General features: G+C 43.0%; 9 protein-coding genes and 1 long non-coding RNA gene across 19 annotated transcripts; 5 read left to right on the forward strand and 5 right to left on the reverse strand.

Annotated features, from left to right (window-relative positions):
• Positions 1–1,301: 1,301 nt before the first annotated feature.
• On the forward strand, positions 1,302–9,777 carry LOC113564315. The gene is made up of 2 exons (XR_003407913.1): positions 1,302–2,942; positions 8,964–9,777. It is a non-coding gene; the product is annotated as an uncharacterized LOC113564315 (long non-coding RNA).
• A 100-nt stretch (positions 9,778–9,877) lies between these two features.
• Positions 9,878–10,763, reverse strand: LOC6549563 (mitochondrial pyruvate carrier 2). The gene is made up of 3 exons (XM_001974445.3): positions 10,585–10,763; positions 10,491–10,531; positions 9,878–10,358 (listed from the first exon to the last, which is right to left on the reverse strand). Exons 1-3 carry the CDS (start codon positions 10,688–10,690, stop codon positions 10,083–10,085), a joined length of 423 nt encoding a protein of 140 aa, XP_001974481.1. The 5' UTR covers positions 10,691–10,763; the 3' UTR covers positions 9,878–10,082.
• A 263-nt stretch (positions 10,764–11,026) lies between these two features.
• Positions 11,027–18,032, forward strand: LOC6549562 (carbohydrate sulfotransferase 13). Its single transcript, XM_001974444.3, has 5 exons — positions 11,027–11,420; positions 12,110–12,181; positions 12,565–13,331; positions 16,789–17,260; positions 17,317–18,032. The coding sequence occupies exons 3-5, from the start codon at positions 13,044–13,046 to the stop codon at positions 17,544–17,546; spliced, it is 990 nt and encodes a 329-aa protein (XP_001974480.2). The 5' UTR covers positions 11,027–11,420; positions 12,110–12,181; positions 12,565–13,043; the 3' UTR covers positions 17,547–18,032.
• On the forward strand, positions 11,031–12,966 carry LOC26525973. The gene is made up of 3 exons (XM_015157232.2): positions 11,031–11,420; positions 12,110–12,181; positions 12,565–12,966. Exons 1-3 carry the CDS (start codon positions 11,046–11,048, stop codon positions 12,961–12,963), a joined length of 846 nt encoding a protein of 281 aa, XP_015012718.1. The 5' UTR covers positions 11,031–11,045; the 3' UTR covers positions 12,964–12,966.
• Positions 18,033–18,847: 815 nt separating the features above from the next.
• On the reverse strand, positions 18,848–19,714 carry LOC6549561 (electron transfer flavoprotein regulatory factor 1). Its single transcript, XM_001974443.3, has 2 exons — positions 19,499–19,714; positions 18,848–19,390 (listed from the first exon to the last, which is right to left on the reverse strand). The coding sequence occupies exons 1-2, from the start codon at positions 19,538–19,540 to the stop codon at positions 19,175–19,177; spliced, it is 258 nt and encodes an 85-aa protein (XP_001974479.1). The 5' UTR covers positions 19,541–19,714; the 3' UTR covers positions 18,848–19,174.
• Positions 19,715–20,092: 378 nt separating this feature from the next.
• LOC6549573 (transmembrane protein KIAA1109 homolog) lies at positions 20,093–50,870 on the forward strand. Of its 7 annotated transcripts, XM_026980532.1 has the most exons (24): positions 20,428–20,752; positions 23,009–23,288; positions 23,344–26,494; positions 26,552–26,755; positions 28,745–29,285; positions 29,346–29,626; positions 29,692–29,812; positions 30,280–30,375; positions 30,990–31,570; positions 36,444–36,780; positions 36,847–38,046; positions 38,150–38,314; positions 38,373–38,625; positions 39,179–39,260; positions 39,362–39,471; positions 39,536–40,191; positions 40,257–40,389; positions 40,453–41,314; positions 41,375–41,990; positions 44,483–45,451; positions 45,515–49,166; positions 49,230–49,430; positions 49,499–49,629; positions 49,689–50,845. In XM_026980532.1, the coding sequence occupies exons 1-24, from the start codon at positions 20,630–20,632 to the stop codon at positions 50,370–50,372; spliced, it is 15,429 nt and encodes a 5,142-aa protein (XP_026836333.1). In that variant the 5' UTR covers positions 20,428–20,629; the 3' UTR covers positions 50,373–50,845. The 7 variants fall into 7 exon arrangements, with proteins under 7 accessions (XP_015011925.1, XP_015011923.1, XP_015011924.1 ...); XM_015156439.2 differs by lacking the exon at positions 30,280–30,375 and having other exon boundaries at positions 20,093–20,752; positions 36,847–38,058; positions 49,689–50,870; XM_015156437.2 differs by lacking the exon at positions 30,280–30,375 and having other exon boundaries at positions 20,093–20,752; positions 36,847–38,058; positions 39,416–39,471; positions 49,689–50,870.
• On the forward strand, positions 21,612–22,870 carry LOC26526390. 2 transcript variants are annotated; one of them, XM_026980535.1, is made up of 2 exons: positions 21,612–21,663; positions 21,716–22,870. In XM_026980535.1, the coding sequence occupies exon 2, from the start codon at positions 21,843–21,845 to the stop codon at positions 22,602–22,604; it is 762 nt and encodes a 253-aa protein (XP_026836336.1). In that variant the 5' UTR covers positions 21,612–21,663; positions 21,716–21,842; the 3' UTR covers positions 22,605–22,870. The 2 variants fall into 2 exon arrangements, with proteins under 2 accessions (XP_026836336.1, XP_015012797.1); XM_015157311.2 differs by having other exon boundaries at positions 21,746–22,870.
• Positions 31,749–34,084, reverse strand: LOC6549559. 2 transcript variants are annotated; one of them, XM_015156607.2, is made up of 5 exons: positions 33,873–34,084; positions 33,622–33,820; positions 32,294–33,563; positions 31,999–32,236; positions 31,749–31,935 (listed from the first exon to the last, which is right to left on the reverse strand). In XM_015156607.2, the coding sequence occupies exons 1-5, from the start codon at positions 33,936–33,938 to the stop codon at positions 31,924–31,926; spliced, it is 1,785 nt and encodes a 594-aa protein (XP_015012093.1). In that variant the 5' UTR covers positions 33,939–34,084; the 3' UTR covers positions 31,749–31,923. The 2 variants fall into 2 exon arrangements, with proteins under 2 accessions (XP_015012093.1, XP_001974477.1); XM_001974441.3 differs by having other exon boundaries at positions 31,749–31,945.
• LOC6549574 (nucleolar protein 12) lies at positions 34,075–35,834 on the reverse strand. The gene is made up of 3 exons (XM_026980534.1): positions 35,265–35,834; positions 34,818–35,201; positions 34,075–34,761 (listed from the first exon to the last, which is right to left on the reverse strand). Exons 1-3 carry the CDS (start codon positions 35,746–35,748, stop codon positions 34,262–34,264), a joined length of 1,368 nt encoding a protein of 455 aa, XP_026836335.1. The 5' UTR covers positions 35,749–35,834; the 3' UTR covers positions 34,075–34,261.
• On the reverse strand, positions 42,003–44,305 carry LOC6549572 (xaa-Pro aminopeptidase ApepP). 2 transcript variants are annotated; one of them, XM_026980533.1, is made up of 2 exons: positions 44,142–44,305; positions 42,003–44,040 (listed from the first exon to the last, which is right to left on the reverse strand). In XM_026980533.1, exon 2 carries the CDS (start codon positions 43,988–43,990, stop codon positions 42,149–42,151), a length of 1,842 nt encoding a protein of 613 aa, XP_026836334.1. In that variant the 5' UTR covers positions 43,991–44,040; positions 44,142–44,305; the 3' UTR covers positions 42,003–42,148. The 2 variants fall into 2 exon arrangements, with proteins under 2 accessions (XP_026836334.1, XP_001974474.1); XM_001974438.3 differs by having other exon boundaries at positions 42,003–44,017; positions 44,142–44,304.
• Positions 50,871–67,974: the final 17,104 nt, after the last annotated feature.

Here is a 67,974-nt window from a genome sequence, read left to right on the forward strand (position 1 = left end):
CCACTTATTCTGATTGGCATCGATGCCCTGCGAAGATGTGTGTCCTTGCATGTGCTAAAACCTGTTGACCATTTGCATTCATTTAGCTCAAGGAGTTTACAAAGGGCCTTCCTTTCGGCCCTTCGTTCTTCGTTACTCGCGATTTGCTTTCTTCCTTTGTAGTTTTTGCACTTTTTAGTGCCTCATTTAAATTCTAATTTTATGGCAGCGTTTATGCGTTTGTCGAAAAGCAGCCATGTATTTATGAATATATCTTCGAAGATCTGCTTGCTTCGCTACCAACTGCAACTGCATTTTGTTCATAATTGGTTTGGAATAATAGTCTCTGGATCAATTTGATTTTCTTGTACCAAAACAATTTGGGCAAATAACAACATGATTACTCATTTCAAGCGATTGATTCTGAACTCAGTATTGTTTCTGTGGTTTAATAGGAGGGTTTTTGTGTATTGTTACCAAATAACATCTTGATTCCACTTAGAAACTAATAAAATGAAACATACTGCAGTGCAAATCTTATGTAATACTTTTTTATTTATTCATTTTTTTTCAAAAGGTTCGAAATTACCTGAATTTAAAATATGTTCTTTAAGTTTTTTAAATACCCCATTACCAACATATGCCTTTGCCACAACTACCACGTGCTAGTCATAAATCATCTGATAATGTTGGTTTTCGTGCTCAATACTGGAGCTGGAAAAACGCAATATTCGAAACTCGAAAACATTCAAAATTACTCAAAAACCTGAATAAGAGCGGGCAGCGCAGAGAGCCCGCAGCAGCAGAGGCAAACGAGCTCTGCGGCAGCGACGAGCATTTTCCGAGCAGCGCACGAAGTGCCACGATTTTCCCCGAGGGGAGGGGGGATCGTTCGCTTGGAGCTCCGCCAGTTGGGCGAAGGTCGGGGGTCAGGAGACGGCGGAGCAGCGGGATGGACGGGATGTGCCAATGCAAGAAAGGCGTAGCCCTTGCACACTTGGAAAAATATTTATCGATGTAATATTATATAATAATATTTAATAAAATTATGTTTCATATAAAAGTTAACCCGAATTCTTAGATATTTATTGGCCTAGTGATAAAGTTTTCACAAAACCAAACTTTTGCATTTTTTAAGTTTTTTGTATTAAATATTATTAAAAGTTATTTTGTAACTCAAATTTTTTAAATCTGAAATCAAATCTTAAATCTCTTTCGTTTATTTCCCGGACGAAAATCTCCAGTTTCTCTGAGTGCATGCGGGGGGCGCGAGAGCAAACGCAAGGAGAAGCCCCCGACGACGATGACGACACAAAAAGCAGAGACGAACTGCGACAAAGAGAACGCCGGAACGGAACGTGAACGGGAATTCAGAACGTTGCAATCGTTCGAGGGCCTCTGGCTCGCTTTTTGGCAGGCCACGCGGCCAGTCGTCAGTCAGTTGGCCAACAAACTGGTAGCGTCTGGTGTGGCGAGCCAACAAAAGGCTGGCAGGGCGGCCAACACCGGACCCGGCCCGAATCTGAATCCGGGTCCGGGTCCGGGTCTGGGTCCGTGTCCGTGTCCGCGTTGGATCCGCAACATCTACGGCAGCACGGCTGCCAATTGAGCGGAGTTTGGGTCTCAATTTGACGCGTAGCCAGCCAAGAAGAGTGGCCGGCCAACAACAAAAACAGGTGACGCAGGATGTGGCCAACTGAGGAGGCGATGGCGGAAGAGCAGGAGGAGGAGGAAACGCAGCGCACTTTTTTGGCCACGGTCCGCGTTTGATTAGCCAACTCAAACATCAGGGCCAAGATCAGGGCAATTGACAGCTCTGCTCCCTCAGTTTCTGCTTCTGCTTGGCACACAGTCACACAGACACACAGTGCCTTATGGCCACTGGATGAAGGACCACAGTGGAGCCTGGGCAGTACGCAACACCTGACGCTGCCCGCCAGGATACTCCCGTCCGTCTCGATCATACAGCAAATAAGAAACAGCAAATAAACAATTAAACAGTAGGAGTATTGCTCCGCAACTGCCAACAACATCCAACGACAACCAGTTGCTCTGTGGTGCTAGAAAGTGAGTGTAAACAGTGTGTGCCCTTGTGAGCTGAACTGACCAACGTGCCAAGAATGATGGGACGAGGAGGTGGGCACTCTGGCTCGGACCCAAGCGATTTGGCAGGAGCTGATTGTTTCATCTGGCCAGGCTTAATGAAAGGACTCGTCCTGGCCACGGCTCCATGTCAAACGCAGCAGGGCAATCGCCAGCGAAGCCCCAAAGGATAAGCATCGTCCAGAACATCGGAATCTCCAGCGAAGGATGCACCGAAAAACCATATTAAAAAGAATATTCAACCATGTTAAATATTACGCCAAAGGACTAAGATCCGAAAAGCAACTTTGAAGATCAGTTTCCACAACAAAACATAAAAAATAAAAAAAAATTGAAATTAAATGAAATAATACATAATAGAAAAAAAGCAAGTTACAACATTTGACTGCAATTATAATAATACTTAATAAACACTTTATAATGAAATTGTAGGAAATACTTCTTATAACTTCGAAACTAAAATACCCAACCTATAACTATTTTTCAAATAGTTGAAATAGTGCTTAGGATCAACCATAATCGCATATGATATAACCAGTAACTCAACGAACAGCAAATTGAGCAATTATTATAGCCAGATATTATAAAGACCTTACAAACACTTATAAATATGAAATAGTCACAAGGATTAACCATCGTGCAATACAATACGTCTAAAAACCAACGTCAAAAGTTTTATAACGAAAAAATATTTCTTTATAATGAGCACTTTCGATAAACTATAATAAACCTTTATTAGCGCGGGAAGTCTTCGGCGTGGTGAAAGTATATGATGTAAGCACAGCTGAGGAGGAAGAATTTACAATCTAAGGAAGGAAATGGAGTGAAAACATCTAAGCGCGGAAAAGTGCTACAAAATGGTAAGTACGTTGATTAAATTTGGTAATATAGCCACAACCCGATATCTTTGATTAAAAATAAACAAAAGCCTTAAAAATCGATCCTATCAACATCTGTCATTAGCAAAAGTTAGGACTTACTCCCCATTATCATTGAAAACCAGTTACAGCGAACCCAACCTTTAAAGCACTCCGAACCTCTGTGAGTTTCTGGTAATAATCGCGCACCAAAGGAGTGCAAATCCTTAACCCCAAATACAGTGAAGCCAAAGGGGAAGAACGCACTGGTAACAGCCTGGCGCCACATAAATAAAGCCGATGCAACCGAGAAATGACAACGGGAATGCTAAATGCGCTGTAGGAGGGCGTGCCCGGTGAAGGACTATCTAGGATTTTGTGAGGGACCCAAACGAATTTATAGGCCTGGCCAAAAACGTTAAAGAGCATTCCCACAGCCCGAGATTTGCCTTCTTCGGTTCCCCTCACCGACTGCTCATGGTTCAATGAACAGCCACCAAGGATGAGCTGTCTGGGTTAGAAGGATAATGCCACCCACATTTTTGGCCAGACCGAAAAGCCATCCATTCTCATACCAGAACTGGGTAAAGATGAAACGAAATTCATATATCAGAAATTAATCTCACAGACAGATTTATTCTTTTATGAGTGAACGGAAACCAAAACACGCCAGAGTACAATGTACTTAGGGCAATTAAATTTGGGCAAACAAGTATTTGCTTTTGTAGTTCTCGATTGGAGCCATAAAACTGCCTAGTTTTATGTTGGATTTTCGAAATTTTAAATTCCGAAATTAATGAGCGTCTGCAGTGAGGAAGAACAACAATCAAAAAGTTGTACAAAGAAATTTACGATCCATTAAAACAATTAAAAATGTACCCATTGCTCTCCAAGTAGTTAATTGGCCAGAAAGCGGAGAGCAGTAGGGTAGTCGAAAAATTAACACGATACTTAATTGCCAAGGACTTAGAGCAGGACATCCTGGGAGCAGGACATTCCCTAATGCCTCCACATTAATTTTGTCTTTGCCTCGCTGCTCGTTCTTTTTTAGCTGGCAATGGTCGAACATTTTTTTGCAGCCGTTGAAAAGGAATTTGTTGACACCAGCAATGTTTCGGACATCCTGGCAAATAATTCTCCCGTTTTTTCTCGCCAGGAAATTGGCAACTAAGCCAAGCCAAGTCCAAGGCATTGTGTCCTTCCTTTTCCTCTTGACTGGCTGCATATGTCCAACAAAAGGTCCTCCCGTTCCGCCGCTGGTCAGTGCGCTTTATCTTTGCTTCCGCCAGATATTCGATTCGGAATTCAAATTCCGATCCAGTGCAGCGAAAGGCTTGAAGATTTATGTTCTGCATTGATTTTATTGATGGCCGCGCGCCGAAGGGTGGAATTTTTAAACGTCCGCCAAGTCGAGCAATTAAAACTAATTGAATTGCCAGTGAGAAATTGTCAAAGAGACTTTAAATGCATATCGACGGCGGCATTGAAGCTGTACACTTATTCCTCCTCCTTCTGCTTTGTGTGTCGGCTTCAGACAAAACCTAAAACATAATTCTCAATGGCCTAGACGGGGCAAATAAAGCAAACAAACAAATAAATCGCCAAATTATGATTTTGGCCAACGTTTCCCTCTGCTCCTTCTGCTGTCATCAGCAGCGAAAACAAAAAAATCTCTGAGGAAGAACTTTGTCTGCCTTTGGTCCAGTCCAGTAATGATTTACTCTATTTGCATATTTTTGCACTTATAAAAATGCACAAACGATTTTTCATTTTCATTTTTCTTAAAACTTATTAGTGCGGCTCGCTATCCTTTGAACTGTCCGCTTCCATTTTTTTGCAACTTCGGCGCTCTTTGCCTTTTTTATAATGATGGTCAGGCCTTTGTTATTTATTTGTTATGCATTTGGCCCGCAACTTTGTCCTGCACTGCGTATACGTTATGTGTGCGGGTTGGGGCGACTTCTGCTGCATTACGTATACGCCGCATTGTCGCAGTCTGCGATTGGCAGCGCCTACAAGTCTGCGGTGTTGATTTTGCTGCTGCTGCTGCTGCTGCTGCAGTGCCCAACACTTAACAATTTTCAATCTTGCGAGGCGTTACTTTATGATTCAAGCTTCCCTACTTGGCAAGTTGAATGGCTTGCCAAGAAGGAGCTGTCCCAAGATCCGAAAAAGGGAGTTGTTTGATTACAGTAAACCGAATAGAGCATTTTGTGGGTATTACATGTAGTTAGAATTATTTAGTACGTTTCCAAGAAATTCGTTTTGTATTGTCCAATTTCGCTTGATTGTAAGGTTGGTCTAGTTTTTCTAAATGAAAATGTTATACTTCTAATGTTATAATTCTAGATATTATAGAATATCTCTAGGGGCTCGGCTTATCTGCATATATGGCAGAGAATTCACGCTTCTCCATCGTTGTGTTTCCAACTCTTTCCCACATTGCGCCTTTTTTCCTCCGTTACCGCCCTTTTCTTTGGGCCGTTTTTCACTCCCTGGAAGCCAAAACGCCACGAACATAAACATAAACAAACGCAGCCCGCTGTCGGCAGCTTCTTGGCATCAAGATTTTTGGCATCATCGTTGGCAACGCATCCTGTGGAATGCGAGTCGCGTGGCTGGCGTGTGGGATTGGGACTGGGATTGGGGCCTTGGCAGCGGTTCTCCTTTGGCGGGGTGGCGCCTCTAACTTGGCACTCTCATTATGATTTTAATTGCTGACGCACATTTTTGACGAGCTGCCCAGTTCGACGCTACGTCACCGATTGTTGTTGAATTGGCCAAGGAATTCTTGGCCAGAAACCAGCCAGCAGTTGCCAACAGGTGTCCAATTATCATTATGATTGTGTTTATCACCCACCAACACAGACACACATGGCCAAACGAAATAATGACGTTTGATTGGCCTTCGGCAAGGCCGTTTGCTGTTGGCCAACTGTCAACGTCTTGTAAAATTTATTGGCCAATATTCAAGCAATTTTTTTTATGTTCAGTTCATCGCTTTTTTTGTTTTTGGCAGTCAGTTAATATTTGCAGCCTGCCAATTTTCCGATTACGATTTTCTATTTATCTTTTCGCATTTTCGCTCGTTTGGTTTTCCTTTCGCTGCTGTTTTGATTGACTTTCAGTTTTCATCAGATTTCACAGCTGTGACAACGCCTCTGTATTGCAGTTGCACTCCATGCTTTCTATTTTACACAACTCATTGCAGTTAATAAAAATAGACCAAACCTGTGAAGCTATATCGAGCAGACATAAATACAAAGCGAAATGTTGTTCCTGTTCTTTTAAAAATATTCACACAAAATGCATAGGAAACTTGCGTGGCTAAATATGATAAAATGGGAAATATTTGGAAATGAGATTATTCAAAAATGTTGCTACATGTGTGTACATATATACTAGTACTCGTAAATAGCTAAGGCTAAATAATTATATTGCAAGAACAAGATCTTTTGATAGTGTTATTATTTTGAATTTTTCTTTTCTAGTGATTATGCAATTCAAAAAGATTTTAAAGAATGGAATAATGTTTCAGATCCAACTGCTGTCTGATGATGTAATTAATGGAAAGGGTACTGCTTTAAACAATAAATATGATTGCGCAACAGTCCTCCCCCTTCTCTTCTTACCCCCAATTTAACCTAATTTAAAGCTGGCACATTCGATAAATAAACTGCAGGCTAACTGCATCTCAAGGTTCATTTGTTTACCATAAAACACATGCCGACGTGCAAATTAAGCAAATTCTAATTAAAGCTAAGAAAAACTAACACTAATTACAATTTGCGCCGTCGCCCTATAGACAGAGGCAAAAACACAGACAGATGGAACCAGAAAAGAAAAAAGAGCACATCTTCGATGAAGCAACTGAAATAGATTAAAACGAAATACACGCCCAGATGCATTTGTATCTGTTGCCGAATCCGAATCTGTATCTCACTCGCTACCACAGTATTAGTCGTGTCCACGAAAATAGAAGCAGCGGCGACGCTTTCAACGCTTCTGTGCCCGCGTCAATTGCGCGTCATCGCGACTCAAAGATCCAAGAACACATAGAGAGCCGCAGTCTGAATACTATTTATATGTGGTACATAATACAGTTGGTGGACCCCCAACCACCCCATATATACACGTTTATTTTTTTTTTTTTTTTGGGTACATAAGGGCAGGCGACAGTTCTGCGCAATTTTCTCGGGCTTTTCTCCTTCGGTCTTGACGTTTTTATCGCTATTCTGCGCCTTTCGCCTTCGATCTTCTGCCCATCAAGAGTGTCCAAAAATAGCAAGGTAAATGAAAAATTCAACAAGGCGAAATGAGCCACCAGCCACCAAACGAGAGAAAATTTAAACAGCGAACAAATAGGAAAATGGGAATCAACTTTTGGGCAACCAAATTGCGAATTTCACAATTTCGGCTTTTAGAACAAATAAATACAAGCGATATTCTTCCTATGAAAATCATTGAAAATCAGCAAAAGCGCATGCATATATAGCTGGGACTGCACAACGCCCAGAAATAAGAAAATTTTAAGACAGCGCAATTTGTTTCAAACGTCAAAGGCTTTGCACTTCTTGCCTTCTATAGGATATATTTTCCTGCACAGATTTATTCGCATGAATTCTGCGGAACGTAGCAAAACAATGAAAAAATGTATTTGGGAATTACAAAAATGTAAATGTATTAAAATCAGGAGCAAATTGACCAATTAAGTCTTTATTAGTTGCTATAAAATAAAGATAGTTTATATAGAACTATATTTGACTGACCTTTCAAATTGACGTACCTCAAATGCCAAGCAGCTTAATTCAGTTCAGTTTGCCGTTGTGTAAGTCTTCTCATTTCTGAATTTCCTGATATTCACTTACATAAGGCACATCAAAGCCATCACTCATTTGCCACTTTAAGTCTCTTTGACCACGATGAATAATGGATGGGGAAAAAAGAGGCAACATATCCGAATGGTTATTTATCACACTGTGCCAATGATTTCGGACCAAGCTCATAAATTGATTAAGCAGCTGTGTCGCAGGCAATTAAAACCAAGTGTTGTCCCTTGGCAACGTTTGGATGTGTTTCTGGTACATATCTGGAAAACTTGCCATGGCACATAATTCACGTTAACTTAACACGTGCGTGTGAAATTGGGATGGGGAATTGTCTGGAATGAATAATATTTGGGGCTCGCCGCAATTGGCAGCTGTTCAATAATACAGTTCCTGACCTAAGTCAATGGGAAAACTCAGCCGAAGTCATCCATCCAGGCGGGGTAAAGACAAGATGAGGGTGCCGGGAAATGCAGCTCATTCCGGCGAACGATCGGAGCAGACGGCGTGTCTGCCGCGCGTCTTGGAAAACTTATTGGCAAAACTCCAAAACTCTTTTTTTTGGAAGCGAGCGTGAGAAAAAATGCTAGGCAAGATTTTGGCAAGCTACCATCTTGGCAGTGGCCCATTACCCACCCATTCCACCAATAAAGACCAACACCGTGGCACAGTGGCCCAGGACTATGAAAACCAAAGATAAGAATAGATGGTCGGGATGGTCAAAGTTTGGGGGAGACGACCCCTAAATGATTTCCTATAAATATGGTGATCATTAACAAAACCCCAGAGATCGAAATAAGTGTAATTTCGAAAAATGCCATACTTACCAATTATATTAAAAGAGATTTCATTAATTTAAAAGCAAATTCGAAGTTACAAATTTACTATATTATCACTTTGCAATCTGATGATAATCATATTACATTTTATAATCATATTGTAAAGTTGTTCATCAAGAGGATTTATAAATAAAGGCTGATATTCGAAATTCAAAATAGTTCTTTGCTTATGCTTAAATGCCTATCTATTCCTTTTATAAGAGGCTGTGTAAGTGGCACAAAAATGTAATCTTGCATTTGGTACATTTCCAAAATAAATTTGTTGAGAATAAATGAAAGCCCTTTTGCTACAAAACTATTAAAAAGTCTTATTTTGGCAGCCAAAACTAATGTGATCCCCCATTTTATCCCCATTGCAGACGCTGCAGGCCTAAAGGAAGCCTCGTTGGCCAATTGGGGAGGAGACCCAGAAGTCGAGCCGATTTTCCGCTGCAACCGACGAAGGTCTGACCAACCAATCGCAACGCACAGCGGCGACGAAGCCCGGCCGAAAGGGAGCATCTCCGGAATTGGAGGGATAGCCAGCCGCCCTGCAATGCATTTCCTTTGGCAACGTGTCAAGTGGCCCCTCACACACACACACACACACATTAGGATTCCAGAAGGATTCTCTGCCTCGCTAACATGCGCATCGAGTGGTATACGTAATATATCAAGTATACGCCTGTTGGTCGGGCAGAAAGTCTGTGAGTGTGTGCGAATGGCCAAAAGAAGTGCTGCCAACTGCATTGCCGGGCTGCCATCTACAGCTACCCCCGACCCGAGAACACCACCCTCCTCCCGGCCAGGAGGCCAACGACGAGTCCTTTTTGGAGGCAGCGCATTGGCTGCAGAACGACCGGCGACAGGACGACCAATCACCAATCAAATCGGGGCTTGTGCGCACTATCACGGCCGTGCGAAGGGCCACAGGCACGGCATCCAGGACCTCAGCCGGAGACCCCAAGCCGATTGCCTATGTCTTAGACATAGTATTATGCCAACGTCTCCTATATTATAATTTTCTAGTCATAAGTCACATGCCCAAGCCAGCGCCCCAGAACATCGGGGCGTGACACATTCGTTTTATCGATAGAGTTCTTAGTTTCGAGCAGAAGCTATACGATGATGATTTTAAGAATGCATAAGAGAAAAAGGAATAAAAACTGTAAAGCTTCAGAGCGGCACACAAAATATGATGGTTTTTCTGGTTTTCACGGGGTTGCTTTCTAACAAAATCGATTTCTTATTTTCAGGTTAATTTTTGGATATTGTTTTAATGGATTTTCTCGTTGGAACGCATTTGTAGGCACAGAATGGTCTTTATTGAAAGATCAATTGCATTTTCTTATTAGATTAACTACACACGTCGGTATTCAGTGCACATAGATTTCCAAGAATTAAATTAAAGGTTCCCAGACCTTTTGCATTTGGGTTGATACCACGTTCATTTCAGATGATTTTAAACAACGCCAACTTTCTATAAATTGTTTCTCTTGCTACCAATCATCCTCCGATTTGATTGAGTAGTTCGAATGATTGAACACCGCATTCCGAGAATTCTCGCTGCGCCATCTAAGGTGCTTGCCCACCAGATAACCTTGGATGATGAAGACGGCTATGTTGACGGCCAGCAGATTGTAGTTCTTGGGTGTTATGACCACTGAATAACGAGACCAAATCAAGCCCGTGAGTGCCAAGGTCGCGCACTGATTTACTGATATATTGGCAGCAGGACGATTTAGCGTATCGCTCAGTCCAGCCAGCACTAAGGACTGAAAATATAAAAAAATCAATCAATTAGGCGACACTTTGACAACATCTCTCTCTTGAACAAGGTTTTTCCTTACATTTAAGGTTAGCTAGTAGGAGACTTTAGGATTAAACCTTTATATATTTTGACGTACCCATTTAAACGCTGGCGCCCAAAAAAACACAGTGCGGGGGCCTGAATGGAACGTGATTAACATTTATTGTGTAATAGTTAATGGATCTACTCACCGGCTGGAGATTGCCAAAGTGGCTGGACTGCGTTTGGAACAATTTTATCAATAGTACTGATGGTAATATTGTACAATTTAGACAAAGGTCCTGTGCCTTTAGACATTTTTGAGAAACAGATCAATTTTAAAGCAAAAGTTGCAGGAAAAACGAAAAGGAATTTAAAATGTTAAGCAAGGCAAAGCAAACTGAGCTAATTATTTCCCTATATATATTAATAATATTTTATATGTGTTAGCAATCATTTTCTTGATGTGCGTTTGTGTGTTTGAACCATTATATTTCACATAAAAAACTTTTCAAATATGCGCGCCCATGTAGAGGTGTGAGCTAGCTATCGATATATCGACAACAGCGATAGCTTCTCTCCAGAAGTATGGCAGCGTCATAAAACAGCTGTTGCAGAACATATAAAAATTGTTTTTCGGCATATAAAGTAAAGAGTAATTAGGAGCATTACAATGGACCGCAGTGGCAACAGAGATCGTTCGCCATTCAGAAGAAGTCAACTGGAACCATCTACACTCAAGGAGAAAAGACCAGAAAGGAGTAATGTGCTTACCTACAAGAAACTGCAGAAAATGCCGCTCAATTTACGCAAGAAGGCCGTGCGAGAGGCTCGCAATAGAAACGAGCCCATTCTAGGAAAGAAAAAGAAGCGGAGGAGCAATCCCCGGTATGTTAAGACTGCTCGCCGCGTGCGGAACGACTTTGATCGATCTGAACACAATGCCATGTTGGCCAGCACGTCCCAGGAACTACGACGCATCCTGCAGGATGTTCAGGCTCTTTCCGACATTCCGCACGATATAACAAACACTGAACTGCGGGGGGAGGTAATATCATCATATTATTTGTCTTCTGGTACCCAGTCTAACCCGCGGAAGGCTTATAATACTCATATCTCGGGAGGCACTAACTAAGGCCCTAGACCTTAGTTATATTATATTAATATCAATTACCACGTTTCAAGAATATGGTTGCTTATCTATTTCATTGAAGTATGTATGTTGTGCTTTATAACTAGTCAATCCTTTGCAAAAGTTCTCCCTTCATTAGTAAATCGTGTTTTGACACAATCTTGAAAATTGTATGTATGGTCGGTCAATCATTTGAATGCTACTAATTCGGCTTAGTTCTAGATAATTCCACACTTTCTGCAACATTGTGTTCAAATCGCCTTAATCTGCATAATAAAAGACTGCAAATTTTGTTTGATAATAGACTGGTTGATTGACAAAACTAGATCGCCAAAACTAGGTTCACCAAAGTGCAAATATGAACAGCCTGTATGGCTTCCATATAACCAGTTAATCCTCCAACCCACTAATACCAGTTGCAATTAGCACTTTGAGCTGTTCGTTCTTGCTTTGCTTTCGTCACCGATATTGGCCATTGACTACTGACCTACTGCCGTACAATCAACGTGCTAATTGATGGACTTTTATTATGAACATATCCGTGCCCCTTACGCGGATCCATTGCGTACTGGACGTACTATAGTCTATATATTTCACAATTCCAGATTGCTATCGCCGAGGGACGGGCCACAACGATCTATGTGCAGCGGGATGGACTCAGCACCCTCACAGTGGTGGTCAGTATTGCATTGAATTTTTGAATTGATTTTTATCGCAGCTGCTTGCACTTGCTTTCTGCAACGTCGTCAATCAAAAGCTTGAGCTCTGACAGAAAGTCATATATAATAAGGCAGCGAAAGTAGGTCAGAACCCTTTTACATTCTTAAGATGTTCTCCAGTTATTCTACTACTAATACTCCATAGACTTTTTAATTCCATACCTTTTGAACACACTAAATCCAGATTCTTCAACTGCTTACCAGGTTAAAGTGATTTTTTGGCTCTCCAGAATATTTCTGGCCTGAACTTGCTGTCCCATAGTTAGGCTTAAACCTCTCCCTTAAACTCTCTTGATGTCTCTTGACAAACTATTCTCCTCTAACTGGTCGGTTTCTTGCAGCTCCACCACCACGAGCCGACGATCGCTCAGCTGAAGAGGGCAATTGCTTTGATCTCACGGGCGCAGCACAAACGCACGCAGCGCGAGCGGTGCGAAGAGCGTTTTCGGCGTCGGGGAATCGCCGACGACGCCGACGAACGACGGCAACCAGTTGCGGTGGCCAGCTCCACCGGCGAGTTAGTCTACTCCGCTCAGCGCAACGGGCACGATCATCGCGCGTTCGTCTCGTGGCGGTTTCTATGGCGATGTTTTGGACTGCTCAACGTGGACACGAATCAGCCGATCGACGACCAACGCTCCAGCGGCAGGGCTACTTTAAAGGAGCTGGGCATTGAGAACGCAGCCACCCTAAAGTTCGTCCATCGCGTCAAGTATTTCGGGCGCCAGCGACAGAGTTAAATTCAGCTAAAACCAATGATAGTATCTCAGTCGATTGTCAACCACCCGATTCGAAAGTCGGGCAGCAAATCGCGGTTAATATGGATCAACTGGTTTGGCTTTCGTTTTGCATTTCAATCGGCGTTTTGCTCCTGGGAAATTTCTCCACTGGCCTCCCGTTCGAAGATGGCAATAATAATAACGTTAAAATTACCCGCCGCAGCTTGGAGCTGACCCAAACCATTAATATTCAACGACAGGAGTTCATGCAGCGCCAATGCGAGTTGCTCGGCGACCACACACAAACTTTAGAGGATCTCAGCGAGCTGCAGATGGACCACATGATCGTGGACAAAGAGCACAGGCTGCTATACTGTTATGTGCCCAAGGTACGTCTGAATTAACTGGAACGGGAACAAATTCAAATGCTGGCTCTGCAAATTGGGGTGCGAGATAGGGGCATGTGGTTGTTTTTTGTATAAATGGGCTTATGCAGCTAAATATTTTGATTACTTGTTTTATATTGAGTTTATTCGCGGTAGTTTTTATCCAGTTTTCAAATTAATTTTGCAAGATTTAAACTCCTGTATTTATCGTTAGTTTAAACCATATCCGGTAAAACAATATCTGACATTTTTTATTAAGCTTCTATAGAAAGAAATCAATAATCGTTGTATTCATGAATTACTTAAATTTGATCGCAGTTCAAATAACAGCATCCCCAAGCATAAATGTGTTGATAAATCTACTCCGCGGTTGCCATGTGCTGTGCCATTAAAGACCTCAGCATACATTAGTCAAAAATCGGCATCTGTGTCTCAGTTTTCAGCTTTTGCCTTCGCTTTGTTTATAGAAACTTGTTTCTCGTCAAATTCAATTTGAAGCACATGCTGAGGTTTTGTTGATGTTGCGGCTTTGGCATCGGTATAAATGATGCTTGATTGTATGTATGTTTATTTGGCCTACAATTAGACTCAAGCTTTGCTAAACGACATCGCAGACATTTCCCCAAATAATCCGATTTTCCAGGCATAAAATCCTGACAATGCGACTTAATTGATTAGATTAACAGAGTGTTCAATAACGAGTGCATTTGATTGCTAAGCTCGCGCCACTTCTGGCTTATCGAAAAGGGGCGTCCGTTCTCGTGTCAGCTTTATATACCCGTAAGTGCATACAATAATAGTGCTGATTTCATGCAATTTAACGATCAATTACAGCGGCCAGAAATCCACGGCAAGCTGCAATTATGACCTCTCTCAAATGGCCAGCGATTATAGGCCAGCCGTTTGTAAGTCGTTGCCATTTAATTTGCATTTGCCATTAATCTTAAAGCGCAAATCTTTTAGATTCAAGTCAAAGGCCAATGTGCGCTTAGATTCTGTCTAGCTATTGGCTCCATTTGATAATCGTAATTTTAAAAAATTTAAATAGATTTAAATTTAGCCCAAGAGGCCATCCAATGACGCGCATGGCTCTAGATAGTAGTAATCTATTCATTAAGTTAATGTGTTGCCCACTGATGAGTCGCTTTCGGATTTTCATAATTGGATTAGGAAATTAAATTTTTGGGGAATCAACTATCAAAAATTGCCTTGCAGGTTTTCCCTTATCACAAAATGAGTTATTGGAAAACATCAAACCAGAATTTTGAGATTAGATTGCAGGTGTTTCTTGGGCATTTGAAGATGGGTGAGTGGCACGGAAATAGCATGGTGTTTCATGTTGTCGTTGCCCTTTGAACCCTCACAACTTTAACTTTTATGGAAAGTTATTCAATATGCACTAAATTATAGGTACTTCGGGACAGTGAAGAGATTCAGAGATTAAAGTAATTTGTATTGTTGCACCGCTGAGGTAATTACATTGTTTAGTCTACTCAACTTGACTGGACTCGCAAAGCCCCCAAGATAAAGCCAAACAAGATTTGCTAGCAACGCAATGCTAGCGTTCCACTTGCCTGGGGGCGTGTTTGGGTAACATGCCACCTGAATGGCCCGACACACGTTCCCTGTTATCTTGGCATTTCTTCAATGACTATCATTCCACATTAGCGCGACTGGTTTCGATTTCACCAAGCAGGAGGGGTCAGTGGAGCCTTACAGATCTCAATTGCTGGCTCCGCATTCCCATTCGCATTGCCACTTGTTGAGTGGCTAGCTTTGCATGTTCCCTCGGATCGTTCTTCCATGAAGTCGTAAATTGTTTATGCTTACCCTTGGCCAATACCCTCGCTAACCAGCTCCACCTTTTCTGCCCCCCAAAGGGGCTCGCCACTCCGGTCGGTCACTTTATGTGACCATCGCGTGTTGCTTTAATGGCCATAAAGAAATTGCGTTAGATTTAGGTTGTTGCGTTTATCGCTTACGTATTGGGAGGTTATCCAACATTTTGCTGGCCCTTTTTGTGATTATGATTCTATATTTATCAGGTATCGGGAATGACTCGAGTAGCCTTCACTAATATGTCCAACATTATATTGCCCTTCTTAGTGATTATATCTAATACTCAAATAGGGATTCTAAAAAATTTTAAACAAAAGGCTGATCGACGACTAACAAGTAACGAACTACGCCTGATATTAGGTTTCACGTGTTATTTCATCTGGCATATTGACACTTTCCCAAGTTTTTAAAGTTGTTTAAACACTCAACAGCTCACATTCACCTGCAAAGCTTGTCTAAGGATTCGGATTATTTAGAAAGTGTTTGTAAACAGTCAATCAATTGAGATAAGTGACAGGGAAAAACGTGTATTTTTGCTTAAAATAACAGTGTGCATTTCACTTTAGATCGACATTTTGACATATCATCACCTTGCCGCTGATGTTTTTGTGTATTTCTGTATATTGCCTCACATTTTACCTACGCTTTTCGCGGGCTAAACGTACATGGACTTGTTTGCTTTTGTAATGTGAAATGTTTTTGCGGTGTTTAATTGGGCTCGACATTGGCCGTCCAACAAAATGCCTTTGTATATATACTCCGACTCGTATTTATGTGTTTAGCTTGCCCCTAGTTGTTGTAGTGCATAGTTTTCGTTAGTTCACTTTAACAACTTGACTTATTGCCCAATGCCTCCAAGTAGAAAAACTCATCCGGCCATCTCTCTTGGCGAAGATTATAATTTATTGCACTTGGCAATTAAAACCAAAGTAATTCAGTTCGTCATATGTTGAGGAGATTTCATTTATCGCTGCCCCCTGAAAGTCGCAGTTTTTTGTCGGTTCCTCTTGCTTTTCGTTTTTTATAAAAAGGTCTTGGTTATTTTTAAATTTTTTATATCACATATTCACTTAATGGTCTCAATTTCACTTCACGTAAACTTTATAAAATCATTGCTTCACTTCAATTAAATACAAACTCTCGAATTATTAACTGTATACATTAACCACTAATGTCGATTAATTAATTGTCTAATCACAGTTGATTGTTGTGTCAGAACCCTTTTTACTACGTCAATCTGTTAGAATTTAATTACAATATAATTGTCAGCTATTAAGAAGACTATCAGTAAGTAGTGAATAGTTTTATGGTGAGTGTGTAGGATGACGCCTGCTCATAGATAAATCAGTCCATTATATACACGATCCACTCATGAACAATTTTTTGGAAAAGGGTTTCATGTATTCTGCTTATCGGTTGTGTCCTATCTTTATATTCATTGGTGAAATGCGTGATTCACTTCTCCGAAATCTTGTATTATTTTTCGGGAAACGCAACCTTCAATTTGCAATTCTTCATAATGTAAACGAAGATAAATGATTTTTCTTGTTTATTTGGTTTAATTGGCCGAAGAGTAGTGTTCAACTAAACAAATCCATAAATATGATTCTTCGTTTTCCAGGTTGCGTGTACAAACTGGAAACGTGTGCTGATGATGCTCACAAAGAAGTGGCACAACGGAACCGATCCCCTCCAGATTCCGGGATCTTTGGCTCACTCCGTGGGCATGTTCACAAAGTTCTACGATCTATCTGAAGCGGAACAGCAACATGTTCTCAGCGACGAGTACACGCGATTTATCCTGGTGCGACACCCGTTCGAGCGCCTTCTCTCCGCCTATCGGAATAAGTTGGAGGGGGATGCCCCCAGTGCCCGCTACTTCCAATCGCGCGTGGGACGCCAAATCGTGAAGGAACTGCGGCCGGGAGCCAGCAACAATTCGCTGGAACGCGGCGACGACGTCACCTTTGGGGAGTTCATCGAATATCTGGTCACTCCGGAGCTAAGCCGGGCCAATCAGTCTGACTACAACGAGCACTGGGAGGTTATAGCCAAGCTGTGCAATCCCTGTGTAATGAAATACAACGTAGTGGGTGAGTTGTAATATCGTATTACCGAGACACCAACGCTTACCATACCATTTTCCCAGGCAAATACGACACTCTCTTGGACGACTCCGCCCTGGCTCTCTACCTGGCTGGAGCCGACAATCTAACATTCCCCACTGGCCACAAGCCTTCGAGCACTCGAGCCAATCTGCGCACCTATTTTGATCCCTTGCCCATCGGTGCCATACGCAAGCTGTACGATATATATGAGGAAGACTTTCGACTCTTTGACTACGCACTGGACGAGGTGCTCGGCTTTGAGTTCGGCTAAATGTGGATAGCTGCTCTACGATATCCCCAAGTCACCACCATAACGCTTTCCACTGGAAAAGAATGTGATTTTAGGCTAGGACTTGTAGAATTAGGTGTACTCCAATGCGAATATTATTTTTGTTCTGTATGCCTCCCCGCGCACAAATCTTTCCAAGGGTTTTGACCGTAAAACTTAATTATAATAATAAATGTTTAATCCTCTAAGGCTTATATATATTAGGAAATTCAAAGTGTCAATGATTTAGTGTTTACTTAATACATTAGGCATCAAATATAGTTGCAAACGCATTAAAACTCCGAATTTCATTTCATTACTCCAGCGAGCAATTTAGGCTAAACAAATTGTTAAGTTACAAATTTTAATGATGTTCAGCTCTCAAGAATTTCATCAAAGAACTAAACTTCATTAAATGCATTGATTAATGGGAATAATTATAGGCTTTTAAAGTCAAATAAAGTCAAGATAATTCTTTTGTAAACATCATATTGTTGATAAACGCGTCTTAATTAATGAGATGTAAATATGGTTATTTACTTAAGATTACTTAAGTATTTTGCCTTACCAGCTCTATCAATTGAAAGTCCGTGAAAGACAAGCCTACGTCAATACGAAAATAGCTGACAGATTATCATGTAACAATCTATTTACAGTGAGCGTGCGCTTTTTGCACTGGCATTCCTGCTCCCTGTTATCAGTAAAAGGCACGCTGATAACATTGAATAGTGAATGGTAGAAAAGTAGATCTTTAGTTGCATTGCAAGGGAGCTTTCATGTTTTCGTCAGCGCGAAACAAAAAGCTCAATCAACTCGAAAACGTCGGCGGTTGTTTATCACCAAAACATTGACAGTTAAATGGTCAGCGTGTGCTCTACATATATGTACATATACGAGTATACTGGGGCGACCTGCGATCAGCGGTCAGATGAATTTAAATACGCAGTATTGTCAATACGCGACGGCGAGACGGCGCCCAACGCATTCGGTATGTTGGCAGGCGTACCGAATATCTGATAGATACTTTTATCACAGCGACATATCCGAAATAGACCTAGATAAACATACACCTGCCCGGCCCCTTCCGGCGGAATCGCTCCAAGGTCAACGCTTAGAGGGAAAGTGGGTATCGAACCGGAGAACGTACACCTGAAATGGGAATATGGCTAATTATTGCTAAACTACTTCCAAAATGGTCTTAAAACAGGAATGATAACGCCACACATGTTAACATTCCAAGCAACCAAGTGTCTTGGCTATTTTTATAGCAAAATACACATTTGTTTTCAAATCATGAAAGTCAATTAGCTTATTCAATGACTGCTTCGTTTATTCGCTACGTCCGTTTTTCGCTTTTTTTGGTGCCTCAATAACAAACTTAAAGTTGGACATTGACAAGACATTCGAAATTATTGTTGTGTTTGGGTTGCGTTTCTTTTCTTTTGGCCGAACAATATGCATATCAGTATGTATATGTTTGGGGTATATGTTTTGTGTGCGACAAGCAAGGCGAAACGTATCATGTTCTCACGATTGTTCCTCCTCCGATCCACAGCATCAGTCCTTGAATTTTCGCCACGATTTCCGCATCGCTGCCACGCCTCCTGCCCTCCGTATTCCGAGCCGCCCGCTTAGTCATTGTAGCTGTAGCGCTGCTTAACACTTCGGTATTTCTTCAGGGAGTACAGGGCCTCCACCTCCTTGGCCAAGTAGCGTCCTTGGGCCAGCAGGGCGACGATCTTCTTGGGGTCCTGCTCATCCTTGTGGTTCATGAAGGCATCGTGGATCTGCTTCCTGAACTTCTGCGGCCCGTTCAGGCCGGGATATTCGCGGCCCAAATACTGCAACTGCAAGTGTTTACGCAATGTCAATTGGGGATGGTCTTGGTTGAACTTTTCTCGGTTTTTTGGGTGGGTGGGGGTGCACGTGCCGCCGGGAAATTGTGCGCAACTTACGTGCTTGTAGAGGGTAATGACTTTCGAGCGCAGCTGTGACATCACCAGTGGTCAGCGGAATTGGTTTGTTTGTTAAATGCAAGTTAACAACTGAATCGCAAGAGCTTTTCTCTGCCTTCAATTTATTTTATTTCGAGCGAAGTGAATCACACGGCTGTTTGAAAGGGACTAACGCGTAGCCGCGAGTGCCCCGTTAGCGATGGCAGCGTGAGGACTTTCTATGTCGTGACGCGTCGTGACCAGATGACAAAGATAGCGATACTGATATATTTCAACCGTAATTAATTGGACATCTTTTGACAATTAATTCGATGAGAAAGATTGAGAAAACATCAATCATAATGAAAATTATTAATCAGTTTAATCCCTGCTGCGTATATTGTTTTATTTATTATGATGATGTTTATGATGATTATTATGATGTTAAAATATATTTAACAAATATGACTAGAGCAAAATCAATAGAAATTGGTTTTTAGATTAGCTCTTTCTTATGTTTCGGAAAATTGTATTTATCAAGCTTGACGCGCCATCATTATGAGAAACGTGCGCATCTCTACAGTGAGCCGTAACTATCGCACGTCTCCCGGCGTTGCCAACTATCTAATGACAGCTTGTTGTGTATCCCTGATCGATCAGCTGTTCGCGAAGAAGTAACGATGGGAGTGTTTTCGTCCGAGGCGAAATTATTTTTATTTTTTTCGCGCTTTATAGTTAGCGATAAATGAGCTAATCAAGCTTTTAACGCGACGGAGTAGCTGCAACTCTTGCTGTGATAAAGGGCAGTACGCTGCCTCGATGAGAAAGCGAGAAAAAACGAATCGAAAATTGAGACACCCGCGACCTCCGAAACAAAGTGGGAAAAATCGAACCTGTGTGCGTGTGTGTCTGCGTTCAGTTACAGTGTGTGTAGAATAGTAAATTTAATTTAAAATAAGGAGCCCAATGTGTGCAATCCATAATCGAATGATATATACAGCCTGCGATCGGTGATAATGAGCGCGGCGATGAGTGATCGCTAATCGCGAGTACAAAATCTGAGTAGCAGCAGTAACAACAGCAACATCAACAAAGGCAGCAGGCGCATCCAACCCACACCGCCCCGCACACACACACACACAGAGAACAGCGATGGAGGCGTTGGAAGTGGAGGACACCAGCGATGACAGCCTGCCCATGGGATTCCCAGAAGTGGGCACCTGGAACAGCACCCACAATGTCTCCTTGAACGACATGAACCTGGATGCGCGCATGGTGAGAATACGCTTCAGAATGCGACACTTAATACTCATCATGAGGGCATGTCGGTATAATTTGATTAATACGACTGGCATGCCAGTGAATCAACCGACAACTGGCCTTACCTCCACGTTTATTGCTTTAATGGTCAAAGGGAGCAGCGGAAAGCTTATCAATCAGCGGGATTTGGTCATTGACACACACATACTCCTCCGCTTTCTCACTCCGACACCCTATCGAAGATAAGACTAATGGTTTCTAGGCTAATCTAGAGCTCAAAATATAGAATGAAGAATTCCAAGCTTCCTGTATATTTCGGATCCAACTATATTCCATTTTATTAAAGTATTTAAGCTCATTTAACACTCAATTAACATTAAAACTAAAATAAACTGTCCATTAAGGCACTGAAGTCCCACTAAAAATACTTTAAAAAATAGTAAACCCATAGATTACTTGTGTAATAAATGGTGCCAATTTTTTGTTTATTTGTGAAAATTACCTTACTTCATCTAATCGTAATGACATAAATTATTGTAATAATATTGCAGCAAGTAGGTTTGATCATGTGTTTGTTCGTGCAATTGTAGTCCGCATATAGTTAGCTTTTATATGTGGACATCTTTCAATATAGAACACTAGAAATGATTTTATATAGAATTTATAGAGTGATTTATTAATGCTTGATTTGGCTGTGATCATTTATTCGTTCGAGAAGTAAGGATAGGCTTGAGTAAACATAGGTTTATAAATCAAAATTACTCTGCCGTGTTTAGATTCCTTTCGTCTTGTAAAGCCGATTCATTGAAGCCTTTTTCCACTCTATATAAAGACTTCAATATTTTGGGACTAGTATACATTTAGGGACTAGCATTTGAATACAAATTTCCAGAATCGAACGTGCCCATAGAAAAGCTGTCTGTCAGGTAGAGTTTAGAAAGTCGCATTTTTTTCTCGTTTTCAACGCAGTCATCAAAGAAATCATCAAAATTTCCATTATCCCCAAAGACATTCAGAGTGCAATTATTTTCGTGGTCTGAAGTCAGCTAAGAGAATCCAAATACTTGACGAACCTTGCAACTGCGACAATCTTCCCAGTCAAGATATGCAGGCTTTGCGAACGCTGATTCAATTCCTCGCAACGCGACATGGCCAGATTCTGACCCACATACGGCGAGCCAGTGGGAGCAGCAGCTTTCCCGAGTTGGTCTTTTTCGACGACGTCGACGACGTCGAGCCGGACGATGAGCAGGGAGCGATAGATCCTCAGTATCCCATTCTGCACAGCCGCCATACTGATCTATTCTACTTGCCGCACTGTGTGGGTCTGGCTTATCAGGGTCTTATTTCTTCGGGGGATCAGCCTTATGCCGCCGCCGACTATCCGGCCGATGATCAGACTTTAGTCAAGGGAAACGATAACATTCTCGGGTCTGTGGTCGCACCTTCCGAGATGTGTGTAGTGGCTTGCCCCAAGTTGCTGGTGACCTACATGCGTCGCCTGTTCCATCATCCGTATGCCCGCTTTGGCAGCTCGATGAACTTCAGCATGATTGGATTGCGATTCACGGACACTGATGCTGATGAAGCCCTACGCTCTTTTGTAATCTTCGCCACCCACAATTCGCGTGAGATCATGAACAATGGTTATTGGGCGGACTTTATCAATCCCCTGACTGGTCGCGCCCACTTCCGGGCCGCCCACTCCGGCCGGAAGCAGGGCATGGATGCCCAGCTCCTTGGCCGTGGTTTCAATTTATCCTATGCCAATGGCTGCACCATTATTGAGGAGGAGCGGAGGGACCAATTAACCGGTTTCATTTTCACAGACACTCCCTGCAAGGTTCTCGAGTCCTGGTGTTCTTAGAAGATCATTAAATCACTGCACAGCTGCTTATTTCAATGTCTCTGATTGTGTGCACATTAAAGTCCAGTTGCGAAACCGTATCCCCCACCATATTCAAGAGGGATTTTAAAAAAATTTTACGTAATTCTCGGACCTTCTCATTTTGATTAAGCTCATGGAAATTAGTCGCATCTGTGAAGTAAATAGAAATATTGTACACGATGTTATTTTTCTACAGCGATGGCAAAGATAAGAAAAGCGGCCTAAATTGTACAGGATTTATATAAAATTTGCTTATAACTTTGAAAAATACATTTGTAAACCGACAATTCCAATCAATTTTATTGTTTTCTTAATGTCAACCAACAATTACATTCATGGGCATATAAATATATATATTTTTGCTCGATCTAAAATCTTTTTAGATATGGCTGCTCGCATCGCTGCTGACCACAATCACCTGGGTGACGTACATCACCTTCTACAATTCTCGCGTGATTGGAATGCTGATAACGAAGATCGCGAATCGTTGGTTCATCAAGGGCGCGTACTTCAAGATCGGTTCCGTTGCCCTAAATCCGCTGGCAGGAAAGATAATGTTTCGAGATTTTGTCTATATCACATATGACTACACAGTACGGGCGCAGGACGGATACTTCATATTCCGCTGGTGGCGCTCTTATGTGCCCAAGGATGTCTCAGAAGGTGAGTTGGCGTTACAGAGTAACCGGACTATTTTGATAACAATTATTTTTCATAGATCTTTCCCACTCGGACACGCGCCTCTCGGTCCAGTTAAATGGCTACGAGCTGCACATATACAACAGATCGGATTTGTACGACACGCTGGAGAAGACCTTTGGTCTAGAACCGTCGCTGCTTATACCAACAGATGCGGCGAGCAATGAGGAACGAAACAAGCTGAAGGAGCACCACATGAACCTGGAAAACGCACGACAGAGCCAAAGGATTCAGAATGTCAAGAACTCAGAGGCTATGCAGGCCACCACCTGGCGGGATTTAATACCAGTGATTAAAATAGACGTCTGCTCCGGTCGCTTTGTGTTTGGAAACCGATTAACGCCGACTACACTATCGATTTCCGTGGAGGAGGCCCATTGCACCTACAGTACAAAGCCAGCTGTCTGTAGATTGGATCACTTCATGCACTTTGTGAAGGCCAAAGTCGAAAATGCGAAAGTGCTCTTCTGTCCGAGTCCCAAGTATACGGGTTTGATTGATGAGCCACCACGATACATGGGCGAGGGCTTTGTGGTAATGATGTCCAATCAAATGGATTTATACTTCTACATGGACGAGCCAGGCGTTGTGCCGGAACATCCCGTACAGATTGTCCTGCCCAACGGTGACGTTGTGGAGCCTTCGCCTCCGGTCTGGGGCATAAATGCAAGGTGTCTCAGAGGCACTGATTTCAGCTATGGACCTTGGGCAGATCGGCAAAGAGATCATCTGTACAAGTACTTTTACCCATCAGATTGGAAGGAGGCCGAAGTTACTCCCACACCCCAGCCAGGAGAACTTCGCAGTTATCAATCCTTCGATGTGACATTGTGCGTGCTTAATGAGGCTACTATTGACATACTCTTTTCCAAAGAAAAAGAGACGAACGCAATGCACATTACCGTGGGACCTGCTTCATATGTAGAGGTAACAATTCCCTGGGTCACACAACTCGATGGTTACACATCGAAGATCCAGGGGCAGCTCTTCCACGTGGAGGCCACCACATCGCTGCAGTATCGCAGCCTGGCCGAATTTGAGTCCTTAGAGTACAAGGTGCGCATACACTACCCGACCAAGTGGAACGCACCACAGGATTGGAGCATTTCTCTTTCCGGCTGCAAGACGAGTGCTTTCATCGTGTACAAACACAAGTGCTTCTTCCAGGATCTCATCGAGGATTGGGCCAATAAGGCCAGGCCTGATATACTCAGTTTTGTTCCGTATACCTGTAACTTTAGCATACGGCTGCATGAGTTCGAAATCCTAATGCTGTGCAATGAGTACAATTGGATCGATTGCAGCAGTGCCAACCAGGAGAACAATCATTTGGCTTTCTGTGGAGACGTCTTTGAGATGAGTTTCGCCCTGCCCTTTGACGATTTCCTGCCCAAGACGGTTACTCTTAAATTTTGGATCCACGGAGAGGGTTTGGATTTGAGCTTATACGTGCCGGAAGTGTCCTCGGTGCGTCCTATTGTTTTAGCCATAGATGAGAACGCAAGACTGCTGACCAGGGAGGGCAAACTCATCCGGCGCCCAGAGTTGTACTCCAAGAAGTGGCGCAAGATTTGCCAGCGCTCTGCCGGTTGGATCGACTGCTGGGCAGTGCCTATTCTGGCACTGTCGATTCAGTATGTCTATCATCCTGTTCCACCATTAGGACCAGATCCTCAAGCGGATATAACTACGCCAGAAAAGGAGGAGATCTTACTGAGTCCTATGAGGATACCGAAGGTTAGAAAATCACCTGTTAGTAGCTGGCAGCAGCCACCAGAACAGTATAGTATGTTTGATCCCGGAACGCTGGCCGCGGACCATGTTACTGTGGAACTGGAGATTGGTAGTTCCGTGCTTATGGCTTATGGGAATGTGCTGCGAAACTTTATCAGCTTGAAGGAAAATATTTTCGGCGAGGATCAGAATTTCACGGATATGGAGCAATCAAATGTAAATATGAAGGAGCCCGGAGTTGCCCAAGTAAATCCCAAGGATCAACTTCTGGCCAAAGAAAAAGAGCTGGCCAATAAATCCATTTCGGAGACTCAACCGCCCGAGGAAAAGCGCAAACCCTTCGATCCTCGTCTATATCGTCCACTGGAGGTGATGGTTTCTGTTATTGTACATGACATTCAAGCGCACGTAATGAAGAATTGCAATGAAGATGATCCACCATGTCCGGTGGTTCTAATTGAGAGATTTGGCTTTGAGATGAATAAGAAATATCATGAAACCACTCTGCAAGTACTAGTTAGTCCGTCGTATTTGCTGACCTCGGATTGCCTGCAACGGTCGCAGAGGGAGCAGCATATTAACCAGGGTCACCTAATGCTCTCCGCAGTCCAGGTTAGAGGTCATGCCATGTTCAGTAATGAGGGCTGTGCTCTGGACGAGGACACTTTGGAATATTCCTGGCTCGTGGAAGTGCAGTTGGGCAAACTCACCGGAAAGCTTACCCTTCCACAGCTTGTTAACGTCGTTACAGGTCTGGAGACACTCATACTCTTGGCCATTGATCCGGAGAACTGTTTAAAGTCACCTAAGACAGTAAGAAACTGCCATCACGGAGTGCCCAGCAATTTATGCCCCCAAACCAAGGAAGAGAAGAAGTACAAGTGTCCCTCCTCCGAGGATATAAAATACAAAATGACACGCGTTTCGGTGGATGCAGTGGATGTTTATCTGATAGAAAGTGGCACGGCCTTGCATGCCTGGATCTCTCCCATTCGTTTGGCTAATTGTAATCTTCACGGCCAGCGGGTGAAGTCGGGGATTTCTGGGTTGCTGCCCTCCATTCTATTGCGTTTGTTCATGCTCCACACGACGAGCTCGACATTCAACACCAACACCACGGGCAGTAATCGTTCAGGCAAGCTAAGGCGAGCTGATCAGGACTCTCTAAAGTCTCAGGATGCAGGAGGCTCACATTACGCTTCGCATGGAAAGGCCGGCAAGCGAAGCTCCAACTCCTTCTCACGGCGAGATTCTCGGGAGGAGGCCACGCGGAAGCTTAGGGGAAGTTTTTCGGAACCACATACCAAGCGTACACCAGAAACAGAGATATCCGAAAATTGGGTGGAGGTGGGCTGCACTTCGCTGGGTCCCATTTTGTTGGAGGGAGCTTCGGCACTACCCATTCCGGATCACGAACTGCATCTCGTGCAGCACAAGTAAGATCAGAATTTATGTCGCAGTCCAATGATTCTAATTTGGTTTTTACCTTTCAGTTTTCTGCGTGAGCACGATGCCAAATTTAAGCGACTGTGGTTCCTGTGGTCCAATAATGGAAGTGCATTGTCCTCCAGCAGTGAGATCTCACGTTGTGGCTGTATCGGTGGATGTGCCTTTTTTGGAAGCAATCGAAATGGACAAAAATTCTTCAAGCCAACGGCACAGGATGCCCATGATAACTATAATATTGCGCGATATTTGTGAGTAAAATGCCATGTTTAAGCCAAAGACACTAGAATAATAAGATGCGTAACGGCCATCCATTGGTTTTGCACTATGCAGCCACTTTTTTGGTGGCGGCAGTAATTGCTCTATTCCCGCTCGCATAAAATTGAGAGCATAAAAAGTGTGAGTGAAAACAGTAAACAAAAAAGTTGCGCTAAAAGACGATTTTCGGTCCGAAATCAATTTGATTAATGTTTTGGTCAATATCGTTGTAATATGAGCTAAATATTATTTAAAAATTTATGCCGTGACTATTCTTTTTTTTTAAGAAGTTGTTTTAATATTCTTTAGTTAAAATCGCCGCTCGAATTAGCTACCGTTTACATATAAATATTTTTATTATTAATTATCTGTAATATATGTATTTTTTGGTACCCAGGGAACACCATGGGGAGGACATTACAATTGTAATGGGGTCGTATATTTATATTTAATTTAGTCGACTCGAAGACTTGAAATAATAAATGTTAAACATAAAATATTTCCATGTTCCCCAACTAAGCTAGTTTTCTAAAATTATTATAATAATTATTATATTCACTAGGTCTATGATGTAATTAAATAATTATCATATAATAATTCGATAATTCCTAAATAGTTCTAGTGAAGACTGTAAGGCATGTTTAGAGTCACAAAATATTATATTTCAAGTAATCTCTCTTACCGGTCGAGCTTGAGTATAGTGTATGTGTAGTGTATGTACCGGTGTATGTATGTATGTATGTATGTATGTATGTATGCATGTATGTATGTATGCATGTATGTATGTATGTAGTGTATGTGTTACTTGCACAAAGTAGTACAAATTGTCTTAATTAAAGCCTGAAGAATGTTTAACTTACTGTCGGAACTCATGGTTATTGCCGCTTTTAATATTTGCTTAGGAAAAATATTTTCTTGTAGCCCTATAATTCCCAACTAGTTCTAGTGAGGACTGTAAGGCATGTAAGTCATTTAGAGTCGCAGTGTCGGTCGAGCAGTGAGTGTAGTGTATGTACCGGTGTATGTAACGGTGTATGTAACGGTGTATGTACCGGTGTATGTATGTATGTATGTATGTATGTATGTATGTATGTATGTATGTATGTATGTATGTATGTATATATATGTATGTATGTATGTATGTATGTATGTATGTATGTATGTATGTATGTATGTATGTATGTATGTATGTATGTATGTATGTATGTATGTATGTATGTATGTATGTATGTATGTATGTATGTATGTATGTATGTATGTATGTATGTATGTATGTATGTATGTATGTATGTATGCATGCATGTGTTACTTGCACAAAGTAGTACAAATTGTCTTAATTAAAGCCTGAAGAATGTTTAACTTACCGTCGGAACACATGGTTATTGTATGTGTTCTTAAGTGTGATTACTTGCAAGATCAAATCGGCATCCCTCTTGAACAAATAACCGGGCAAATGTCATTCATACAAGTGTTTGAAATGTTATAATATTTATTTTAAAATATTTATTCATAAAAAATATTTAAAATACAATATAAAGTTATTGTAAAGAAATTGATTACCCTACATAAACTATTATTTTGTCATAATTATATTAGTGAGTGAAATAGTGAGGTCTTTAAAGTGAGTAGTAAAAATTGTCTTAAATAAAACCTATAAAATGCCCGAAACGTATTTGAAACGCGTATTGAAAACGCACAATGGCAACGTATGAATCAAACGTATGAATCTGTCCTGTTTTTCATCCTTTTTTAAATTTTTAAGTCTATTTTTTCGTTTTTTTTCTCAATCTGTCCTTTTTATTCAGAAAAATATTGGCATCACTGAAGCGTAGAGCGCTCTCTCTGGCTCTTGAACAAAAAGCTCTAGAGCCAGCCCAAAAAAATCGTGTGCAAAAAAATCGTATGGCGTTACGCATCTTATTACTCTAGTGCCTTTGTTTTAACGGAGTGTCTAAGTCAAAGAAATACGCTTACAATTTCAGCATCATCAACAACAATAAGGACTTTGGTTTCGGCGAAAGCATTCTGCACCAGGGTCAACTTGTCTTCCACACCCCGCCCTACAGTCTTCATTGTGTTTCGCTGTACGACACAGCCGATTTTAATGGCAAAGGCCGCCTGTACAGACCAGCTGGAGATCTGCGGAACGGAAGTCTGAAGAAGACGGATCTCTGCTCCTTACCCGATGGCACTAAGTTTAAGATCGGGGCAAGTGGAACAACTGGAGTTGAGAAACCTGAGCCCAACTGCCGAAATAAGTCTCGAGAGAGCATTGGATCCCCGAATACGTTGGAAAGGAGAACCAAGCGTTATCCATGTACGCGACAAACTTCCGTGGAGGTACCCTACGCCCGCCTGCTGGACAGTCCCTCCAAGAAGCTACAGCTGCAGCACGAAGCTGCCGGCGACGCGGGAAGTAGCCATCGACGCGGTTCCGATTCAAACAGGTTGCGGGTTTCACCACCTAAGACTAGCATTTCCGACTCCAGACTGACGGGGGATGTCCTCGATGATGAAACAGAGGTGCGTCACAGTAAATTATTATTTGTAATAGCATTAATTGTAATATATTGTTCTTTGCAGATACCGGACGAAATGTCGCACTCGGCGCCTCATTCACATCCGTTGGAATTCGAAATCGCAGATATTGCACTACACGTCCAGGGACTAGGTGGAGATCATCTCCCACGCGAGGTGCAGCGCACTATATCGTTGACATCGGAGAACCCCTCAGAGATGTTCTTCTCTGCCGAAGAAGATATATCCAATGTGATGTCTCAGCGTGGATCTATGAAGCAACGAAATAGTGTAAATAGTGGATCCGTGGTGCTGTCTGGAAAGAAGCGATTCTCATCGGATCTAAGGTGCCTATATACAAGTTATACCCGCCCCCATAATATTTTTGCTAACAGTATTTATTCGAATATAGCATTGGAGCCCAAAACGATAATGGAAGTCACACATTACCCACATATCGCAGCGATCTAGAAATCCACGCTCCCGACGGCAACAAGACACTTCCAAAACGCCCGCAGAGCACCACAGAACTGGTAAAGCTTATAAAACAGATCCTCAAACACCTCGATTACGTATTTTATAATGTTAGGCCCATTTACTCAGTGAATTATCTACACCAAGCGCGTTTAGCTTTGCTGCTTTCAGGCCAATTTTAACTCTGTTTTTAACTAAATTCCATATCACCCATGTATTTATCAGGGCGGCAATATTAAACCAATTCGTAATATTATGCGATTCGAGTCTATTTCAGTGCATGCTTCGCTCTTAAAACATAAGTCTATCTATACATTTACTTTAAATAATTCTTAAGCAACAATTTTTCAATATTGGCTTACACTTCAAGGCAAAAATTGGAAAAGTGTTGCTAATTTTGTTAAACTGTAAGCCACACCTAAAATCTATTCCTTTCCTCAACTCGACTCATCTCTAAAATCCGAAATCAATTAATGAACTAACCAAATCGATATAAAAACCAAAACCTAAATCAAAAATCACCCAGAACGAAGACGCGAGACGCATTCACGGTCTTGCCACACCAATACGAAAAATAACAAATATCTCATCTCGTCCTGAGTACCGACATTTTGTTCATGATGTGAGTAGTTCTTAGTACCAACAACAAGCAACCCACCAACCTCTTCTAACTAACAAGTAGCCTAACTAAACCGAAATTCGAATGCTAGTCTGTTCTGAATAACCCAATGTATCTGTAGATCTTTGTTACCTTATAAGTTTCAAAAAATTGTCAACAAATTCTCGGTGATCAACAATTGCATGGATGTTGAGTACTAGTGCATGTAGTCTATTGCTCCTGATCTTATCTTAAATTAATATTATGAGCTTTGGGGCTGAAAGGTGTGGGTTAATACCAAAATCAATCCACAAAAAATTCCATTTCGATATGTTTTTGTTTTAAAATTAGTATCATTTGTCAGCTGTCTCTTAGTTTTGAAAACTTAACTTTTGAATTATCTGGCCGTTTTAATGTCAATTCGAGCAACTAAAAATGATTGCAATTTGATTTTAAATCTTAAAATTTGTAACGCAAAAACGGACTTAAATCTTTGCTGCACTTTAACAAATAGTTTCTCACAGTTTTCTGCTTGTGTCCTTTGAACTGGCTATTTTAGTTGTAGAAGCCGAAAACAAACTAGTTTCATGTTCCACCCAGAATAAATCTAATTAAATTGTTTCCTATTCATTCTACAGGCCGATTCTCGTGGCTCATCATCTGGCACCCCATCGCTGTCTTCCAACTCTTTCATATCAGCCATGTCTTCACAAGAGGATGTAGCATTGGTCAATCTGCACCAGCAGGTCAACAGGCCAATTATCGACTCACCTTTGCTGATGGCCAGCTACCTAAATCATTTGTCGCAGGTGAAGTGCTTCAACTGGAATGGATGTTCCTTTCCCTTGGGTCCAGATGTGTTCTCTACTCCCCTCTTCTCGGAGAACGAAGACGGCGGATTAACCTATATCGGCAGCAAGATGCTTCCCCACTTTGATCTTTACTCCTGTTGGCGGGAGATTAAAGTGGTTCCTCGATACGAAAACGCTACTGGGAGCAACAGCTCGGCTACATTTATGGGTGGACCCAAGTCTCATCCCTGGGACCCCAGTGTGCTCTTAAAAGAGGAGGAATCGGACAAGACTACGAACGGTTTTGATGATGGGGAGTTCATGAGTCTGCAGGCGGAGGGAGGTGCGGTCTGCACGTCGGTGGTGGCCAGGCTAAAAGGCCAACTGAATGTCTTCCTTACCCCGCTTCTGCTGGAGGGATTACAAAGGTAAGTGGCGCTGATAATAATATAATAATATTATAAGCTTACAATTGGAAAAAGAGCCTATATTTTGATAACGAGCTGACAACTGAACCTTGCCATAATCGTAGCAAATGCAATTCGAATTTTATGAATCAAAGCAAGAAATAATGGAATAACAAGTCGCAGCTCTCGTACTTCTGGTTTATCATTTTATGGGTGCATTTAAAAAATATACAATGGCATTTATTAAGTGTAGCGTATAATATAAATAACTCAACTTCGCTTGATGCGCAAATGGGCGAGATTGGACGCCCTCAGCCCCGAATGGGCATTGATCTGGCCACCCTGATCCCGCGGAAAAGAGTCCATCAGCTTCTTTATATACGTTTCTTTGGAGTTCTAATTGCGTAAAAATATATATTCTATAATGAGGTGTGGGGTTTCCCACTCACCTCGGGGGAGTCATCACTGTTCTTATTCTCGCGCTTTTTCCTCATGTATGCTGAATCCAAATTGAAGTGCTCCATGGCTCTGGGCAACTCTTCGGTGAGTTTGTCCATGTTTAACGCTTCGCTTTCTCTTCGATCCTCCAGCAATCGATGCTCGCCACCAGCGTTTTCACTTTGTATGTAGTCGTTCTGCATTTGAATTAAATAACGTGGTGGATCCCGAGCATTATTGGCAATAAAACTTTAATAAAAAATATACAGAAAATGGTAAGGCAACAAAAAATGATAAGTATGTTACCTTTCGCTATCGAAGAGATGTTCCTGCTTGGGCAGATTATCGTTTAGCGGCATCAGCTCATCCTTGATATTCGTCTGTTTATTGTTACCTTCATTGTGCACGTGCTCCTCAAATTGCTTCTCTGTTTGTTCCCTTTTACGATGTGCCATCCTGGAGAGCTGATGGAGATCGTAAGGATCAAGTGGAGCTGCTTCATTCGCTATCGGTTCGTTTTCAGGCCTGTCGACTCCCCCTATATATGATACTTTCTGATTCCGATTAAAGTTCTGTTCACCTTGATGCAAACTAGCTGGATGTCCATCATCAAAGTTTGCCAGATGTTCTCTCTCCCAGCTGTTCAGATGATCTTTCTCATAGTTATACTGATATTCTGAATTGAAATTAGCCTGATGCTCCTGCTCGAAATTACCCAAATTGCTCAAATCTAAGTTACTCTGATATTGCTGTGCTAATTTAAACTGATGTTCTTGATCCAAAGTGGGCTGGCTTCTAAGTTCCAAGTTTGTAGATTGTTCACGATCAAACTTCAGATCTAAGTTGGCCTGATCTTGCTCTTTTAATTTGCCTAAGCTTACGGGGTAATCCTGCATGAAATTTTGACGACTATACTCGTCTTTCAAATTAGATTGATGTTTCTGCTCTGAACTTATCTTGCTATCTTTTCCTAAGAGGAAAAGCTGACCTTGCTGCAAACTCGCTTGGTTTTCTAAACCTAAGTTACTGTCAATCTCCGAGCTTGATAGATCCATGTGTGCATCATTCAATGGTTCACCTTGATCATTTAATGCTGGTATGAGCTCCTCACCCAGTTGCGCATTTCCACCTAACTCCCGCCTAACTGGAATATATTCCTCATCCTTAAGTTTGCTTCTACTTTCCTTGCCTCTCGATTGCCTGTTGGCGTGGCACAAAAAGTCATCTGCCTCGCATTCGGAGTCATCTTTTGGTTTCTTGCACTTCTTGTTTTTTGGCTTCGGAGATTTGGTAGCTTCATTATTCAGATCGTCGTCCATATAGCCACCGGATTTTGACTTGCAATTGTCGTAAGCGTTTTTATTTGAGCACATTCGAGTGGTTTTCGGCGCACAAGTGCTTTTCTTTGGGCAGCGCTTGGTGGTCAGGCAAGTGGGTTTCTTGGTGCACAAAGCAGGCTTGATTTCATCGGAATCCTCGTCGTCCCGACAGCCATCTTCAAGACCTACATCCATGTACTGAAAATCCTGCTTGCGTATATTGGCCACCGCTTGTCTACCATGGCCTGTTTGACTTGCTTTCTTTGAAAAGTTCCAGCCGGTGACAATGAAAGATCATCTGCATTGATTACTTACCGTCAGAGTCGACATCTTCATCTCGACTAAGGCGCTCATCTAGTAGTTTGTTCAAGGAGTTCAGATCATCTAGGGTTAGATCTTTAAGGCTCTCCTGAACCTCAGCATCGGTAAGACCAGTTGTGAGGTCGGGATAGTCGGCGGGATCGGCTAAGTGAGCAGTCAGGACACTCAAATCCTTGGAATTGGCCTGAGATTCCTAGAGTACCGATTGTATAATCCCGTAAAAGGGCAATTAACCATTACCTTACCACAGGAAATGCATCCAGCACAAAAGGGGTAACACTGCAAATTAAGCAGATCCCAAGCAGCAACATTTTATTATCGATGTATTCTTAACTGAGCATTATTTCAAAGCTCTGTTGATTTGATGCCATGACTGACAGCTGCTTCTGTCAAACTATTCGCTCAATTAAGGTAAACTTAAATAAAATTTCGGAATACACATAGTTTAAAATTTCGCATTATATTTTTAAGTTGTCCTTTGATTAGTCTTTCAACAATTACTTAGTCAACATAATCAAACTAGTGTCCTGTACAAAAACTGATCCGGTGGTCAACTTCGTAAAAGAAAGTCGAATGAATCTCATTGGATTGTATTGCAACTTATTCAAAAACTTATGCCTAGTTTAAATGTATTTTAACTCTTTTGTTTGGGTGCTATTTTTTTGGCAAGAGCTGTTTGTTGGTCGTTGCTCTTCTTTTTAGGCTTCTTGGCCTTCTTGATGCCGTCGACCTTGACCCCCCGGTACTCTGACTTCTTCCTTTGACCAGTAGCTGCTCCTTCTTTTTTCGTAGTACCATTCTCCTTTCCCTTCTTCTTGTCTAGCCGTTTTTTTGCGCCTGCCGAGTTCTGGTTCTTAGCTTTGGTCTTTGACGACGTTTTAGACGCAGCGGAGGCAGCACCAGCGTCGCGTACTTGTTTGGCACCCAGTTTTTTGACTTGATAGCGCTCCACGTTAATAGGCCTATCGTCCAGAAGCGTCTGATTCAGTTCAAGCGCTAATCCCACAGCATCGGGCTTTTGGAAACAGACGTATGCTACCCCTTTGCAGCCCTTGTCGCCATCCTGCAGGCAGCGTATGTAGTCTATCTCGCCGCAGCTGGAGAAGATCTCGCGCAACTGCTCCTCGTTGGCCGCTGGATGGTAGATTTAATATTAGCACTTTGTTAAAACTACTCTATTTATTACTTACAGTATTTTAGGCTGCCCACGAAAATGGTTCGCTTGGCATCCTTGTCATTGGGCTGTTCATCCTTTCCTTGGCCAAAACCTTCCGCCTTGGCCGCGGGAGTAACTCGCAGGTGATTTTCCTTGAACTCGGTGCCATTCATAGCCAGCGCTTGCTTGGCAATATCGGGGTTCTGGAGCACCACGTAGGCGTTTAGGGAGCCGGCTCCCTTGCGCTGTTTGTGCTTAAAAAGCTGCTTGCCACCGGCGGTGCGCAGCCGGATGGATTGAACCAACCCGTAGGGCTGGAACAATTTCACTAGCTGGACGCGTTTGGTGTTAATGGGCAGATTGCCTACGAAAACGGTGGACGCCTCGTCTGCGGGATTGCGTTCCCGCTTAACTCCTTCTGTGGAATGGAAATGTTGCAATTGATATATCTATGGGGATATGGTTTATGTATTATCCCTACCTTCATTCTTATTATTGGCTTTGGCTTTCTTGGTCACTTTTCCTTTTGCTTTTGCCTTTGGGACAATCGTTGGTTTGTCCTCTAGCTTTTCCTTTTTGATGGCCTTACCTTCAACTTTAACCGGCACTTCTGGTTCCTTCTTGACCTCCTTGGGGTCCAGTTTATTCCTATTACCTTCAACTTTAACCGGCGCTTCTGGTTCCTTCTTGACCTCCTTGGGGTCCAGTTTATTCTGCTGCTTCTTCAGCTTCTGTGCCTGCTTCTTGGCCTTCTTTTTTTCGATCTTGGCCAAGTCTTTCGCGGTCAATATTTTGGGATTGCCCTGTACAGCGCCCTTTACTTCCCCTTTTGGCACTTTAAGTGTCTTCTTTTTGGGCTTTACTTTTGTTTTCTTGGTTACCTTACCATCCTCCACAACGCCGAGCTCTTTTTTAATCGGTTTTAACTCAGCTTTTTCTGATTTTTTGGCTTTTGGTGTTTTCATTTTCACGCAAATAGTTCCTCCCTCACCAATAATATGTTTTTCTACACGTGTGACCAAAAAGTGTGCCCGCTCATGCACCCTCAAATAGCATTGATTCGAATTAAAAATACTGAAATGTTAAACAAAAGTATATACCAAACTTACGGTTTTTATTTTTTAAATCGCAAACTTTTGAAAAATTTTATGTGAACTTTAAATATATTCTAAATCTGTAAAATAATTTATTAAACCACGTGTCTTAGCATATTTTTTGTTTTTTTGCGTATTTGGGCAACAAAAATCTTTAATACACTTATATAAAAGTAGATTTGTAAGCTAAAATATACTTTTAACGCTAATACAAATTTAAAACCTCAGCTAGTAAAAATGGGAACGAAAAATTTCACAATTTTTCAGGCATATCACTTGGTGAAAAAATATTTAAATTAAAAAAAATTACAATTTTTTAAAAAGGAGGTTTGTGGGCGGAGTGGTCGATATAAATCAATTTACATTTTTTTTATAAAATGTGTCCATGGCAGTTTTGGGCGGCTTGTGGGAGATTTGGAAATGAACTTTCGCAGGGGCTATGTCTCTAGAATCTGCATGCTCAATCTCAACCTTCTAGCTGTTATAGTTCCTGAGATCGTTCCTTTTACTCTTCGGGTAACAGGTGTAATTATTTCACTTTTTTTAATCGTTATTGTTTTTCCCAGAATGGTGGAGGCGGCCGTCCCAACAATTCAATCAATGCACCTGCTGTCGGTGGTGAACTTCATCCACACCTCCTGTATCGCCAAGGTGAACAACGACAATATCCTGAAGCGGGATCAGAGCTTGAGCTACTGGTCGCAGGTTCACTCGAACTCCAAGCGATCCACAACGGAAAGACATCTCCAGGGACCCGGGGACTCCTTCCTCAGCGACGTCTATGAGGAAAGTATTTCCACCAAAACTCAAGGCCTGATCGTCTTGCCTAAGGTCAGCATCACCATGCTGCAGTCCTCCATTGTGGAGGAGATTATCTCAGTGGCAGCCTTGGATAATGTACAAGTAAGTATATTTGCCAACAATGCTTTAATTGATTAAATTACCACCATTATGCTATCTTTTTTATAGGATCTTAGCTGCGTGTCACTGCTCACCTTCTACATGGAGGGCATCTCCACGAAGTTCCACCTGGGCAAGACGACACGTGCCTCCATGCACAACGTCTATATCCAGCAAACGGTCCAGTCCGGCAGTAGTAACAAAAAGGGTGGCATCATGAAGGGCACACGAGCTCTTTTGGCACATCTTTCCTCGCAGACGCGCCCCGACAATGTTCAGGGAGAGCCCATTCTTATTGAGACATCGGAGAAGCAGTTAGAGGAGCTGGTCATAACGTTGGATATTGGAAGAGCACATGCGCAACTGCGACGCCTGAAGACAGAAGGGCAGTCCTGCACCCAGGACTCGCCCATCATTGTCACTGCCATTCCAGAACACAAGAGCAAAGTGCTGTTTGAATGCCTGAAAATGCCGGAAAGCACGGGCATCGAAAGCATTGGCTACATTATGTTCGAGTGTGGTTTGGAGGGCGTTGGTGTGAAGATAGTTAAGCGATCGCACTTTGAGAAGTCCGAGAACAGCAAAGAGGAGTTGGCCGAAATGGCCGGAGCTGGTGCAGGAACCGGAACATCCGCGGGGGGTTTCAATCTCAATGATTTGGTGGGCCAAGGAGACGGAGCAGCGGGTTCTGGAGATGGAGGAGCCACTTCAAAAGCTGAAGCTGCGTGGAGGCTGATAACGAAAAAACCGCCTACACCCAAAACTCCGAAGGAGAAGTTTCAACCCGCTTCAGACAGCAACATTGCGGCAGAAACCTCTGGAGCTGAAAAGGGAAAATCCACACCCAAACCTCCAGATGAAGATGTGGAAAAAGGAACCAGCACTGCGAGTGCTCTACCAGGAACCCAGAAACCCACTGCTGGGGCAGGAACCAACACCAAGGATAACTACGACAAGGTTTTGTCAAATGTCAAGGAAACGGATAAGACTTCCTCGTGTGTGATTGAACTAAAAGCGGTTTGGTTCAACTTCGCCGCACCACCGTGCGTGCCTATTACCCGAAAGATTGATCTGACTCGATTGGACTGGAATCTTCTGAGCACGGCCTCTCCGGCTATCACCGCATGGATGAACCCCAGTAATCGACTGGCCATGAAAATAGTATCTTTGATGAAAGCTCTCCACACGAGACAAACGGCAGTGGCTGCTTGTCTTATGGCGGAGGCCATGGATAACGAGAAGATTCAGAGAAACCCCAAGATCAAGAAGGTAACAAAAGAGGTATAAAGGTTTTTATACAACAGTACAACCTATAAAGCCACCCACTCTATATTTCGATTGTATTAATTTATTTTGTTTAAATGATCTGCAGAGTCGGTACGCCAATAACTACACGTTGCTGTCGAAGACGCTGCAGGAGGATCCCAGTTGCCAGCTGTGCTACATCATGCAGAAGTTGGTTCTGGATGAGGGCGTTCAGAGGATAGAGACGATATTCAAGCAACACGATGTTCCACATCTGAACACACTGAGACAGGTTAGTAATTCTGCTAAATAATACCTCTTAGAATTGATAAATTTCCATTTTTTTATAGGGCATTATTGTGCTGAGCCGGCAGTGGAAGAATACTCTTTACAATCCGATTCTTTTTGAGCATCAGTACAAGAACAAGCTGGCGCGGCCCATCAACGTGACCTTTTCGTTTCCGCAGAACGAGGAGGATGCGGAGAACGATGAGTGCGAAGGTGATGTTGAAATGGGCGCCTTTGCGGGCGTCGGCGAGAATCCGGAAGAGAGTGAGAATGCATTATTACTTGGGCAAACACAGCATCATCGAACTCACATTGGTATTTTTTTGATTAACGCTCTCCTCCCGCCGTCTGTGGCGGGTGGTTATCTCCTTTTAACATAGATTTATGTATAGTTATAGACTCTTTCTATATTTCTCCCTTCCTGCTTGATGCACTTGCTCGTTTGTTAACCAAGTTAAATGATTGTGTGCGAGCGTGTGTTGCTTTTATCTACTATCTACTACCTTTCACTTCCTTTTGTAAATACTTTTACCACACAAATGTTATCCACAGCTTTGAGTGTTTACCATTTCATATTGTTTGATGGTTTGCGTTTGCATTATACTACAGAACAATACAACTCTTCTATCCTTTCTGACTATTTCTATATCTTTATCTATGAAACTAAATTTAATCTTAAGTATGTTGTACACTAAACGATAAATATGTAAAGCATATCTTACCTACTTCCTATCTCTTATTCTCCGAAGCTTTTTATTATTATTTTTATTTCGTTAAGTGTACAACTTCTCAAGAAGAGTGCTTTATTGAAGAGTGCTTGTCCAATATTCAAAACCTGTATTCCTTTATTAACGTATTTTTCATATAGGTGTTCCTTATGGTCATGAGGGTGCCAATGCTTCCCAGCGATCTACTTCCACTTCGCCAAATATTCACCATCCTCGGCGCGGGTAAGTTGAAAATGTTTGCTCGCTTATTTCCGTCAATTACATCTCGTTAATGTCATGCTTGTGGTCTGTTCCTCTCTCCAAAAAACATCCGTGTGCATCAGCTTAAATAAAGTGCACAGCAAAGCCTATTCACAAGGCAATTCATCTCGTTCCAGCATTCAGATGCTGCCCATTATCTCTGGGCTGGTGGAGAAGCAGGTTCCGGAATTCGGTATGTATATTTTGTTATACTAACCATAAGAAACCATTAGTGATTTTATGTATTTTCTCATCAGAATACGGTGCCTTGCAAGAGGGGTCCTTGAGCTCCACAAACTCGGTAAACAAATTCTGGCTAGGCGCAGAGAACCACAAGGAGGATTTGTACTTCTGGATGGCCAAGCAGCAGGATAACAAAAAGAAGCACTTCACAGAAAAGGAGAACGCTCGCCCGGCTCCACTGAAAATGACTGAACATGCAGGACAATCTCGCAGTGGCATAATGCAGGATTCTATTAAGCTGCTCGATGCCCATCTGATCTTTGAACCACTTCTCACCTGCTTGGGCGTGATGCCACAACAAATGATCAACAAGTTCTCCAACGCGGACATTTCTTCGCTGGAAAACTTTGGCACCAATCTGTCCCTGATTGGCACTTTTGATTCTATTCGAGTGGACATTGTGGTCAGCGAGGCGGGTGACAAAAAGAACTCTGCCCAAAAGCCAGCCAAACTGAACAAAAAAGCAAATGGTGGCAGGGCCTCCATAATGATGGACACTCCATTGTTCTTATGCGAGCGAGTGGGTGTAGAATTGGAGGTCTTAAAAATGTCCGATGGCATGGTGGATCAGGCGCGCCAGAATGTCATCTATATGTCGCGTCGCCAGCTAAAGAAGCACACCAGCACCGTGATTAACTTCAGCCTAAATGTTAGGTTTATCTCGCAGCAGGTAGGTGGAAAATCTGTAAATAACAATGCAGTTAAGCTACATAAAACTATTTTTATGTATTACAGGTAAATATGCCGCTGCTGAGGCTGCTTCATCAGATCTGCAATATGTATCAAAACGTAAAGGATGCCCAGAACGAGTTTCACGATCAGCCTGAGCTCAGCAAAAAGAGCCAAACCAAAGACGAGTGCAGTTTGGGTAAGTTAATGCTTTATTGCAATCATCAATTAATAAACCTTTTAACTTTCTGCTACTTTTTAGCTTCAGAGCCCACAGACATTGTGCCATTTAACTCGATGTCCGAGCGCTTTAGCCATGCAGAAAACTACTCAGATGAACGCTACGACAAATTCAACGAAACGATGCCGACAATGTTGGCAAGACCGCGTCCTGGCGGTTTGGCTCCCATTATTCAACTGACACCTTCTCCAAATGCCAAAAACAGGCCCCAAAGCTTCGCCCAAAAACTTCGATCCACCGGGAAATCCGTGAAGGGCAAGTTGGGCTATACGAATTTGAATGAGTCTAGTTCATCGCCATTAAGGGATAGTCCAACGATGTCGCTGCACGAACAAAATATCCTCAAAATATCCACCGAGTCGAAAGCTTCGCTGAATGGTGCTTGTGCCACCAGTGTCAGTGGGGACTACCAGAACACACTGACCAAAGCTGGGATGCCGACGATGGCGCCGATGCTAGAGACACCCAACTGCTGGAAGACCATCTACCACCTGTTGGAGTTGTATGGTACAATGCCGGAGACCAAGACTGTGGTCCAAAGGAGCTCGTTAAACGAACACAAAAGCAAATCTGCGGGCTTTGCTCACGACGAGGATGACTTAGCCAGTGCACCAACACCTCTACCCCAACATAGGGAGATGTTGCTGGTAGATGCTCCATCCCAGGAACGTACGCGCCTGATAGTTTTCGGTGTGGCCAAGATTCACAAAACTCGCCTGCTGGCCACGCTTTCTGGACTCAAGCTGGAGTCGGAGATAACCACTCTTAACAGCACAGCCACTTGGAGGAAAAAGGCTCGACCTGTGTCCTTGGAATGCTCTCTTACTGGTCAAGTGGGACGAGCCATGATTGTGCTGCTCGAAGGGGTGGCTCCCAGTCAACAGTAAGCAATTTTTTGCCAGATTTGTGTATGGGTATGTAATACGCTTGTGCTTTATTTCAGAACCGTGGTAAAGGTAACCGTGGGCAAAAGCCAGACGCTGTACTCAAGCCTTTCAAAACGGGGAAAGGATAAGAACAGTGGCCTGCTGTCGATAGGAGCTGTTAACATAGACATACCGCAACATCCGGTGGCCCTGCATGGAATGATGACTCGAAGCTCTAAGCAGTTGTCGTCCACTCTACAGGAGCTACGTGTAAAGCGTAACTCAGGTCGGTCCACACTGCGCTCACATACCGCCGAGGAGCCGGAGTCTCCGTTCCATGCCCGCAATTCGGGGGGCGCCAGCAGTGGAACTGGAGTGGCCAGCGAAATGAGGGAGCGTACTGTTTCCGGCGGAGCTGGTACCCAACAGCAGCCACAGCAGGCGGCACGCCGGGCAGCACACATGGCACAATCCAAGACGGGCACGGCACAGCACCAGAACGGATTGCTTCAGCCCCTGGTCATGCAGTTCAATGTGCTGTTGCAGAGTCTGTCCATCAATGCCGCGCTACTGCCTTCACTGCAGGCTCAGTATCGCATGAATCATGTCAGTTCCATGGGAGTAACTGGGCAGAGGGCAAAGTTTGTTATCGATCTACCCACGCATACGCTCAGCTTTAACACCAAAATTCAGGTGAGCTATAACTCCTTTTTATATAATATTTATTCAGCATACAAATTTAAGATAAGACCTTTTAAAAGGTATATAAAAGCATTTTTAATATTTTAGTCTTGAGAAAAGAGTGAACAGTATATTAGTTAAAGTGACGGAAATAACAGGTTAAAAAGCAATTAAATGGGCTGAACTTCCTTTTTGAGCCAGGACAGAGTAAATTCGTCTCCTTCGCGGGATAAGATTGGTGAAAGAGTATCCCAGACTTTTTGATGGTAGCTGTTGAGCAGCTTTACTTCCACATCGGATAGAAGTTCCTTTTTAATCATTTTAGTTTGCTTTGGGCACATGGTGATGGTTTTAAAAGTTAGGGCGCCACGGTTGGAGAAGTTGTGTGCCACTTGACCCGGCACAATTTGAACAATATCCTCGACACGGATGCCGAACTCTCCATCCTGGTAGAAACCGGGCTCATTGGAAATAAACATGTTCGCCTGGAGACCAGGATCGTCGGGCATCAGTCGAATTCCTACGCCCATGGGACCTTCGTGGACATTTAAGAAGTGACCTACTCCATGGCCAGTTCCGTGTCCGTAGTCCAAGCCCACGTCCCACAGGGCCTTCCTCGCCAGAGTGTCCAGAACCTGTCCCTTTACCTTTGCCGGGAATACGGTGGAGCCAAAGCTCAGTTGGCCCTTCAAAACGCGAGTGTACGCTTCCTTCTGAAACTCGGTGGGCTCGCCAAAGTGAAGGGTCCTTGTCACATCCGTAGTACCATCCAAATATTGAGCGCCGGAATCACACAGATAAATCTCCTTGTCGTTTATCTTCCTGTTGGTTTCCTCCTTTGGGTGATAGTGAATAACAGAGCCATTGGGTCCCGAAGCACTAATTGTGGTGAAGCTGAGGCCCATGTACTTATCCTTTGTTGACCGGAAGGACTCCAGTTTGTCGGCACCAGACATTTCATCGACTTCCGCTCCCTTCTTCACTTGATCTTCTAGCCAGGCGAAATACTGACACAGAGCGACGCCATCGCGAATGTGGCTGTTGATGAAGCCAGCGATCTCGACATCGTTCTTTATGGCCTTCAGCACACAAATGGGCGTGACCTCCTGTATTCTACGTGACTTGGGTATCAAAGCAGTTAGATAGTAGCTGCTGGTGGGTGCTATCCAGATCTTTGACTCCTTGGTCGACACAATCTTACTGATCTCAACGCCAATTGAGGCGTAGGGCAAAACACTTATCTGTACATTGTTCTCCTTTTGATGCTGCACAAAATCATTGGTTAATTTGCTAGAGTCCACAAAGAGCAGTAGCTCGTCGTTGGTCACAATCAAGTAGGAGAAGAAGACGGGGTTAAAGTCAATGTCCGAGCCGCGAAGGTTCAAGAACCAAGCGATTTCATCGAGGGCACTGACCACCAGGGCATCAGCATTCTTCTCCTTCAATTGCTTGCGCACCACGTCCCACTTTTTGGCGATAGTTACGCCAGAATGCTCTAGTTTCAGGTTTATAACCTTGTTTGAAGTTTGCGTTGGCTGATCCTGACCCCAGACCTCGTCGATCAGGTTGTCTTCAATGGGCACTAGCTGGCATTCCGCGGAGCTCAGTTCCGTTTCGATGGGTTTCCACACGCGGAACGACAGCAGGCGAGGATCCACGCCCACGAAGCTGCCCTTGGGCAGATTCTTTGCCAGCCAGGCGCCAATCGACGGGGTGGCGGTCAGACCATCCCGCATCAGCACCCAATTGGAGTCCAGCTGCTTCTCCGCCTGCTGATAGTACCGCCCGTCGGTCCAGAGCAGGGCACTCTCTGTCGTTATCACCGCCGTGCCAGCGGATCCATCGAATCCGCTGACAAAGGAGCGTCGCTCGTCATGCTGGCACTGGTACTCCGACTGGTGGGCGTCGTCCGAGGGCACAATGTACGCGGATATGCCGCAGGAGTCGCCCACCTGGGCGCGGAGCATCAGCTCCCTCAACCTGGCCAGAATCTGGGTGGTGCTTCTCTTCATTGTGGTTCCTCAATGGCAGCAAAATAACTATACGAACAAACACAGAAATTCTAGTCAAGTTGGGGCGATAAGATAATCAACCTTAATCGGGTTTCTTTTTTGCAGCCCATAAATACATAAATAACAGGGCGAATATAAGTGTCACACTCACAAAGGCTGTCAAACTATTGTTTAAATTACAGGGTGCAAATATTTTATAATCTTTTTGCACTGCACATTTAATTTTGCAATTAATCGCAAGTCAAAAATGCTGAACAGTCAACTATATTATTTCATATCGCCTGTAAGCTTTTAGTATTTTTTGGCTTCTGCGTAAAAAGGTAACACTGAAAGTGTGCCGGGAAATATTTAAATATTTTTGTTAGTTACTTAACACTTAAAGAACTTAAAGCAGTTATAGGACGGATAGCAAAATTATTTTAAAAGCAGTGAACTAAAATATTAACAAATTTTTTAAAGCAATAAAATTAATGTCTTTGTCATTTCTTTTAGAACGAGATGAACTTGCCATCGGAAGCGTGTATTGGCCTGCCACCAGTTCATGTTCTGGCGGAATACATTCCAGATCACCGCCAGGACCACACGGAAAACGTCGAGGGTATTGTGCTGCGTCGAGGTGGCTACGTGAACGCCAGTGCGGAGATCGGCGAGTTCGAGCGCTGCCTGACCACAGACCTTCTAAACCATCTGGTGTTTGTGCAGAAGGTGTTTATGCGTGAAATCAACGAAGTGCTGCAGAAGGTTTACGGAGGAGAGAAACCCGTGCCCCTGTGGACAGAGGAGAGCGGCGATAATTCGGGAGCAGTGCAGGAGTCCTCGCTTAAGCGCATCCTCTTCTCAATCAACATTTCCATGAAACGAATCCAATTGACGGCCACTACGCCCTGCTCCTCGGCGGTTCGATTTGAAACCGGAGTGCTGGAGTTGCAGCTGTCAAACCGCGTGAAGAACCTGGGGGACATGAGCAATCGCAAGCTCTTCTTTAAGGCTCACATAGATTTCAATTTGTCCCTGGGTCAGATTATCCGTAATGTGATTTTCGACGAGGCCGAGCCAGAGTTCCAGCAGTACGCCTTCTTTCACACTACCATTAACTTGAGGAATGCCTTCCAAGACGAACTGCTCAACGAGGACAAGGAGTTGATTCTGCTCACCCTCAAGAGACCCCTGGTGTACGTTCAGCCAATTGCCGTGGACAAGGCGATCCTCGTGTGGCTTAACTACAAGAATGCGTACGAGTACTGGGCGGAGAAGCGCGCCAATCTCTGCCATGAGCACGCTCAGCACAGTCTCCTTAGTCAGTACTCGGGACAGCATCAGAGCCAAAATATGCAGAATCCACAGGTGTTCGATCGCGTGGCTTTTGGCCAGATTGCAGGCTCAAATTTGTCTACGCTCTTCCTGCAACTCACCGTGGAGGACATGGGTATTTGCCTGCCCCTGAAACAGGTCAATACTACTGTATGTAACCAATTAAATCAGTGATATACTGAATTCCTGAACCAAATAAATTTTCTTTTGTAGACATTTGGCTCCCGGTCATATCAAGACTTTGATGCCAAGGGCGCAGTTGTGATCACGCTGGAGAACACGATAATCTCGGCCTGCAATTCGGGCGCTTTGGTTTCCAAGGGAAAGTTCCAGGGCCTGTGCCTGCGTTTTGCCGATGATTTTGAAACCAATCTGGATGACTGGAAACCCAACAGCGCAGAGCCAATTATGAACGTTTGCGTTGTGTCCGAGGGTACCTTCGAGGTGTGTTCCCGCACTACAGCAGCTAAAAAGGGGGAGAACGCCAAGTGGCTGCTGAACGTGAAGTGGCAAATGGAGGGTGTGGATATTCACCTGGATGTGAATATTGGCAAGCAGCTGAGTTCTCTTGGCCACACTCTTACCATGCTCACGGGCTTTGAGGAGGATGAGACCCAAATGGAATCACCCGACAGCGATGAAGGAGATCAGAGCTGCAGAGATACGTTTGTGCGGCGGAGAGGAGACTTCGACAACTTGCCAGCGTTTGTTTTTGATCCCACAATCGATTCTAAGAAGCGTTCATTCATGATGGAGAAGGAGATGGCCGAACAGCTAAAGATCATCAATGATCTACGCACTCTGGGAGCATCACATAATACAGTGGCCCACGAGGAGAGGCGACTCCAAGAGCTACAGGCCATCTGTTACAAGTACTTCCGTAGAGATATGATCCAAAAGTGGAAGAGGCCTTCGTTAAGAAGGTCACTGAAGACCTATGGTCGCTCGCATTCGTACATTGGATCTGGATCTTCAGTGACTGGAGTTGGTGTTCCCCAAACAATGGACAATGGTAGCTATACTGGCAGAAGACTGGACACAATTGCCTCCAATGATGAGATATCTAGCTTGCAAAGCACACCGGCCTCTTGTCATTCCCGTAGTGCTTCCCTAAAACATACGGCAGGAGGAGGAGTAATCGGAGGGGGAGTTAATGCTCTTGGACGAGTCACCTTCACGGAAGCTATGCGTCAGACCTCACTACCCAATGCCGACACGGATACGGAGACAGCTGACAATGAGCTTGATTGGCGAGGTGATACCACGCCTAGTGAGATTGATGTTGATGGCACCTCTGTGGAAATGCGACGCAAGCATGGACATGGCCAGAAGCAGCCGGAACCCAACATCGACTTTGAACTGGACATTAAGGTACTGGTGAACTCTGGAAAATGCGTACTGCATACGAAGGATACTGCAGAGGAGCGAGGCTACGCTGGCGCATCGGGAGCAGCTTCAAGTGGTGTGCCAGCCTCAAGTGTCAAATCCCATAAGCGCGAGAGAAGCATAGGCAACGATTGGGGCAGCCCAACGCCCTCGAGAAGGCAGAGGGACAAGAGCAAGCTGCGCTACAATGCCAACGCATTGCTGGCGGATCTTACCATCTTCCACATCCCAGGTTTAGATGTAAAACTGCACTATCAATCAAAAACACTGGCAGAGCAACTCACTGGAGATCAGTTGCCAACTGGACGACGAATGGGCAGCAAGCGAGCAACTTTGTGTGCGTGGATGACTTTACAAAGTATACCAGAGGAAACTATCATATCTCCCCATATTTTGGAATTCCTCGAGCAGACTCTAGAGCCCATTCCTGCACGTCAATCCAGTAGTGTTCCGCCGACTCCCTCCCACAATACAGGTGTTAATCTGGACATACTGCCTGCCAACTATGTGACTTATGCCTCATTTCCAGTGGATGTTATAGTTTACTTTCATATGCAACCTTCTACCTTCAGATTTAGTTGTCTGCCAGTTTCTAGAGTGGAATGTATGCTTCAGCTACCTAGTTTGGATATTGTGTTCAGTTCAAAGAGGAGCAGCGACGAGGAGAACTCAGCACAGCCAGGGGTTCATACCCAACCAGATCAGCAGCTTCCCACTGGTGGACTAAGTGTTACAGGCTGCCTTGCCGACTTCAATGTGTTCATTTTCCATCCATATGGAGGCAAAAAGACTTCTAAGGAAACTCAGTTTTCACCTTTAAGCGACAGTGAAAGGAAGGATTCGTTGAGTATCAACGTGGAGTTCGTTAAGTTCCACATCACGCGTTGCAGAAAGGTGTACATTGAACCTCTGCCCAGTTCGAAGAGATCTCTGGATCAATCGCGAGCCGTGATACGTTTCTCAACCATTGTGGATATTGGTAGTGCCAGTTTTAAGTACGACATGAGGAGATTGACTGAGATCCTAGCCTTTCCCAAAGCTTGGTATCGCAGGAGGATTGTGAGAAGGCTTTTCCTGGGTGATCTTAGTGTGCAACAGCAGCAACAGCAGCAGGGAAATGGCGCAGAAACACCAACTGGCTGCCCACCTGCTACTCCAACGCCCAGTGAGGACGCCCCTAGGGCTAAGGACAAAATGCGCCTCGACTTTGATGGACAAACGTCGCAAATGGACAAACAGCAGTTGGGACACTTCGGAGCTGTAAGACATTTAAAAAATCTGGGCAAGTCCTCCAGCGCTGAGTCCTCAGGAACGCCTCCCTCTGAAAAGAACCAAATCACTGCCTGGGAAACTCTGGTAATCTTTGCAGTAAACTTTACCAAACTAAATGTGCAAATGAACATTGGCAATGTGTGTGGCAATGTTGTCTGGCTCACAAAAGACTTTCAATCGGATGGACGCCTTTCCATCGGAAGCACTGGCTACAAAAACATGTATGCTGGGATCTATCTGGGCGGATCTGCCCTAGATGCCAAAGGTGGTATAGTGGGTGGCAGTTTTGAGGTGAACAAGATCAACAAGCGATTTCACATCAAGGAGGAGGCGGGCATGGAGCCCTACCATACCATGGGACTGAGTTTTATGGCCCTGGAACTGAGACTAGATTACATGGGCACATCAGTGTTGATGACCCGAATTAGCAGCTTCTCAGCTGCCATGAAAGATGAATGGCGCACTGCTTCCCAAGCGGCAGCGACCCCAGCACATGGAAAGGATCAACCCAGAGCTCTGATCTTTATTCACGGCGATCTTACCTGGGACCAATTGCAGATCATGATCAGCAAGTCAACTACGGCGGATCTATTGAAGATGTACTTCAAGTTGGAGGAGTTCTTCACACAGCAGTTCAAATCCTCCAAGAGGGTGTTCTCCAATCTGGAACCTCGCTTGCAGGACCGCACTGCCAGCATCAAGAGACGTCAGCAGCTCAAGAAGAAGCCAGCCAATGGAGAGCTTGTTGCTCCGCCTCAGATTCAGGGTATGATTGGCGAAAATACAGACGCGCGTCATCACCGCCATTGGCAGAAGCCATTGGCGCAGGCTGTAGGCCTGGTTGTGCCCTCACTAGTGACCCGTTTGCCACGTCACGGTAATGTTTTGGGTGGCACCGTCGAACTTCGGGGACAGAACATCTCACTGGCCTGCTTCCACGGTATTAACTTCAAGTCCAAGTCGTGGGCCCTGTTCAGTTTGAGATCACCATCCATTAACTTTGCAACTGAGGCGCGGCAAAGCGAGGACGAAGTGCTGGTCACCCAGACACTGACCTCTTCTTTGGGACAGACAACGGAGGTGCAGCAGCAGCAAAACCACTCTATGGCGATCGTGAGTCGCATCACCAGAAACATCATTTTCCCGCCTCAGTTCAAGACGCTTAACGAGTGGTTCCATTACGCTTTTGCAAACAGTGAGATTGATGGTAAGCTAAGTAAGATTAATGCTATGGCAATGTTAACTGACCCGCCATTTTCTTCCCCCACAGCTGTGGATCGCTTCCCCATACTTGAGTGCGAGCGGGAGATCGCCTCCAATTCCATAGAGCGAACACGGGCTTCTGGTAGCAGCAGCGCTGCCAAGGCACAGGAACACAACCACAACCGCGAGGTCATCTTCGCCCTGCCCAGCCTGCAGCTGCATTTCAAGACTGAACACAAACAGGGACCAACCACACCAGAGCCAAGTGGTAAGTACTGATGGATTCATCAATCTACTATAACAGGAATTTACTCATGGTTGTATGTTCGATTGCAGAAAATAAGCCAGAAGTTTTGTGCAGCTTCATCACCGAATTCGATGACCACATTTTTGTGACCGTCGATGCGGACGCCTTCTTCTTCCTGCACGATCTCATCACTTCCTATGTGACTGAAAAGGAGAAGGTGGTAGGTGTTAAATATGTTTTCTTGAAACTGAAAAATTTAACCATTTATTTCACCACCAGATCGGAGCTCAGTCGGCGAGGGCAGCGTCGCCCAATCTCTCGCAGAAGGCTAACCTGAAGCCATATCTGACTGACGAGATACTCAAAGAGAAGAAGGGTGCCTCCAACACGAACCTAACGGCTCAAGGCAAGCAAACTAGCGGTAGCAAGAGCAGTTTGGATCCGCTGCAAGGAAGCCACACGAGCCTAGCGAACGCTGCTGCCAACATGTCAGGAGCAGCGACAACGAACACGACAACCGCCACAACAGCCACAACCTTATCACCTGGAGCGGCAGCTGGTGGACCATCGACAAGCGCTTCAAACGACTCCACTGATGGCAAGCAGCAGCAACAGGAGGGTTCCCCGCCCACCTTTGATCTCGAATCGTTTGTGCGTGATTGGCGGCACTTTGAGTGCCAGACGTGGCACTTGGAACCGACAGTGCGCCTACTCTCCTGGGCGGGAAAGTCCATTGAGCCATATGGTGTCGATTACATCCTAAACAAACTGGGCTTCAGCCATGCACGCACCACCATACCAAAGTGGCTGCAGCGCGGATTTATGGATCCGTTGGACAAGGTGCAGGCCCTGATGATGTTGCAACTGCTGTTGATGGTGCGCGAAAACAAAGTGGAGCGTGATGGTGGGGCAAGTGGAAGTGGCAGGCAGCAACAGCAAAACCATCGACCGCCAACGAATTAGCCATGGCAGAGTAAAATCTATGACAGTTGACAATTACCCAAAGTCCTTCGATTTAGTCTAAGTAGCGATGTATAGATTTTTCACACGTGTAAAGTTTTTATTATTTATTACCCTGGTCGACCTAGCATGCTTTAAGATGAAACTAGTGGTATTATGTGGCCAGCAAGGCAGCTTCATATATAATGTACATGGTTTGCTCTCGTTCCCCTTATTTTTAAGCGTAAATGTATACTCTTTCTATAGGTGTAAAGTCAAGTGCTTCGTGTAATTTGCTCAATTTTTGCGCTTTGTAACTATTATTACATGGTTTTGTTATTTTAAAAATTACTGGCAACAATGAGCAAAGCAATTGTGTTTAAACTGTAAGTAGATCTAATTCAATATACATACATATATAATTATATAAAAATGTGTAAGTGTATCCATATTATGGATTCCATAAGTAAGTTGAATAAAATTTCGGAAATGCCTACCAAAAATTTTTAAAAACTTCAGTACTTAAAAACTTCAACGGCATATACTATATATTAACTTTAGCTTGGATATAAAAGGAGTTTTAAAACGTAAAGATGGGTTCCGTAGAGCAAACTGATATGGGTTTTACTTGAGGATCGAGATTAATTGGGTTCGTCATTTATCCCGTGACTGAATAAGAAAATGTTCCGGCTAATTTCGGCCCAACTTTGATTGTTCCGCCATCTCCTTGTGGCCTTGGCTGGAGTCCCTTTGAATTTTCTAGGCCTCGTAGTTGCCTTTTTTATATTTTCCCATCCTTTTTTCGTGTTTTGCCCGAGTAAACTTTGCATCCGCAGCGCGCATCCGTTTATGTTTTCGTTTTGTCCCGCTGGCTGAACAGTGCAAATGTTTTCCTCGGCTTTCTTGGCGCCTTTCAACGTTTTCCTTCGCCTGTCACTGGGTCTTAACTTTTTTTCGGAGGCTGAGAAGACTCTTGGCTGTGTCTTTGTAAACATTTCATTTTCCATCAAGGTTGCGTTTTTAATTATCTTGCCTTTCTCTGGCTGCTCTCGATGTGATGGGTTCCTTCTTCTTTTTTAGCATATTAGGTTCGGGTTTTTTTGCCTCAGTTTCTACATCATTTTGCTGGCTCTGTGAACCAGTTGCCCCGAGTTGATGAGCTTTTCACGCATTGTAGGCGCGCGCGGAATAAAAAAAACCTCCGAGGTTCTGGTGGGGCGGATGGACGAGTGGATGTGGGGGCATCCACGGGATTCGGGGGCTTCCGCCTTTGGCAAGGGTCTCGTGCCAGTTTAACTTGGGCCCTGAATGCGAGTGGTTTACTTTGGAGATTAGTTTATCTAAAGTTAATGAGGGTTAAAACTAATAGGCGAATGGCTTAATTTTTAATTATGAGACTTGCTCTTCCTTTGTGGTTTCTTTTCTTGGCTAAATGGGGGGCCATTTTGGTCTTTATGTTTAAGCTCCTCTTGTTTTGATTTCCATTGCGATTTTTGTGGGTTCTTGACATTTTGGTGGCACTTAATTTGAACCGCCACCAGCTTAATGGCTTTCTCGAATGGGATTTTAAACAAAAGTAACTTTAAGACCCTCGGTACTTATACAAGATGTTCTCAGCTAAGTCCCACTTTGGACATTCGATACCCATTTCGTTATTAGTTTTCTGCTGAAATGGAATGCTCTTGGAGCATATAATGTGGCATTCGCCCCATAAATTGTCAACGGATGTTGTCAAGGTGCTTCGGACACTTTTTCAATTAATTGGCGAAACTTCAAATTTCACTTTTTCTTTATTTCTTGTTTACTTTTTATTTGGCAATTTATTGAGTGCACCCAGTTTTGAATTACACTCATCGTATGTTTTCAACTACACCCGATTTAGGTGGCATTCGTGTCTGGATCCTGTGAAATATGAGATGAGCTCTCATAAAAATCGCTTAATGGCTAGATACTTGTGACTACAGTGAGCCCTCGCGTTCGCTGAAGTATAAATTAATGAAGTAATGAAGTATGAAGCCATAAATTAAAAAACTAATAATTTAATAAATGAGAGAATTTAGGAGTTAGTATTAATATGATATTTATAAAATGTTTTAGGAAAGTTAGGTATTTCGAATGCAGTGTACATTAATTAATATAACCAAGATGAAATCCGAATTCCAACAAGCCACAGGGTATCAAGTACCTTTGGTTCCTTCCCGGGATTTGAATTCCCCAGTGTTATTTATTAGGCCAGTCGAAGGCAATCAAGCACAGGCTGTGCCACACAATTTATGCCGCACAACCCTTGAGCCCAGGCTCTAAATTATTTTTTAATTTCCTCTGTTGGGGCCCGAAGAAACTTTGGCTGGTCGAGAACAACAAACAACATAATAATCAAGTCAATAAAAAAGTCATAAAAAAATAGAACACAAGAAACAAAACCGACAAATATCTCAAAGGGCCAAGGAGCAAAGTCGGCGAGGCCATGTCCTGTGGCCGAGTCTATTTATCTGTGTGTGTGTGTGTGTGGGGGGTCCTGTGGCATGACCAACCAGGACATGCCATAGACAAATATCAGACAAGGACTTGTAAGAACGATAAAGCAGACAATAAAAACCACCAAGCCTAATAAAAATTACATTTTATTTCATTTCCTTCCCCCTTACTCCTCCGATTTCCGGCGGGAGGTAAACAATTTTAAATAGTCAGGGCCACGCACGTCAACAGGGGCAGCCCCAACTGCTCGTCCTGGGACTCGAGTCTCTAAATTACAGCCAAGATATTCGGCTGCCAGATAGCGGGAGCATCCGCATCCTCACCCTCAGCCCCGATCCCAGCCAGGAAGTAATGTAAGTAATGGCTCCCCCGTGTGCTGGCCAGTGTACAATTTGTGGACATTTAACTGTTTCTAATAATTATGTAAATGCCCGTCACTTGATGCGCCACTTTTGTGGCCAGTGTCCCCAGTTTCCTTCGCGACCACTCCCCACCCATTGTCCTCGCAGCAATTCCTCTTGGCACAATTATGCTCAGGCCATGGGTAAATAAAATGAAAATAGGAGCTCGTGGGCGGAACGGGGCAGTGTCAAATTTAATGATGTTTCCGGCCCGTCCAATTGGGAATGGTAACCACGAATGGGTCTCGAGTAGATTAAATTGCAATATATTTTAAATTACACACCAGTTTGAAGCTAAATGCCTGCGATTAGTTTGGTATGCTTATTTATACACGATTAACAGAAGTTTTTTGAATATGGACTAGCAATTTCTTTATTATCTATATGTGAGTTATGTCGAATATTACTATTATACAAACAATATTTGCTACCTTAAGAGAACGTCTCTTTTTTATTATCACAAATCTCTTTTTTATTTTACATATTCAGTGCCAAGTATTAACTTGTCTACTTGTCTAATGGAAATTGGAAAAAAATTATAAAATTAAAAAAATCTTAAAATCTTTTTAAAAGTGTGGGAGTTGTAGAAACATTTAGAGGTATGCCACTTCAAAATCCGATGAAGATAAGTTGAGTAACTATTGCGAAATAAGTTGTTTTCGCCTCAAAACTATACACTAAACAAATGCCTTAAATAAATTTTATATGACTACCTACAACATTTAATGAATTTGTATATTTAGACAATTCCTTGATTAGGAATGGGATAAATATAAAAATTTAAACAGACTCGCAAAGCGACTTTGAAGTGAGCTTTTTTGTAAATTGCGTTAATACTTGAATTTCATATTAACCTTGAATCTATTAATACTATTTTTAATATATTAAATTCCTCCAAATCGAAATATAACATTATTTTTCAACTGATTTCATTTATTTTATGATATTTCAAAATCAAGATCTTAAACAAAAATGGTTGTTATAATTCACGCTTCCTGTTCGGAGCCATTTACTTCCATTAATGGCCTGCTACTGGCCGACTACAAAGGCTTTTACTTTGGTGTTGGCCTCTCCTATTCCACTGCAGCCAACCATAAAATTATTATGCAAATACGGAGGCGAGGGGCGTGGCAGGTCGTGGACCAAGGGTCAGGAGTGTGCACATATTAGGGCTACAAGCCGTTAATATGCAAATGGCACCGCGCTCATTCATAAAAAGGGAGTTTTTCAACGGCGCAGCAGTCCTTGAATGCTGTTGTAGTCCTTCCCGTCTGAGTCCTGGCAACAGGATGTGCCGGCCATTCATGGAAATCGCAATGGGAGTTGGAGCCACCTGCTAGTTTCTACCCAAGATGAAAGTTCAGTCTCCCAGGACAAGGAAAAAGGGTTTGCATGTGCATGGCTTGCAGGACTAATGAGTGGTACCAGGCTGAAGAAAGCATTGCAAGTGAGTATTAACCGGAGACCTTGGACAAGAACTATAGAATAAGTGTGTGTTAGTATATAAATCTATACACTGTGGCCTTAGTGACAATGAGTTCTGCTAACAACCGCAGAAATGGAAATATACTGGGATGGTTCCTTTTTAATTACTGCACCAATCGAATGACATGCACTTTGCTGAAGTCAAAGTTATTTCAAGGCCAAGTTCAACTTTTCAAAATAGGCTTCCCAATCAAAATGAATGACCATTTCAAACCAAAGCAACTATATTCCTCATGTCGTAGAGAAGTCAGTAGTCAGTAGTGTTTATCTCGTTCAGAGTTGATTTTATATAGATACATTTCGGTACTTCTTAGGAAACCACTTTAAGTCTGGATACTCCAGAATATTATTAGTGCAAATTTTTGGTTCCGCAGGATATTCTTTCGTTCGAAAGAAAGCAACCAAGGGCGCCGAGAAAACTCTGGAGAAGAGGAGCTGGCTGAGGAAGTGCACACACAAGAATTTCGCCACTCGACTGTGGCAGAGTAATTTCATAATTATGCAAGCACAAATGCCATTGTGTGACCTCCCCACCCCACCCACTTGTAGGCCACAGTCCACCACCCACATCCACCATCCCCATTCCCCATTCCCCTTTGCTGAACGCCCAACCATCCGCAATTTGTGGCAGCCTCAAGTGCAGGGGAAAAGTGTATAATTATTTGTTGCCTTGTAATTTTTCACTTAATTTCCATGGTCCGGGGCGTGACATCCGTTTTCTGCCGGCGAAAAAAGTGTGCAATTATTTTTAACGCTCCTCAAGTGGCAAATGAAAAGAAAGTTATGCCCATGCTGTGGCTTACTATAGAAGTATTCGCTTTAACGATTATGTTTTCTTATGCAAAAATACCAATGCTCAAAGATTTTCCAGTTGTTTCCTGTGAAGATTAAAAGCTTGTGCAAATATGACAAAAAGAAACAAAAATGTGTGTACGTTACATTTCTCTAGTTTTGCCCATATTTTCCATGATAATTTTCTCCCCCATATTACTGGTACCACAACCACTTTAGGCTAATCATCATATAAATGGTTTGTAAAATATTAGATAAGGGCCAGCAAAAAATAAACTGTTAAATGTCTTGGAATTAAATGCGTGATTTACCCCGTTGCCGTTTCGCTTTGCTATCCGCTTTTCCAGCTCGCTTTTCCACTCCGCTCCCAAGTGGCTGCTTTGAGTTTTTCCTCAGCAGGCGAGCGCCAACGCGATTTTCCATTAAATCCTTGAACAGCTAACGCGCTTAACTTTGCTAACCAACAGAACCTCTCCCCACTCCCCACTCCCCACTTTTTTGGAGGCAGCCCCAGCAGAGCTTATGCAAAAATTTTGTTTTATACAATTTTCAAGTCAAGCGCCTAATCCCAACACTTATTCTTATACACTTCAATGTCTGGCACTGGAAGTGGGGGTGGCTAAGACGGGGGGTTGCACGCAGTGGGTGTCTAAGAAAGGGGGAGTACAGAGAGAGAAAATATGCAATCTAAAATTGTAGATAAATCAGATAAATACAATTGCTTGCCAAATATACCGATTGAACAATTCACAATATCTGTAATGAAAAGCTGAAACTCAAATAAGTTTTAATATTAAAAAAAGTATTGCGGTATTAAATGTATTTTTTTTTATTAAATGTATATTATTACATGTATATTTGAAAATATGCTGGCCTGTTACACTTGGTTGTACAATAAGCGTTATACAATTTAATATATGCACTCTATTTCTTTCGGTGTGGCTACGTTTTGTCGTCTTGGGGCAGGGCATTGAAAAGTTTTTCTTTTCCCAACCAGACAATATTTTATGACAAGTGCTGGGGCTGCCAAAGAGGGGGGTTGAGAGGGGGCGGTGGTGGTTCTTAGCTTCTAAGATGGTTTGGTGAATTGCGGTTTTAGAGGGGCGGCGGCGGGCCTGTGGGTTGGCAACACATTGGCGCATTTTGGGATTATGCCACTGAAAAATTCATTCATTTCCTGCTTATTTTTCACGACAAAACCGGCGAGACCGAGCCGCCTTGGCAGTGAGTTTTCCAGCCCCGCCGAAAACCCCAGCACTTTGTAATATATAATTAAGATTACAAGCTTTCTGGTTTTCGGGGTCTGAGGCTGTGGTGTGCAAGGCTTTTACGACTCGACTTGACTGATAACCGAAGGCGAACTGTGCGCGGCCGCAGGAATTTATTCATGGCCGAGGTCCGAGGTTGGGATTGGGATCCTGCGGGATCCTGTGGGATCCTCCGGCTTACCGGGTTGTTTATGTCCGGGTGCGACCTCTCGCAGATTAATTTATGCGCTGCGTAATTATTAAATCAAAAGTATTAATGCCCGGTCCGGCCATCTAATCACGAAGTGAGTGAACCAAGTAAAGGCGCTAATCAACATTTAAGAGTTTCATGGCACCCTTGAGTGGTTCTGAATAAAATGAAAATAGGGGGAAGAAAATGAATTAAGTGTTTGGTTATGGGACTTCAGAGATGCTTGAAAATAAAGATCTAAAAATGCGGTTTTCTAGACATATAGTTAAATGAACCGTGCAACTGGAAGCTTAGCAATCACGCCATTGGAAAGAGAATCCATTCACATTCACCCGTTACCCATTACCCATTACCCATTCACTTCCAACATATTCATCTCGATAATTTGCCACAGAGTGGCACTGGAGCGAAATGTGGCAAATTGTCAACCATTTGACAGGCGGCATTAACAAGCCTCTCTGGCCGTGAAAGACGACACCACTTCAGTTTCAATTTGCATGACGCATTAATCAGCATTCGATTTGAATCTCGTTATCCCCCCGCTGTCCTTTTTTGCGGGGGCCATTCCCTTGACAACCCCACGCAATAAATTCGAGCATCAAATGGTGAGTAATTTCTTTATGCCGTCGGTGAAATGTGCCGCCATAACTTAGCCCAGGACGAACAGGACGATAAGAGTGGAGCGGTTGGGCAGTCGAGAAAGAGGTGGAGCCGAGCTACCTAAAGGAAATTAGTATGCCGAGACATGAAAATCATTAGGCCAAAGACAAACCGCTCCACTCGGTCTGCGTGGTTGTCACTAATTAAATTATATACATAACAGGCACATCCACGGCAGCAGTGGAATCACTGGAGGATGTTGGGTGAACTGGCCAGATTTGGCTTAGCGCCCACCGCAGGTGTAATTAAAGAGCTCGTGCTGCAATAAATCTACTTCATCACAGGGTATTATTAGGGTAGGCTATGCCCAATGCGAGAGAGCATATTGGCAAGCTGTGAAATTATTTGAAACCCTCTACTGACCCTCAATTTTTATGTTGTAATCTAACATTGAATCCACAACGAAATAAAAATCCTCCTGTTTCATTCGCCGCATTGTTCTGACCCAGGGGAGTCCATTATAGTAATTAAAGAGGTCCACCAAATGGTTGTACTACCCGAGCGTATGAGATTGTATTCGATAAAGATTATGCACAAGTTTTACCACTCAGCCCACCCCATTACCACCCCAAAGCGGTTTTTCTATTTTATTTTTTATACACACTTTTTTAATTTGATGCGAGACAACAAGAACTCGATATAAAAAGGGGAGCCGCAGAAAGAAGGAGAAAGGTTCCGTTTGGCCCTTTGGCAACGGGTTAAATCGCTTGTAATTACGCTACATAAATTTTAAATAAGTATCCGTTTCTTTTCGCCGCTCTTTCCGCCTCCTTGCACTCAAAGGATCTACCCGCAAATGTAAATGCGTATATATATACATATACACTCAAATGTACACTCCACGTTCCCTTTGTGATAATTGCGCGGGTTGGCTCTTGGCTGGCGAAGTCAGTGCCCAAGTCAACCTCGAGTTGACCTTTTCCCCGGCCAGCGTCAATTCGCCACCCGTTTCAGCCAAGCTTACATGCTAATTGTAACCAAAAATCCTGTTTATTGTGCGCACATCAAACTTTTAGTGTTGGTAAGCGGCTTAGTATTCAAATTGAATGTAATACATTTGGCCAAATTGCATGCGAGCTTGGGTCTTATCGCAAAGTCCTCGGGATTTCGGCTGATTTAAGCTGCTGTTGTGGACAAAGGGTTCGCTTCTGGGAAATCCATGTCAGTTAAGGGGTAACGAGTATCCTTGATACGAGGTTGACGTTTTTTACGACACCACCGTCAAAGGGAAAACGCTTATGGACGGACACATAATGCTAATCGGCACTAGGATAATATGTTTGTACAACCCAAATCAGGAAGCGTCGATTGTTAAATGGTTAAACAGGTTTAAACAGATTAAAATAGGAATTTCTTAAAATAAATATATCTATCAATGGAATTATTTAAAGCTGTGTTCATTGTGTATGCCCAAGAAATCAGTCGCAAGTTATTTAAGGAGCTTTTAATACACTTTCAATTTTGGCTATCATTCATGGGCGATTCACTGTGAGCAAACACTTTTTAGCACTTACCGCTGACATTGGAATTTCCTGTTCTTTTTAACGATTGGCGCTATAAATAACCGCGTCGAGTTTTCTTCCCCCACTCAAGGATAATAAATGCACCTGTACGCGTCACTCCGCGTTTCTTCATATCATGACCGATATCCGGCTTACGCTTAACCAATAAAAATGTTCAAAATAATCACATTAAATATTATCCCCTCCCACCGAAACGGCCATGTAGAGCGCATCAATTTCATGCCTTGAATTCGAGTACGAAAAAAGCAAGAAAGACCCCATTGAAAGGCATTAAAAATTGTTACGTGGGTATATGGCAATGAGAGGGAAATGGCGTGTCCTTACAACCACTCACCGCGGGCGGCTCCTGTCGTTGTTCTCGGAAAAGCGGATATTGATAAATTCACGGCAATCAATAAAAAGTGATAAATGACAATTGCGTGTAAGCAAAAAAGTGAAGGAAGAATTAAACAAAGGGAAAAGTGGGGGCAAGAAAAACACGGAAAAGCAAACTGCGTGTAAGGCAGCGAATTTAAAACCTGACGATTTCAGGATCGCCACCCTTTTGCTCTTACTCTACTGAAAAACTACAATTATTCCACTTCTATAAAAGCATTGGTTCAAATTAAGATCATTTTTAAGTGAAAAACGATTATTTTAATAAATATGAAATATTTAATGCTTATTGCTACCGTCTTCTTTGACTAGATCTTGTAATTGCACTCTAGTGTCCTAATGTTTTTGTATGAACTCAAAAGTTTTTAATAATATAGGGGTGAATACAAATTATTCATGGCAGTGAAGTAAAGTTTTGCTGTGTTAATTTGCGTTTCTTGTTGTGACCAGTATGCTCAAAAAGCAAAAGAAAATGTCTACTAATTGCTTGCTAATATTCATTTCTCAAGTGAATACTTTGATTTTTGTCATAGTTTGCCAGCCGAGTGAGCAGGGCAAAACTAAAGCCTGGAAATGCAAGCAAAAGGAAATAAAACACGGCAAAACACAAAGAAAATTACAACTTGGATGCAATCGAGCAATAGTGGAGTTCAGTCCACATCATGCCCTACCTTTTAATGGCATATTGCTGCCGGGCCATTGTTTGTTGCGCCTGAATGCATAATGTTTGCTAGTGGACGGCAAAAAGTGCACATTGAGAAATAATTGTATTTCAAATAACATAAAGTTAGCTGAAGGTTCCCATGGGGCAGAATATGTCTTTGCAATTATTTATAGAAATTTCCCAAAATTTTTCAAATTTAATATAAATCCCAAAGTAATTGTATAGCATTGTGTGAACCATCCTGGCGTATACTTAATGTTCAGTGTGCTGGGTAAATAAAACTCATTCAGTCACATGAATGCTTGAACACAAAGGACAATGCAAAAGTCTAGGGAAACTCTCGTTTGTCGCTCTGCTGACACAAAAAAACCAGTTGCCGTTATTAAATTGTTAACTGAAATAGGAAATCTTAGTTATGCACTTGTCCTACATAGTGTTCATCTACTTCTATGAAATGGTTGTTTGCAATGAGTAAACGCAAGGATGTTTTCCATTCGGAAGTGGATGCACTTTCAAAAAATTGGCCCAGAAAAGGATAGATTTAACTTTTACTTAAAACAAAAACTGAACAAGTATTATAAACAAAAGTGCCCTTTTCTGAAATATATTCTAGGCTGTACTTTGACACATTATTAATTAATATTGTTTGATAAATTGAATCTATGAATTATGTTATTATATTATTTTAAGAACCTTTTCATCAATGGATAACAACATTTTGATACAGCTTCGGCCACCATACAAAAAAGTTAGCATAGTATCTTTTTTGCGGCAACATAACATGCACTTGTCTTTTGTCTTTAGTACGACACACATGAACTCAACTGTTTTTGCTGTCATTTCCATTTCTATCGTTACTGCTTTGTAATTCAATAAAGTTGTTGTCGCCACGCCTCCAAACGCCCCCATGTGGCAATCGGTGTTTGTAATAACAATAAAAATCAGCTTACAACAACAACGCACAATTATGCAAGAGATGTGCGAAGAGTTCAAAATAAAAATGGGAGTCCTTCACCGAATTGCCTCATTTATTTGATTTTACGTGTAACCCATTTGCCGTGTACTCGAAGTACAATAGAAACCACATACTTGGCTTTTATGGGCGGCCATTTGCCATTTTCAGGCTAGTTTGCAATTATTGGCCAGGCTAACCTGGCCTTTCTTTCTTAATTTTTCTGGAACCTAGAAAGGTAATTCTATAAATGAATCTAGAGAAGGCACGAGTTATAAAAAAAGGGGAGGTATATATTCTGGTGTAATTGAAATAACTCAAAATATTGAAAAAAGAATAAAATTCTTGAGATTAATAAACGTTGCCAGTTGTGGCAGTCCAAGCAAATCCTTTGTCCGCCGTTTTCCCAGCTAGTTTGTCATTCTCAGCCGCACGATGACCTCGTGAGGAACCGCTAAGTAATCACTTGCTTTCGCAGGGAGCAGCAAATTCGCGGAAAAGCATAAGCCCGAAAACGGGGAGAAAGGAGCATTTTTTGTTAGCCGGTTTTGGGGCGAATGCAGAGAATGCCATTAAAAATCCAGGTGGACAGAAAGCGCTGGCCAAAAAGGGAATGCCAAATCAAAGTGTGATGGGGGCTTGGTTACCTCGCAATTCACGGCGGATGGAGATGGAGATGCACGAGGAGCTGCCACTGAGTCGAGAGCTGTCAGCTTGGAGCCGCAATGCGGCCGCAACAAGGGGTTAAATGGAGCAGCCCGGAAGGGGGTCCTCAGCTGAGGTATTCTGGCTAGGGAATAGGAGTTCCAAGGAGAACAAGAGGAACAGGAGCCAAAACGCGACAGCCAGCGTACTCCATTAAACGAGTCAAAAGACATCGGACCCCAGGGACGCCATGCAGCAGTTGAACTCAAAGTGGAGTTGAAACGGCAAAGGAGAGTCGGGTTTCACGTTTTTAGTCCAGAACTCGTTTTAATGATTTTCTTCACTCAATGTAGATTCTTCAAATTTTTGTTTTTAAATGCAGGAAAAGGAGAAAGTTTCGTACTATTTCATAATTGTTAATGTTACTTTGTAGTTTCATAAAATTAAACCAAATTGTTGTCTTTCGATTTAAAGTTCCAACTGCAAAGATTTTCTGCTTCCACAATTTTTTTAGTTGCTAAATTGTTTAATTATTTAAATCAAAATTCGTTAAATTTTTAATTGTGTGAAATTTTCGTAGTTAGTCTAGTCTTCTTGCCTATTTCTCAGTTACCAGCTATTCGGTTGACACTTTTTAATTCCGGCCAACATTTAGGGATAAGAATCTGAGCCATTGCATGAGTGCTGCAATTTCGATTGTCGTCCCTAATTAATTGCACTTTGCTGGTTTGGCCCAAGCACTCAACAGCTTTAAAAAATAAATAAGTAGTAGACTTCGTAATGGTTGATATTTCTTTAATCGGGGCTTGCAGCTTTATGTTGCCAACGTGGCCTAATGAGCAGGGGCAGGAAATCGTCTACAATGGAAAACCGGGTAATTTGACATTGGGCTAATGATGAGGAATTCCCGCGCGGATGTGGCAATGTCAACTGCAACAGGAGACTATGTATGGCACATCCTCGAATTGGCCATCGATGCACGAGTGGATTGGTGGCTCGCACGTAGTCGAATGTTTTGCATATTCCCGCTTATCATCTCCACAGCTCATTTTGACCTCAAAGGCAGTGCTGCAGCCAATTGAAGCAGCGCAGAGATGAGGCACTGCAGCTTCCTAGTGATTGATGACCATAGCTTGTCGCCATAAAATGTCAATGGCCGGAGAAGCGTCCAAGATCTTTTCAATTCACTTGCCATAATGGCATCAATATTTGCCAACAGCACTGGCAGCCAAGCCAAAGGCACTTCCTGTCCAATATGAAGTACACACAGTGACAAATTGTATGGCAGCACATGTACACCTGCGGCTGGTAATATGGTGCACTCAAAATAAAACACATTGTTTTCCGAAAATTATGATTGTGATCTATCTAAAAAAAAGATTGGTGTCCTAAAACATATGTGCTCAAATACTGAAGAGAAATACAGTGCTTACAATAAAAGCCACTCGTACCTATAAGGCTGACCATTATTGTGTTTGGGTATTTCCTAATGCACTTCACTGATTTAGTGTTTGCTACATTTCGTGTTTCCGGCTTTTTGCTGGCTTCCGCTTCGCACTTGCTGTCGATGGTGTTGCTGTTGGTGGTGCTGCTGCTTCTCTGATTGTGGCTGCTGCTGCTGTTGCTGCTGCTGCGGCTGCTGCTGTTGCCACTTGAAGAGCAAACGAAAGGATACGAAACGAAACCAAGCCGACACCAGTCAAACCATTGTCATCATCCCCGATGCGATGGTGTGGTGGCCACTTCAAAGCACGGTAATATCCTTGTCTGGCCAAAAGCGTTGATTGTCGCCCGCCTTTTGCCACTTTCACTGGCGCTTTCGTTCTCGTCCTGCTGCGGATGACTGTAGTGGCAGCTGCGGAATGGAGCAGCAAAAGCGAAATAGCAGCAGCAGCAGTCTGACCACTTGCCCACTTTGCTGCGGCCTTTTTGGTTATCCTTTGGCTATTATGGCGTAATTGACACTTGCTCCGCAACTTGGCTGCTTCGTTCTGCTGCGGTTGCAAGTTGCTCACTAAATTAACAGTTGATAGCTGGGTGTTTTGGCGAATCAAATTTGTATGGCTATATAATTCGCAACTACTAAGCCTCCGGTTACCTCCACACATAATTTAGTATATTTTACCGAGTGTTAGAATGGTTATATTGCTACTTTAACATAAAAAGTAGCTTAAAATGGTTAAAGCACATTTTGCTGTATGAAAACCCTTCCTGAGCCTGGAATTTTATTGTATATGTGTCAACTCCTCTTGCGAACCATCCTGTCTTTCAAAAGGACATTACAGGCATAAGCGAGGATTGACCATTGGCAAAAATGGATCATGGCCTGCAAGAAGTTTCGGGGATGAAGCTGCATACATTAAGGACTTGCCACGGCCCTAACCCTATTTTTCCAGCTTCTGCTGCATTGCAAATGCATAAACACAGTTTGATATTATACCATCGCCAGCTGTGCGCATCGGAATCCTGATGCGGCACGGCACGACCTCCTCCAGATCCTGCTCCTCTTTGCCTTGGAGAAAAGGCAGCCATCGGAGGCGGACAACACGTTGACATCAAGGAACACATCGTGCGCCGAGCAAAATTGCATTAGAGTCAGCCGCCTGCACATCCACATATTCATCCACGGCGATATGACAGCAGGAAAAACAGGAAAAACCGGAAAAATGGAAGCAGCCAGCGCCACAGTCATCGAACATTCGGTTTCCTTTCGCCCTCTCCGCGGGCATAAAATATTCAAAATATTGTAATCGCAGAATGCGAACCAGAGGCGAGGAAAAGCGGGCAAGGAAACTTGCTTTTCATCGTTCCGACAGTCGATGTGCATAATTTCCAGTTCAGTTTGGTTCAGCTGGATGCAGTTCGCTGCATTGCACTCGTGCACTGAGAGAAAAGTGTACTGAACAAATCATAGCCGAAGGCATCTAACCTACTTAAATTACATTTCCAATAGTTGTAGTTTGCCTACTGAAATGATATATATGCGAAATTATTTCTTACAAATTCAGCTTGGATTGCAATGCTGGCCACTCAATATATTAGAATATGCAAGCCGTACTATTAATGTTCATAATTTCGAGTTTGCCAGTCCATGTTTCCTTCGGTGTTGTTCGCATTTCCATCCCCCCATTTCCCTGCCCTTGTGAATTATTTATTTGCCATGTTCTGTTTACTCGGCAAATTTAACAACTTATTAATAATGCATTTTTTCTGCTGACTCCGCTTGGCTAAACATTTTCAGCCACCGAAGCCAGACCAACCCGCACTCCTTGACGTTATTTTGGACCTGTAATCGGGCAGAGGATCGTTAAACATGCCCTGCATTATGCTATTTTTGACTACGAGTATGTCTGTTTCTGTTTCGATTTCCCCCACTATGATTTTCATTATTGTTATTATTGCCGGCTGCATTGTTCGCATCCGAATTTGAGCCCAAAAGCTGTCAATGCCTTGGCGTGATTATCTACAAGCTGTCTGATTTCGATTGTGATTCCGATTCCGATTTCGATGCCGTCTGATTGGCTGACACATGTTCGAGCCTTTGCCTGGCTCAGCGTAAATTTACAAATTTCAACAAGAAGTCAGCACAAAATTATTGTGTTTCATAGATGTCAGAGGGGGCAAAGCATTTGTGTCTCCACTGGCTGCATTTCTCATTTTTTGGCAGAATGTCAAAAAGAGCTTACTGTGGCTTAAATTTGTATACAGCAGTTATGGGCAGTGCTTCAAAAATCCAAGCGACCAGTGTTTCATTTAAAGTTAATAGCAATATGGGTATTCTTTGAACTAAAAAACCACCACATAGTTTCTAAGATCAAATGAAGTGTGCTAATTGAGCTGCAATCGGGTATTATATTACAATACAGGCTGAAAAGATATAATAGCAAGAAAAGTGTAACTTACTGACTTAAAAGGGTAGGCGTTACTATCCACTGTGCATTTGCTGCTGTAGTTTTGCTGTTTTAGGACTAAGCCACTTCCCACCGAAGTCTCTCCGATTTAGGCCCTTCCTTTCATCCCACCAGCTCTTGGCCATAACTCACTCACGCCAGCCAGCTGCCAACTGTCTCCGCTGGCATTACCCCCCTTTTTTGCCTTCTAGTAAACCCCATTTAACCCACCTCTTCAGCTTTTGCCATTGGGCCTTCGTCTATTGTCTGGCTTGTGCGCTCTTCTGATTGACAGGTTGAACAGCGCGGAGTCGCTGAAAATTGCCGAGTTTTGTATTTCCTAACCTTCCGGGAATGCTCGGGGACTTTGACTAAAAGGGAGGTGTTGTTGGTTGACAGAACTTTTGCATGCTGGTTTTTCTTGCTTGGGTAATTGAACTGTAAATACATTTGCACCACGGATTTCGCGGCGCCTCTTACCTTTCGGCCACTTTTTTTAGAGTGTGACGAAACACTCGGCGTAGGCGTTACTATGTCGCGAAGCTTAGAATTGGTAAAGAGAACGCGAAAACACGCAGTGAATGAGGGCTGAAATACAATTTCAAGGAAGGTGTCAGGATATCTGGATATTATATATATCAAAGTAAATCAAGTTAAATACATATCCCTAATATATATGCTAAGGTCAAAATGGGTCTCAGCGGCTTACGAAAGTATTATCATTTTCTTGTTATCTTTTAAAGAATTAAAATAAGTGATCTCCTAAGTAAGTGGGACCCAAAGCGGGAGATAACAATATTTTTCCCAGTGTCCAGTGGGCGGTGGGCAGCGTGAGCTATGAAGTGATAGAGTCCGAGTTCCGAGTTCCGAGTAACTGTCTTTTGTGAGTCTCAAAATCAAATCCTTTATTGCCGCTTGCTGCTGGATCAATTAACGTTGAATGTGTGTGTAAAGGCAATACCGCAAAAGCCACACTCACACATGCCCGCACCCACCCACACACTCACACACACACACACACACACACACACACACACACACACACACACACACACACACACACACACATGCGCACGTGGTGACGACAACCACCGACAACCACTCAAACTGCCTGCACTTTTTCGGTTAACAATTTTGTGTGTCTGCATGAAGTGCAGTGCAATTGCAACTGAAATTGCAACTGGAATCCAAAACTGAATTCTGCTGCCCGTATCCAGATTCGGGTCCAAACTGCCCGTTTATAAGGGGATGCCCAGTCCTGGACTCTATCCCCCCGTATAACCGTCCCCCTTCGCCGGCTGGCGAGCATTTTTGCGGTGAAACGTTAATTTCCCACCGACCACTTTTCAACAGTTTGTCAACAGAAGCTGGCCAAGTGCGTCGAGCTTTGGTTTACCAATTGCCAACAATGACAGCGATTGGAAAATCGCAGACTTCGAAGGAATGGGAGCAAAGGATACCCCTGACTGATGGCTAGCGTGTTCAAGGAACAATAACCAACATGCAAGTATTAACCGTATTTAAATGAAATTTAAGTAAAATATCTTGTGTGCCCACGGTTTACATTAAGTTGAAGCCGCACAAACTATCGGAAAAACGAGTATACCCAGTAATATCTGAGATTAAAGCACCCAAAAACAGAACTAATAAAACAAATCGTTACCTAGCCCAGAGCAATTCCAAAGCTGAACCAAACACAAAAGGCGGAATTATTTTTTCTTTATTTTAGCATTTTTCGAGCACCATTTCTGCAGCAGCCTTTGGTAAAAAACGGGGCTTGGATGGGGAAAGCGTGGAAATTCTGCTCGAGAGACGCAAATCGGAAAGTGTTTGCTTACACGAGCACTTTGGTAAATATCAATTAAAACTGATTTACTACCCCAGCTACAGATGTGCATGTGTTTGTGTACGAGTGCTTTGCTCCTACCTTAGCATTCGTTTATCCAATCCAATCTGCTGCATTTGAATGAAATTTTTGGGACTTTGCTTGGGCTCTTACTTGAAGTTACAACTTGATTTTGCTTTCGGTTCGTACTCGTGTTTTTTTCTTTTGTGAGCCTCTTTGTTTGTGGCTTAAAAACTATTTTTCCGTCGGCTGGGGTGCCCGTGTTCCTGAGCTGTTAATTAATTTTCAAGCAGTAGTTCTGTTTACTCTTGGCAAGCTGGCCCTCAACATTAAGTATACGCCATGTGTGCACTTTTGCTGTAGAACAATTGAAATGAATTGACTGTTATAAATGAAAACACTGTAAATTCGGTTTTGCTTTCCTCCACAATCGTATGCAAATGAAAAGGGTTCATTT

This window comes from Drosophila erecta, unplaced genomic scaffold (assembly GCF_003286155.1).
Source record: "Drosophila erecta strain 14021-0224.00,06,07 unplaced genomic scaffold, DereRS2 tig00000092-arrow-pilon, whole genome shotgun sequence".
NCBI lineage: Eukaryota > Metazoa > Arthropoda > Insecta > Diptera > Drosophilidae > Drosophila > Drosophila erecta.

Coding starts and splice junctions, on each gene's coding strand:
- LOC6549563 (XM_001974445.3), bottom strand. CDS start 10,690: ATGTCTAAAGGCACAGGACCTTTGTCTAAATTGTACAATATTACCATC. Junction 10,532..10,584: donor ACTTTGGCAATCTCCAGCCG/GTGAGTAGATCC, acceptor CGTTCCATTCAG/GCCCCCGCACTGTGTTTTTT. Junction 10,359..10,490: donor GGGCGCCAGCGTTTAAATGG/GTACGTCAAAAT, acceptor TTATATTTTCAG/TCCTTAGTGCTGGCTGGACT.
- LOC26525973 (XM_015157232.2), top strand. CDS start 11,046: ATGGACCGCAGTGGCAACAGAGATCGTTCGCCATTCAGAAGAAGTCAA. Junction 11,421..12,109: donor ACACTGAACTGCGGGGGGAG/GTAATATCATCA, acceptor TCACAATTCCAG/ATTGCTATCGCCGAGGGACG. Junction 12,182..12,564: donor TCAGCACCCTCACAGTGGTG/GTCAGTATTGCA, acceptor GGTTTCTTGCAG/CTCCACCACCACGAGCCGAC.
- LOC6549562 (XM_001974444.3), top strand. CDS start 13,044: ATGGATCAACTGGTTTGGCTTTCGTTTTGCATTTCAATCGGCGTTTTG. Junction 13,332..16,788: donor TATACTGTTATGTGCCCAAG/GTACGTCTGAAT, acceptor TTCGTTTTCCAG/GTTGCGTGTACAAACTGGAA. Junction 17,261..17,316: donor AATGAAATACAACGTAGTGG/GTGAGTTGTAAT, acceptor CCATTTTCCCAG/GCAAATACGACACTCTCTTG.
- LOC6549561 (XM_001974443.3), bottom strand. CDS start 19,540: ATGTCACAGCTGCGCTCGAAAGTCATTACCCTCTACAAGCAC. Junction 19,391..19,498: donor TCATTACCCTCTACAAGCAC/GTAAGTTGCGCA, acceptor AAACACTTGCAG/TTGCAGTATTTGGGCCGCGA.
- LOC6549573 (XM_026980532.1), top strand. CDS start 20,630: ATGGAGGCGTTGGAAGTGGAGGACACCAGCGATGACAGCCTGCCCATG. Junction 29,627..29,691: donor CGATTCTCATCGGATCTAAG/GTGCCTATATAC, acceptor ATTCGAATATAG/CATTGGAGCCCAAAACGATA. Junction 38,626..39,178: donor GCATCATCGAACTCACATTG/GTATTTTTTTGA, acceptor TTTTTCATATAG/GTGTTCCTTATGGTCATGAG.
- LOC26526390 (XM_026980535.1), top strand. CDS start 21,843: ATGCAGGCTTTGCGAACGCTGATTCAATTCCTCGCAACGCGACATGGC.
- LOC6549559 (XM_001974441.3), bottom strand. CDS start 33,938: ATGTTGCTGCTTGGGATCTGCTTAATTTGCAGTGTTACCCCTTTTGTG. Junction 33,821..33,872: donor TGCTGGATGCATTTCCTGTG/GTAAGGTAATGG, acceptor TCGGTACTCTAG/GAATCTCAGGCCAATTCCAA. Junction 33,564..33,621: donor TGAAGATGTCGACTCTGACG/GTAAGTAATCAA, acceptor TTTCAAAGAAAG/CAAGTCAAACAGGCCATGGT.
- LOC6549574 (XM_026980534.1), bottom strand. CDS start 35,748: ATGAAAACACCAAAAGCCAAAAAATCAGAAAAAGCTGAGTTAAAACCG. Junction 35,202..35,264: donor AGCCAATAATAAGAATGAAG/GTAGGGATAATA, acceptor TCCATTCCACAG/AAGGAGTTAAGCGGGAACGC. Junction 34,762..34,817: donor CGTGGGCAGCCTAAAATACT/GTAAGTAATAAA, acceptor TCTACCATCCAG/CGGCCAACGAGGAGCAGTTG.
- LOC6549572 (XM_026980533.1), bottom strand. CDS start 43,990: ATGAAGAGAAGCACCACCCAGATTCTGGCCAGGTTGAGGGAGCTGATG.